The sequence below is a fragment of the Hibiscus syriacus genome, unplaced genomic scaffold, assembly GCF_006381635.1.
Source record: "Hibiscus syriacus cultivar Baekdansim isolate YM2019G1 unplaced genomic scaffold, ASM638163v2 tig00109980_pilon, whole genome shotgun sequence".
Lineage (NCBI taxonomy): Eukaryota > Viridiplantae > Streptophyta > Magnoliopsida > Malvales > Malvaceae > Hibiscus > Hibiscus syriacus.
The window spans coordinates 1-72,089 of record NW_024062547.1 but is presented as its reverse complement, the minus strand read 5'-3'; the positions used below and the strand labels follow the sequence as shown (position 1 = coordinate 72,089).

Genomic DNA, 72,089 nt, shown 5'->3' with positions numbered 1-72,089 from the left:
ACCATGGCAGGGTACTATTCCATCACTAGACCACTGGTGCTTTTTGTTAACTTTGGTTTCGATAAAGTTTTATATCTTTAATTATTATTAATTCGTGTGTAGCTATAGACACCAGTTTTAAGAAGATGAGGATCTCACTCTCTTCGCATGTTTTTTTTTTGTAAAAAAAAATAAAAAATTAACATATGAATATCATATCATGAAATAAACCAAATTACGACGAGCGACCAGAACCCTTAGATGATACACCGATAAAAGAAGGTTAAGATATTTTATACGATCCAATTCCAATTTGGTTGTCAACACTTGAAATAAAGGTCATTGAATAAACAAATCATTCATTTGCTTTGGTTGTTAACATAAACATTTTTCAGAAAGATCATATTGTGGTAAGATCATGACAAATGATACTGAAAATACCGTGACATCAATCATAATGTTGATGTGATAGGGAATTTATGCCTTCAACGCCTTCATAAACAACCACTAGTAGCATCTGATATGATACGGTTTGCTCGTTAGTTCCGCTACCATCCCGATTGACGAAGATCCATGACACTAACAATTTTGTGAACATCAAGCGCAAAGAGAAAACCCAAAAGAATGTCACTATTCTCACCTACGGTAACCATAGCCTCTGAGGTCGGATGGACAAACCATGAGTAGTTGTAAGCCAAGTCGGAAAACTGACTACGTCACCTATCATCTCTTCTGCCCAATTGCTTCGATGAAACCACCAAAACCTACAAAGAAAAAGGAATAAAGTCGGAAAAATCCACATTACCATTAAATGAAAAGGCAACAACAGGGTCTCCACTCATCTGATCATAAATTAGAATCGTTATCGTCATCAACGACGAACAATCCTTAAAAACACGAAAGTGAAGGCACTAATAGCCATGACAGCCTTGAGAAAACCCATACTAAGAAAACCATAACTAAGATTAGGGGTTATTAGACGGGATGGGCAATTAATAAAAACTCAAAAATTAAATAAAAGCATAAATTTAATTAAAATAAAAGCTCAAAAAATAATTAAAAATAAAATTAATTCAGATTTATCGTTATAAATATTTCTTTTAAAAAAAGTAATTAACTTTTTGAGTTTTAATTTATGTATTTCTTGAGTTGTAAGTCAAATTGAAAAATTGACTCTATCACCGTTATTATCTCTTCAGTCCAACCGCTTCGATGAGATCACCAAAACTTAAGGTCTGTTTGTTTCGGGTAAAATCAATTACGGAATTGGTTTTCCGAAATCTCGTGTTTTTTTTTTACGTAATTCGTTTTTGGAAAATGTTTTCTAGTGTTTGGTTGGAAAAAAACGGGTTGATTAACGTAAAACATTTTCCTGGTCAACATAATTTCCTTTGTGTTTTCTGAAAATGACTTACGGACTGATTTTCCGTAAGTCATTTTCCAAACTTTTTACTTCAAAGAATAAATACTCAAAATAATTTTATTTTATGAATTTGATATTAATAAAATATTTTAATATCATTTTAATCAAAATATTAATTATTAAAATATTTTTATTAATATTTCTAATAATATAATATTATATTTTAAATATTATAATAAAATATCAATTATATTATAATAATATAAGATATTATATTTTATTTTAATAATATAATAAATTATTAATAAAATTTATATTATTATTAATTTCATAGAAATAATATTATTAATTATTAATAATGAATAATATTATTTATATATTAATATTAATATAATAATCTAATAATATTTTAATAAAGATATTTAAAATATACTAATTAATATTTTAAAATAATATAACACTATTACTTTAATAAATAATTAATATAATTTACAATATTTTTATTTCAATAAAATATACCAATATTAATATTTTATTAATAAAAATATAAAAATAATATTTAAAATAAATAAATTATTTTAATATTTTAAAAATAATAATATTAAGTTTTATGATAAATAATATTATTTATTGTATTTAATATTTGTAAAAAATAATTTTTAAAAAATCATCAACTAGTGGAAAAAAAGATTTAAACATCTTCCAAACATCGTAAAACGTTTTCCTGATGTTTTTCAGTAAAATGTAATTCATTTTACGGAAAATATTTTCCGGAAAAAGTTTTCCAAAAATGTAATTTATTTTCCAGAATTTAAATTCCAGTAATTCATTTTCTAGAATTCAATTTCAAAAAACAATTACAGCCAAACAAACAGACCCTTAAAAAAATGATATCTTGATTTAAAAGGCTCAAACAACCCTTAAGATGATAGAAAAATAATCTTAAGAGAAAGAATGAAAATGGATGAGTTTGTATGAAATTCTGAGTAGGAAATGAGATGAAAAAGAAGAAGAAATTAAAGAGAAGTTGACATGTTTTTTTTTTTGGGAATTTTAGAAATCAACAGTAATAAAAAAATAGGTAGTTATTGATTAGTTTTAATAAAAGAGTAATGCAAAATTATTTTTTAAATTTAAATAATTTAGTTTAATTATAAAATATAGCATAAAAAGAAAAGGAAATAACTAACTTTCAAACAAATAGTAAAATTACCTTTGGGAGCTTACAAGATTTACTCCTAATTCAATTTAATTCTTTTTGACTTTATAAATCAAATTAGTTAATTTTAATCCAAGTCTTCCTAATATTTTTAATTTCACAAAACTTACTTTAAAATTTTGACTTTGTATCAACTGAACTTATAAAGATATTTAGAGAATCTTTTAAAAATCGTTTTTTTTTTCGAAACTCGATTCGAAACCTGATCAAACTACTCATTTCTACTACTTATTTTGAGATGTTACATTTCCAAGTCGATTCAAGGTGTAATTTGCAAAATAAATTGGCAAAATAATGTCTTACTTGAGCTTTTATATTTTGATGATAAATAGGATTACTAAACCTTCTAAATATGATATTTTCAAACATCTCTCGGTGTAATTTGCAAATCTCACTTGATACGTCTTTAAACTTTTTTTTAAATAAAATTCTTGAATTTACTCATAAGCAGACAATTTCATACTCTCTATTGAGATACATTTTCAAAGTTTCACTTCTCTCTTGTGGACTTTTTTCAAAAAGAATTATCGATATCCTCGTTCGAGGACGTTTTCTATAATCTCATTGGAGATATTGTCAAGTTTCAAACATCCCTTGAAGATATTTTTAAGTTTTCTCTTGACATACACACATAATCTCTTTTGAGACAATTTTCCTTGAAACATAATGTAACACCCCAAACCCGTATCCGACCCACATACGAATCCGATGTGTAACATTGACTTTTCAAAACGTTTATTTTGACAAAATCTCATAAAATTTAAAACTTTTATTAAAACAACAGTACAATAATTTACATAGATGCTATCAAAATGATTACAAAATCGATCAGAGCATTTATGATTTAAACTGTAATTACATGCCAACATGATTATTACAACAAAATGACATATTGTTTTAACTCACTTCTGATCTGATCGCTTCAAAGGAGATACTGCCTTCCTAGACCTTAACTCTGGTCTTCCTGCTTCTTGGTACCTACGTGTAAACCACTTACATGCTAAGTCACAGACTTAGTGAGACATAATAGAACACGTAACAATGTATTCATGACACATGCACTACTATCATTCCATCGTGACATTACAATGTACATGTAACTACTAAACTATAACATATATGATCATGACATGCACAAATGAAACCTGACTTCTTCTGAAAGTTTCAATTCAATTTATCTTTAAATGTCCATGTACATTATTGAGAACAGGAGGTACGTGAGTACATTGAGGTTGTGCACAAATGTTGTCACCACAGCTCGAATAGATTCCCACTAGGAGCATTTAAAATTTGTCCAGAAGGATAACTTTGTCCCGAATGACCACTTTGTCCCGAAGGACCACTTATAACTCTCGACTCTTGGTATGCCAATTATACCTATAGCTCTCATATCATATAACATGGGCTTAAATATGAATACCTATTACATTTTCAAATCACTTCTCATATAATAAATCACATGTACATATATGATCATTTATCTTGTCATACATAACTTGGAATTGTTCTCTTATAGTTGTATTCATCACATATTATATCATATTAAAGCATGTATGAATTATGCACATACTCATTATAATCATAACGTATGCATGTACATGAATATGGAATCATGAACTCAACTATAGGAAATAGGCTTATCACAAGTCTTATTTCCATAAAACAATATCTATACTAACTATGGTATGCACTCACTTAGCCTTACTTGATTCGAATCAATTCTAGAACTTTATCTCTCTCTTGACCGTTCTAATTCTTCGATTGTTCCGGAACTTGCTTGAGCTCAATATCTACAGGAATATAATCTAATGAATATCGGGATTTGAAATATTCGAAAATGATTCATACTAATTTATACTAACCAAAAATACTAATATCTACTTCCCAACTTAAGTAGTATCGGTACTACAAGCACAGTACCGATACTTTTATTATAGGGTACCGATACCCACCCTCGGTATTGATACCGAAATTAGATTCGATATTTTCTGGTATCGATACTCTTAACCTGGTATCAATACTAGTATACTATGGTACCGATACCTCCACATTGGTATCGATACCTCATGAATGCCTTCAACAAACTCAGAATTATGGTATCGATACTATTCAACCAGTATTGATACCTCTATACCAAATGTCCCTATTTTACTTTTGAAGTATCTATACTGGATGAAGCAGTACCAATACTCAAGCCCATATTTTTATATTTTAAACCCGAGAATTTACTCATTTCAGCTCAAACACTTCATGTAATCCTTTTTTCTATTCTTAACTCAAGTACACATACTTAAATCCATTTGTACTCATCTAACACATCTCTTCCTTCAAAATTATATCCTTTATATGGATATCAAGAATCATACCAAATTTCCAACATGTTCTAATTCCAATTATAACACTTCACACTTCTTAATTAGGTTGATGACAAGTCAATTCCAGTCTCAAACTTTATTTACTAACCTTCTTCCAAGATTTCACTTATTCCCCTCTTTTCTTTAATCATTCCTAACTCTCTTATCTTTTTGATTTTAAGGTAACTTAAGTTTTCCTTAAGCTTAAGTATTATCTAAAGAACATAACCCGAACTTAAATTCAATAAATAATCACTTAACAAGAAACTCACATTTTCCACTTAGCTATCACTCCTGAAGAAGGAGAAGAGTTCTCTAGAAAGGTTTCTTTTAAGAGAAATATAACCTCAGTGACCGAAAATTCCTTATAATATACGATTTTAACCAATTTTTTACGATTTGCCAAAATGACCAACAAAATCGCAATTCGATCTCTAAATCGCAACGCGATCTCCATTATCGCAATTCAGTTTCCAGATTCGCAACGCGATTTTGACCATCGCATTGTGATTTTTGAAATCCGCGTTGCGATTTTAGATAATCGCAATGCGAATATGTAATCGCAATGTGAATATGTAAATCACAACGTGATAACACGTGATCGCAACGCGATTCTGACTATCGCAAAGCGATTCGGACTATCGCAATGCAATAATACGTGATCGCAACGCGATTCTGACTATCGCAACGAGATTCTGACTATCGCGTTGCGATAATATAAAATCGCAATGCGATTTTCAAAGCGCCATTAGTATCGCAACGCGCATTTTATTTTCAAATTCCAAACACGAATATTTACCCGTAATCGTAACTCTTAACCTAAAACCCTAAATCACAACTCAGTCTCATCTCTATCTCTCATTCTCTACGACGACAACCGTCCCCATCTCTGACAAAATCCATCCCTATTTCCGGCGAAATCCGTCCCCATCTCCGACGAAATCCGTCTATCTCCATCTCTCATAGCCACTCTCACAATTATTCACGATCAGAAATGGAAAATCAACCAAATCAACCACCGAGGGTTAGTTTTTTTAATTATTTTTATTTTAAAATTTTTGCATTATTATTAGGTTTTTCATATTGAAATTAATGATAAGTTTACTGGTAATTTCAATAATAGATTGCTGCCAATACTGCTACTGTTTAGTCTTTAACCCTGTGAAGTTAGTATTTGTCTTTGTTTTGTCTTTTGGTTGAAGTAATGCAATTCATTTAAGTTTCAATTTTAGACAATGACCATTTGAAACCGAGAATCGCAACGCGAAATGAAAATTGCAACGACAAAATTTGCGTTGCGATAGCCATTTCGCGTTGCGATTATCTCGTTGCGATAGTCAAATTCGCGTTGCGATTTTAAGTTTCAGAAACTATTCTTCTTCTGCAAATTGAAACTTGAATGAATTGCATTACCTCAACCAAAAAACAAAGACAAATACGAAATTCACAGTGTTGCAAAATTAAGTTTGAAGAATAAACTACTACGCTTTATGTTTATTATTGTTTTGGTATATCTTCACAGTGTAGTTTTTGGTATATCTAACTTGGTATGTTTATTGTTTTTGTAGAATTTTTTTTCGGCTCAATTGACCTTAAGAAATAAAATAAGCCTAGTCACTACAATTACGTCGAAGCTTTCACCTGTACAAAGACAATTGTTTGAGGATACTTGCTTCGGGCCATGGCTGAAAGTACAACATCCGGGTGGAGATGATATGTTGACCCATTTGTGGCTTCAGACCATGACACGCGATCTACCCGAGAGTATAGAACGTGGTAATGAAGAAATATGGTTTCATTTTCCACCGGCGTATACGTGTTTTAGGCGAGAGGAGTTTTGCTTAATCACTGGTCTACGCTTCGGACACGATGATGTAGGTCGATACACTAGTCATATTACCCGCCCATCATGGTTATCCCGAGTTTTTCCTGAGCTGTCAATGGAGAAGCCGAATTTACACGTCGACGACTTGACGAGATTATTTAATAAGAAAGATGGTTTTACTCGGATGGATGACGTCGATGTTGTCCGAGTATACCTTTTAGTACTTTTGCATGCTGGATTTTTAGGCAGAGAGGGCAGACAACCTATTCCTAAGGACCTAATATTATTGGTAGAGGACCTAAATGCATGGAACCTATTTTCTTGGGGTTCGTATCTATGGAAAGCTACCTGGAATAAGTTGTCGCCTGCCTTTGATGACCGCAAAAGTTTGCGTGGCGATGGTTCCAAATACACTTTGTCAGGTTTTATTTGGGCCTTTAAGGTAAGAATTTCTATATAATGTTTCCAAAATTATAATTAATTATTTTAACAATTAGTAATGTTTGTGTATTATATTGTTTGTAGATTTGGATATTTGAGGCTTTTCCTGACATGCAGACATATGCATTCAAAACTTCAAATGATATTCCTAGGGCTATTTCCTGGAAGAGGAAACGACGACTGTTGATTTGGGAAGAGTTACTACGGTATACGACAATAAATGATGTAAATTAACACAAATACTATCATAAATAAACAAGTTATTACTAGTACACGTTTAACTTTATTTGAGCTTTTATATTGTTAGGAGGCCAACACTCCATTACAGAGGCTAACACCCACGGAGGCTGAGCTTGCCACTGATTGGTGGCAAGCTAGTAAGCATTTTTTTGATGGCACGGATGATGAGCAGCCTCCACTTCGAGAGCCATCACCTCACCCAGAGCCATCACCTGATCGACCACACTATACACCTCTACAACGAGAGCCATCACCTATTCTGTCATATCATCGAGCCTCTTCTCCACCATCACCTCATGATAGGCGACCGGCAAAGATGCCACGACATTTATCTCCCTGTTCTCCACTTCCACGGGATGAGTTAGGGGAGTTACGTGACGAGGTCAATGCCTTGCGTGAGGAGGTGAGTACTTTACGCGATGACAATGGTGAATGGAGTGAGGAGGTATCTACTTTACGTAGTGAGGTAGCGGCTCTACGTGAGATGGTAGCATCGTTGCAGAATGAGGTTCATACTCTACGCAACGAGGTAAGTTTAAGATTTTTCATTTAACTTGATTTACTCGTAATTTCACTTAGATTAACCATTTCACTTGGATTGCTTAGTAAATTCATTCGGTTGCTGCAAATACTGCTAAATAGTTCTAAAATAACTTAGTATTTGTATTTGTTTTGTCTTTTGGTTGAAGTCAGTAAATTCATATTTGTCTTTTGGATTGCTTAGTAAATTCATTCGGTAGTAGTTTATTCTTCAAACTTAAATTTACAACACTGTGAAGTTAGTATTCGTCTTTGTCTTTTGGTTGAAGTAATGCAATCCATTCAAGTTTCAATTTGCAGAAGAAGAATAGTCGCAACACGAAAATGATTATCGCAACGCGAATTTGACTATCGTAACGCGAATTTGACTATCGCAATGGGATAATCGCAATGCGGAAACGACTATCACAACGCGGAAATGACTATCGCAACGCGAATTTGACTATCGTAACGAGATAATCGCAATGCGAAAATGACTATCGCAATGCGAATTTAGTTTCGCGTTGCGATTTTGGTTTCGCGTTGTGATTTTCTCGTTGTGATAGTCATTTCGCGTTGCGATTATCTCGTTGCGATAGTCAAATTCGCGTTACGATAGTCAAATTCGCGTTGCGATAATCATTTTCGTGTTGCGATTTTAAGTTTCGTGTTGCAATTTTAAGTTTCAGAAACTATTCTTCTTCTGTAAATTGAAACTTGAATGGATTGCATTACTTCAACCAAAAGACAAAGACAAATACTAACTTCACAGTGTTGCAAATTTAAGTTTGAAGAATAAACTACTACCCTTTATGTTGTCCTTGAACATGCACTAAACCTATATGTTGTCCTTTTATATGTTTATATAAGTGCTTACTTCCGGAATATTATCTGATGCATTTTGTGAACTATGATAGAATAATGACTTGGGTGAATACCGTGCAAGTTTGAAACATATTTGTCTTTGTTTTCACTGTTTAATATCATGTCTGTTTATTTACTGATTTTATGTATTAATTTATTTTTAGCGGCCCGATAAGGTGGATGCTTTACGTCAGGTTTTTCTTGCACGACAGGGTCCACGCATCAGACGACGTGCACGTGCCATTAAGTCTCTGTTCACCCCAATAGTGCGAAGACTCCGTAAGAAGAAGCCCGGCTCACCTGTCATCGTTTAAGAGGCCTCTCCTATCGTTCAAGAGGCCCCTATCATCCCTCAAGAGTCCCCTCTCACCGTTCAAGAGGCACCTGTCATCGTTGAAGAGGTCCCTCCCAACATTCTAGAGCTCGATTCACACGACATATTATATCAATTATTGAGAAACCCCCTCCCGTGCCAGACATGATGGATGACTGTTGGCTTTCGTATAAGTTATCGGCCAGTACCATTCCGGAAGATGAAGTGGAGAGAAAAAAACTATCGGAAATAATTCTGGATAATACCCTTTGGGCTAAGACCGCAATTGATTTTTATCTACATGAGCGGAGCCAGGGGTGTTACGCTGACATATACAAACTCAATGATGATATGCATTTGTTGATTGATCGGTCTTGGTGGGGTGTGTTATTAGGGGTTGAAGACAATGGCTATTTCGATGGGGGTAAGTCTTATATTTTTCTTCTTATATTTTATTTTGATTAATTTTTTTTAAATTTATGTAATTCACTAATATATGTCTTTTTTTGTAAACAGCATATTGATGCATGGGTGTCACGTCTTCTAATAATAAGGAAAATCAAGAAAAATAAAAAAAATACGCGATATACAATTATGCCGACATTTTTTCACGTAGTTCAAATGAAGAATCAACGATAGGAATCATATGTGTTGGCTAATAGACAAGCTAAACTTTATCCTGCATGGTGGGAGGTCGATAAGGTTAGTATTTATTTTTTTTAAATATTTTAAAGGTGTTCATAAATAAGTGCGCAATTTGAATTATTACTTATGATTGTAGGTGTTTATCCCTGTTTTAGAATGTACTCATTGGCTTCTCGTCGAGCTTCAGCTCCCATCCCTGAAGATAATAGTATATGACAGCATGATAAATTACATATCATTGTCTGATTTGAGAGATATTATTAAGGGATGGAGCTCTAATTTGGCTAAATTCTTGGATACGATTAATTATTGGACTTATTCTGGAAACAAGAAGCCAAAAAAGTTCAATGTTACAGTTATCAGAGACGAGACCGCGCCATAACAAACGCCGGAAGCCAGAGGGGATTGTGGTCCTCTCGTATGCATGTGCTTGGAGAGTTTGACGACAGGAGGTACACAGTTTCTACCTCCCACCGATAGAGATAGAGGTGCAATAGGCTTGTGGTTTCGGCATTTTATGGCTAGAGCGATATATTCGAGACGCTGCCTACCTGCATCAGCAGTACGAAAGTGTCCATAAACAATTTGTAAGTCAAATGCAAGTGTTGTTAAGTACTTAGAATTCAATAATAATTTGTTGTTTGTTGGTTTTAGATGTGTAGAAAGTGTTATTTGAGCAAATGTTTGGTTTCTACAGGTTAATCCTGAAGTGAGCTGCGTGAAATTGATGTGCATAAACAACTGTCTGGGGTAGACTTTTTTTTATTGTAATTGATTCTTAAAAGTCTGACTTGTTTAATTGATGAGAAAAATAATATAATAAGAGTTGATTTGTTTAATTGATGTGTAAATAATTCTTATTTGTTTAATTGATGTGTAAATAATTCTTATTTGTTTAATTGATGTGTAAATAATTCTTATTTGTGCTTGTTTAATTGATTAAAAGTTGATTATTGATGTGTAAATAATTCTTATTTGTGCTTGTTTAATTGATTGAAATGTAAAAGTTGATTTGTTTATTTCAATCTGCATCATATTCGCGTTGCGATAGTCTAATACACTTTACAATTTTCTCGTTGCAATAGTCAAATTCCCGTTGCGATAATCAAATTCGCGTTGCAATAGTCATTTCGCGTTGTGATTATCTCGTTACGATAGTCAAATTCGCGTTGCGATAGTTAAATTCGCGTTGCGATAGTCATATTCACGTTGCGATAGTCATTTTCGCGTTGCGATAGTCATTTTCGCATTGCGATTATCCCGTTGCGATAGTCATTTTTGCATTGCGATTATCCCGTTGTGATATTCAAATTCACGTTGCGATAGTCATATTCGTGTTGCGATAGTCATATTCGCGCTGTGATAGTCAAATGAATGTGTAATAAGTGATAACAACTGAACAAATCATAGCAATGTTCAAACTCAAGTTACTAATATACATGGGCCTAACTGAAAATGTTAAACGTTTACACATAAAATACACATAATACAACGTTTGCATTTAAAAATCACCTAAGTTAATAGTCCCTAAAGGTGAAGCCGGTTGTGATTGGGATTTTGATTTTGATTGCGATTTTGATTGCCTTTTGCTTGACACCATATGAGCTTTGGATTTTGATGATGATCCATATTTTGGTAGAGGAAAAGATGATTGTGATGGCACTGGTGATCCACATGTCAACCTTGTATGACCACTTTCCTTGCACCGACTACATGTCGATCTCTTCTTCTCTTCACCTTTAGACGGTATACAATCGTGACTTTTTGGTCGGCCAGGTAGCCTTTTGTCCATGGCTGGGGGCAAAACTATTTGTAAGTCATCTGGTATGTCCCACTCAGAAGGATGTGGAATAGGGTAGATAATCTCGGCATAAGTATGTCGATATACTTCTGTAGTGTAGCAATCCATAGCATATACGCTTGAATCATCTTGGTTTAGATGAAGAGCAACTTTTATAACATGGCCACACGGATAACCAGATGTTTGCCATTTCATACAACTACACATCTTTGCATTTAGATTGACAAGCCCATTTAAGTTATTATCCAGTACTTCAAACAAAGTGTTTGAACATGGTTCAACTCTCCATGCCGTTGACTTCACAACACGTTTCGTTATCTTTTTTTCAGTCCATGGTGTAACACAATGTTCCAATGTTCCTATAAATTTTAATAAATAATACTTAGTAAAATATATGATAAGTTACGAATTTAAAGAAATAATACATGCATGGTTTCTTTTCTTGTAGTACCACTGTTGAATAGAGGCTCGAAAAAACTCCATTAACATAGTAATGGGTAATTTCTGGGAATGACGACTTAGAGCGTTGATTGATTCTGCACTATTAGACGTCATGAAACCATATCTTGCTCCAAGTTGATGTACTCTTGACTATCTTTCAAACCCGACATCTTCTAGTGTTTGAGCACACTGAGGCAAAACACGTCTTAAACAATTTATATGCTTATTAAAATCCACTTCCCGATAAGCTTTTACAGCCTTCCAGTATGTCCATTTTTGATTTTTTATACCAGCAGACCTTGATTTTAGATTTCTATATAAATGAACACCACAAAGTCCATGAAAAGCATCTGGGAAACACCTTCTAACAGCGTTGTCAATTGAGTTTGCCCTATCGGATATGATTGTCATATTGCTAATAGGACCTATGCAATCCCTAAGATGCTCCATAAACCATGTCCATGAATCAGAGGTTTCAGATTTACCAACCCCGTAAGCTATTGGTAGTATCCCATTGTTAGCAACCATGGCTACTGCTAATAAGTTTACTCCAAGGTATCGACCTTTTAAATGTGCTTCGTCAACTATAATAACTGGGCGCATGCAAGTAATAAACGAACGAATCTACAAAATCATATACACAAGAAATATAATCATTTAAATGTGAAATGCATGTAACTAACAAAAATGAGTCAACAAAATTATATTGATTTACTAACCGCAACACCAATGGCGATAAACAGCAACTCAAAGCGTCCATCTCTATCTGTTTTGATATGAGTTACCGACCCAGGATTTTTCAGCTTTAAATTGTGACAATAAGCCGGCTGTTGGGCAAACGATGCTTCTGGTGACCCCCTCAACAATTCCAAGGCATAACATTTGGCTCTCCAAGCTTGAGAATATGAGATACTAATCTTGAACCGAGCATTCATGTCAGTCATAATTTCATGTCCCCGATATACTCTGCCATTCAAAAACATTAACTCAGCCAGAAAACCACCCAACACCTTTTTGTTTGCCTGTCGATGGTGAGGAAAAACTTGGGTTCTTGAACATGTATATTTATCAATAAAAGTTCTAACTTGAAACATTTCGCAATCTTTTATCCTCTTTGCAATCATACGCCACGTACAGTTTTTGTCAATCATACACCTTGTTTCGAAACGATCTTTGCTTGATTTGTTAACTTTTAGTTGATAGCCATCTTCCACACATTTCGTATACAAAGCTATCTTCAAGTCTTCCTTTGTATCAAAAAAATCATCTTTCTTGATACGAATAATTTTTGTGTAACAATCAACTGCTATTTTTACCAACTCTTCTTCCGGTATCTGAAGTAATTCTGGCATATTCCAGTTATACTCCCGTGGCATTTTCTTCGGGGACTTTTCTTCGGGGATTTATTCTTCTTCTTTTTCTTCTTGAGGGTTATATGAATTACAGAATGTATGTTCAACATGCTCATTCACAGTCGTAACTTCCTCCTCATTATCATCAACAACATCTTCTTCGACAGCGGCTGTTTCATCATCAAAATTCGGGTATTGACCAATATCAAAATTGTTGAAAACATTTTGATATTTCGATATAAAAAAATTAAGTTAAATTAATTTTAAGATTTTCCAAATGATTTTCTAAGTATATTCGATAGAATTATTCGAATATCAAAACATTACTCCAAATCTTTCAAAGATCATTTTTAATCCTTAATCAAAGTGTAAAATTAAGTTTTAATATTAAAACAAGTTCAAAATAATTTTACAAAGTATTTCGAATCATTTCAAAGCCAAAAATTCCAGATTGCTCAGAGGGAACCGATTCCCCCTAAGGGGGTACCGATTCCCCCCTGAATGGTTTGGCTCCGAGAATTCCAGTATGCTCGGAGGGAACCGATTCCCCCCCAGGGGGTATCGATTCCCCCCTTGTATAACGGTCGAAATATTTGAATTTTACACTTAGGGAACCAATTCCCCATAGGGGGTACCGATTCCCCCCACGCTCCAAACTGTTTTATTAATTGTTTTCACACTAAAACGGCTATATTATTTTCTTTAATCATCCCCAATGTTCAGAAGTGATTCAAGGTGTATTTAAGCAAGCTTAGAAGACATTGATCAAATCAAGAAACATCAAGCAATTAGAATCAAGAGAGAATCAAAGAGAAAGCATCAGACCTCAAGTTTGAGCATTTCAAGCCTATTTTTCATTCAATATTCATTTTGCTTTCAAGAACACTTATTGTGCTCAATTGTATTTATTCTTGAGTATTCTTTCTTTGTTCTATAATTGTGCAAACATATTTTTCCTTGTGAGGTTTTTCTTGTAAGTTTACAAATTTGTATTTTTCTTTGAGAAAATAGTGTTCTCAAGAATTGGGGTATATTCTTGAGGGAGTTGTAAGGTTATCTCTTTGGCTTCAAAAGAAAGAAAAAATTAGTGAATTTGTTGGAAAATCCTTAGTGTGGATAGCTAAGGTAGTGGACGTAGACTTTGGTTGATAAAGTCGAACCACTCTAAATCGCTATGCAATTTCTTTCAATTTTCTGCAAAAGCTTCCACCAAATTTTTAATTCCCAATTCACCCCCCTCTTGGCCATATTCGTCAATCGATTAACTCAACAATTGGCATCAGAGCCTAACTTATTTGAAGGTTTAATCGCCTCTTGAGTTGATTCGGGAAGAGTTATATCGATAATCAAAGTCATCAATGGCCTCCGCTTCAAACTTTGACTTCGGTCTCGACTCGATGCCCGTCAACAAGCCTCCTTTCTTCAATGGAGCTAACTATGTCTATTGAAAGAATAGAATGATGTACTTCATTCAAGCAAGTGACATGGGAGCATGGAATGCTGTAGAAGAAGGATACATCAAACCTCTCACTCATCCAAGGTTGTGGAGTGAAGGAGAGACAAGAATGTTCCAGCTCAACTCTAAAGCCATCCATATCATTTTTTGTGCTCTTGGACCAGATGAATATGGAAGAGTTTCATCGTGTACAACCGCCAAAGAAATATGGGACAAACTTCAAGTCACTCATGAAGGTACCGATGAGGTAAAGAAATCTAAAATTAGTATTCTAACGCATAGCTATGAAAATTTCAGGATGAAACCAAATGAAGATATCAAAGCTACGACGGATAGATTTTCAACGATTGTCAATGGTCTCAAATCATATGGAGAGATCATTTCAAATGAAAAGCTTGTGAGGAAGTTAGTCTACTCCCTCCCAAAATCGTGGCAATCAAAGAAGACGGCAATCATCGAGTCTAAGGACTTAACGTCCTTAACTCTTGAAGAGCTAATTGGGTCACTCCTCACTCATGAAATGATGCTCGAAGATGAGGTGGACCTCGACAAGATTGACGAGACACCAAAGGAGAAGGAGAAGAAGAAAAACATTGGAGTTGCTCTCAAATCCACAAAAGATGAGAGTGATTCAAATAACGATGACGATGACAAGGAAATGGCATTGTTTGCCAAACGGTTTAGAAAAATGATGAGACCTTATCGAGGAAGAAAATTCAAACGAAATGAAGGCCTCAAAAATGAACCGAAAGAGAAGGACCCAATCATTTGCTACGAATGCAAAAAGCCAGGGCATGTTAAATATGATTGCCCATAATTGAAGAAAAAGGGTCAATCAAAGAATAAGCACAAGGCTCATGTGGCTACATGGAGAGATGAAGAAAGTTCCGATGAAAAGGAACAAGAAGTAGCTAACTTGTGCTTGATGGCATTTGGGGAAGATTCTAAGGTAACCTCTAACTCATTCGATTTTGATGATTTATCCTATGATGAGTTATTAGAGGAATATAATGGGTTGACTTCGGATTATGAGAAATTATTTTTAAAATATAAAAATGATGTTTCAAAATTTAAAAATGATGTTTCAAAATTTAAAAATGAAAACAAACTCATATCCAAAACCAACAACGATCTTGAAAGTAAAATCAAAGATTTGCAAATCAAAGTAGAAGAGTTTGAAAAGAAAAATGTAGATTTGCAAAATTTACTTTCAAAGATCAATGATGATCATCAAAAGAAAATTGATGATCTTAAAACTTCTTTTGATAAAGTTGGAATAAAACATTTTGAAAAAGGTGGAAATTCAAAATCCAACTTTGTTAGAAAAAAGTTTTAGAAACTACAATCATAGAGGTCCCCAAAGAACCTCTAATGGAAAAATCGTTAGAAGTATTTGGGTTCCTAAAGAACTCATTACTACTAAAGATAAAAATATCCTACACAAATGGATACCTAAGGGGACTAGGATTTTGGAAACTAATGAATATGGACCCAAAAGAATTTGGGTACCAAAAATCAAAAATTAATCTATGTTTGTAGGGAAATGAGCATTGCTACAAGGCACGGGAAACAAATTCAAATTCATGGTACCTTGATAGTGGATGCTCAAGACACATGACCGGAGACAAAAGCCGGTTCATTGAGCTTAACACCAAAAATGGAGGAGAAGTGACTTTTGGAGACAATTCAAAAGGTCACATTGAAGGTATTGGTACAATAGGTAATACCTCTTCCATACAAATTAAAAATGTTTTATATGTGAATGGATTAAAGCATAATCTATTGAGTATTAGTCAATTATGCGATAAAGGATTCAATGTCTTATTTGAAATTAATGGTTGTAAAGTCATTGACATTGCATCTAATCGGATTATGCTTGTTGGTCATAGAATATGAAACATATACATGGTGCATTTAGATTCTTTTGATATGACTAATTTATGCCTAGTTGCTAAGGATGAACATGATAGTTGGTTATGGCATAGGAGACTAGGACATGCTAGTATGAGTGTTTTGCAACGGTTAATTCAAGGAGACCTAGTAAGAGGGTTGCCTAAGCTTAAATTTGATAATGATAAAATCTGTGATGCTTGTGCTAAAGGAAAACAAAAGCGAGTTTCTTTTAAATCCATTAATGATGTATCAACTAGTAGAGTTTTACAATTGATCCATTTAGATCTTTTTGGGCCAACTAGAACTACTAGCTTGGGTGGAAAACAATATGCATTTGTCTTGGTAGATGACTATTCTAGATATACTTGGGTTCTATTTTTAAATACTAAAGATGAAGCATTAGAACAATTCATCACATTTTCAAAAGTAATCCAAAATGAAAAAGGTTACTCTATAACTAGTGTTAGGAGTGATCATGGAACTGAATTTGAAAATCTTGGATTTACTGAATTTTGTAACTCTAACGGTATTAGCCATAATTTTTCAGCACCTAGAACCCCTCAACAAAATGGGGTTGTTGAGAGGAAAAATCGAACTTTAGAAGAAATGGCTAGAATCACGCTTTGTGAAAATAATTTGCCAAAATATTTTTGGGCGGAAGCCACAAATACCGCTTGTTATGTTATAAATCGAGTAATGATTAGGCCAATTTTAAAGAAAACTCCATATGAAATTTTCAAAAATAAAAAGCCTAACATTAGTTATTTTTATCCTTTTGGATGTAAATGTTTTGTTTTAAACAACGGTAAAGAAAACCTTGGCAAATTTGATGCTAAAAGTGATGAAGGAATTTTTCTGGGTTATTCCTTAAATTCTAAAGCCTATCGTTTATTTAATAAAAGAACTTTAGTTGTATAAGAGTCTATACATGTTGTTTTCGATGATAATCCCCTTCCGAGGAAGGATTCTTGTGTGAATGATGATGTAGGTGTTATAAATACAAATGACGTTAGACATGACGTTAGAGAACCATCATCAAAGGAAGAAACAAAAAATGAGAAAACTCATGATCCTCTTGAGAATCTAACCATTGAAGAAAGGGAAGTATCTTATCCGAGAGAGTACAACTATGTCAAGGATGGTGAAATTATAGGTGATCCATCAAAACGGGTAACAACTCGATCTTCTCTTAGAAATATTTGTAATTATGTTGCATTTATCTCATGCATAAAGCCTAAGAATATTAAAGAAGCATTAAATGATGAACATTGGATTATGGCTATGCAAGAAGAGTTAAATCAATTTGAGAGAAGTAAAGTATGGACATTAGTTGAAAGGCCTAGTAATAAATCTACTGTAGGTACTAGATGGGTATTTAGGAATAAGCTTGATGAGAGTGGTAATATAGTGAGAAACAAGGCTAGACTTGTTGCTCAAGGGTATACTCAAGAAGTGGGCATAGACTGTGATGAAACATAAGCTCCCGTAGCTAGGATGGAATCAATTAGAATGTTATTAGCATTTGCATGTTTCAATGAATTTAAATTATATCAAATGGATGTTAAAAGTGCATTTTTAAATGGTTTTATAAAAGAAGAAGTGTATGTGGAACAACCTCCAGGTTTTGAAGATTCAAATTTTCCGGATCATGTTTTAAAATTGACAAAAGCACTTTATGGTTTAAAACAAGCTCCTAGAGCTTGGTATGAAAGATTGTCAAAATTTTTAATTGAAAAAGGTTTTTCAAAAGGGAAGGTTGACACTACATTGTTTTTGAAGCATAAAGGTAAAGATTTATTAGTAGTTCAAATTTATGTTGATGATAATATTTGGTTCTACTAATGATGTTCTTTGCCAAGAATTTTCTAAGCTAATGCAAAGTGAGTTTGAGATGAGCATGATGGGGGAGCTCTCATTTTTCTTGGGACTCCAAATCAAGCAAAGAAAAGATGGCATCTTCATCAATCAAGCTAAGTATATCAAAGATATGCTCAAGAAGTTTGGACTGGAAAATGGGAAACCTCATGACACTCCAATGAGCTCTTCAACAAAGCTTGACTTAGATGAAGGAGGTAAATGTGTAGATGTTAAATTATATAGGTCAATGATTGGATCTCTACTTTATCTAACTGCAAGTAGACCGGACATTATGTTTAGTGTTTGCTTATGTGCTAGATTTCAATCATGCCCTAAGGAATCACATTTACTAGCTGTTAAGAGAATCTTTAGATACCTTAAGGACACTCCTAGTTTAGGACTTTGGTATCCTAGAGACTCTAGCTTTAGCTTGCATGCTTTTTCTGATGCGGATTATGGAGGATGCAAATTAGATAGGAAAAGCACCTCCGGTACTTGCCAATTCCTTGGAAATATGCTAATTTCTTGGTTTTCAAAGAAACAAAATTGTGTTGCATTATCTACCACTGAAGCCGAATACATTTCAGCTGGTAGTTACTGTGCACAAGTTTTATGGATGAAACAACAACTTTTTGATTATGGAATTGAAGTAGGTACCATTCCTATCAAGTGTGACAATACAAGTGCTATTTGTCTCACTAAAAATCCCATCCAACACTCTAGAACTAAGCACATTGAAATAAGACATCACTTCATTAGAGACCATGTCACTAAGGAAGATGTAGTTCTAGAATTTGTTGATACTTTGCACCAATTAGTGGATATCTTTACAAAACCTTTAGACAAGGAACGATTTTGGACACTTAGGAGAGAATTAGGTTTGACCAATCTATCTTCACTGAGTGTTTAAAATAATTTTAGCAATTTTTAATAATAAATGAAAAATGCTTATAATAGTAATTTTTTTATTGCATTCATTGCTATTAGTTAGGGGGAGTTTATGATTATTGATGAAAAATTAATTTTATGTTCAAATATCGTTTAAAGATTAATTGAATTGTTTGAACATGATTAATTTTCAATATATGAGTTGCCAATAACACTAGAGGAAATTAATTTAGCATTTTGGGTGTTTAAAATCGGATTTTAGCATTTTAGTGCAGAGGGAATCGATCCCCCCTTGAGGGAACCGATTCCAAGGGGGGTCGATTCCCCCTTTGAAGGGGAACCGATTCCCCCCACAGGGGAATCGATACCCCCCTGGGGTTCTGGTTTTAACACGGGCAGAACCCAATTTTTACTCAAAACTCTCTTATTTTTTCTCTCTTCCGCCGTTCCTTCTCAACTCTCTCCCTATCTCCATTCTTGCCTCAAATCATCGATTTTAATCGAAATTCACTTCAAATATCATCTCCTAAACTTGCAATCATCATTAAAATCGTGCAAACAACATTAAAATCCACTCAATCTCATCCTTCAAGGTAAAATTTTCTAAACTCCCTATTTTATTGATTTTGAACATAGGACTTGTTTTAATTAGTTCTAGGATGAACTTTAGATTGGGCATTGGTTGTTTAGTGATTAGAAACTAGATATTACAACTAATTTCATCAAAAACACAAGAATTTTCCAAATTTTTTTAAAATTTCAAAATTAAAAAAAATGTTAATTTTCAAATTATTGTGTTTTGATTAAATTATGTTGTTGTTATGAAAACTATACATATATTGTTTCTCAAAACCATATTTTTCAAAAGTTTTTCAAAAACTTTGCCCATTAGGATTGATTTAGAGAACCTTGAAATATTGAGAACTCAATTGAGTTTTGGGATTGATTGAATTGCATACATGTGTTTTCTAAATTGCAGGTTATCAATTCTATTCCGATTTCCTAAACCATGTCCAATCCTAAACGTGCTAGGTCTTCATCTAGTCGTTCACACCGTCAACCAAATCCACCTCCAAATCCTCCACCTATTCCAATTTCTAATCCTAATCCTATTGATCCTAATTTGACTATCCAAAATTCGTGTTTCAATCATCTTGGTCCTAGAAATCATCGTTTTTGGTATTATCAATATTTCGACTCTTACAAAATCCGGGAAGAACGTATTCCTTCTCGTCAAGCTATATTAGCTATCAATTTTAAATATCTTCCTCTTTTACAAGAGTGGAAATTTGATAAACTCTTTGACCTTGAACCCATCGTTTACCATCAACTTGTTCGTATTTTCTATTCTAATGCCGTTTGTGTTAAAAACCAAACTGAAACCGAAACCATAGGAATTCGTTCCTACCTTCTAGGACAATTCTTATATATTGACTCGGCTTGCATAGCCAATACATTTGGATTAGATAATGATGGGATTTCAAATGAAAAACAGGTTTTAGGATCTCGTTATAAAAGAAGGGATAATGCAAGTGTCCTAGACCTTCATGAACGTTTTCTTCATCTAATGATTTCTTGGTGATTTCGACCATCCGGAGGTCGTTATTCTACTCTTAGAGCCTTAGATCTTTGGTGGTTACATTGTTTCGAAAACAATATTAAAATCAACCTACCTCAGATTATTTTTGCTGAAATTGTTGAAACCGTAAATCTTGTTCCTAACAAAAAACTCTGTTCATCTCTTGTTTACGGTTGCATTTTGAGTAATCTGTTTTCCAAAGCTGGGCTTAGAGTCGGTCTAGATGTCGTTTTTCCCCTTAAGAAACAAATTAACCTTCTTTCCTTAACGAGAGCGGGATGGATTAAAGATAAGGAAACCGGTGAATGGGTTCGATCTTCTGCAAATACTCCGGGAGCTAGTTCTTCACAAGCTCCACCCGAAGCTGACGAAGATCTCGAGCTTGAGCAATTAATGCGAGACATCGATGAAGCCGAAGATGAACCTGAGCAGCCCGAGGAGCAGCCCGAAGAGCAAGCACAACAAACGCATCCAATGCCTCCATATTTCCAATCCTTTATGGAGACATTCGATTTTCGATACGCTACTATGGATTCGCGCTTTACTTCTATAGAGTCCCATTTATCCACAATGGGAGCTCAACAATTAGAAATTCTTCGAGAAATGCGTGCAAATAATGAAGCAACCAACGCACGTATTAATGACCTCACTAACGAAATGGCCGCTATGCGAGCTCGTTTTCCTCCTCCTGATCCGGATATGTGATTCAATATTTTGCTTTGAACTCCAAACTTGTTGTTTTAACATTTTGAATATTTTGGAATGTTTGAATTTTTGGATTGATTGACTTTGAATTTGTTTGGATTCATGAATGGTTAGAAATTATCTATTTGGTGTGATTAAATTTATTCATTATTGCATCATTTACTTCATGATTAGATATATGACCAATTTTGCCATTTCACATTAATTATGAATATTGATTATGAAACTAATGGCTAACGTTTCTCTTGCTTATGATCTTAGCAGCTTATATTATATATAATCAATTGGCTAAATGATTTCAAAACCTTGTTTAAATTCTTTAAAATGTCTTTTTGATTTAACAAAAAGGGGGAGAAGTGTTAAAGTGTTTTTAAATGATAAATGGGAGAAGTGTTAAAGTAAGGGGGAGTAATTTCAAAACTTGGTTTCAAAATCTTAAAATTACTAAAATGTTTTGTTATATAAAAAAGGGGAGATTGTTGAAAACATTTTGATATTTCGATATAACAAATTAAGTTAAATGAATTTTAAGATCTTCCAAATGATTTTCTAAGTATATTCGATAGAATTATTCGAATATCAAAACATTACTCCAAATCTTTCAAAGATCATTTTTAATCCTTACTCAAAGTGTAAAATTAAGTTTTAATATTAAAACAAGTTCAAAATAATTTTACAAAGTATTTCGAACCATTTTAAAGCCAAAAATTTCAGATTGCTCAGAGGGAACCGATTCCCCCCTAAGGGGGTACCGATTCCCCCTTGAATGGTTTGGCTCCGAGAATTCCAGTATGCTCGGAGGGAACCGATTCCCCCCTTGTATAACGGTCGAAATATTTGAATTTTACACTTAGGGAATCGATTCCCCATAGGGGGTACCGATTCTCCCCACGCTCCAAACTATTTTATTAATTGTTTTCACACTAAAATGGCTATATTATTTTCTCTAATCATCCCTAACGTTCAGAAGTGATTCAAGGTGTATTTAAGCAAGCTTAGAAGCCATTTATCAAAACAAGAAACATCAAGCAATTAGAATCAAGAGAGAATCAAAGAGAAAGCATCAAGCCTCAAGTTTGAGCATTTCAAGCCTTTTTTTCATTCAATATTCATTTTGCTTTCAAGAACACTTATTGTGCTCAATTGTATTTATTCTTGAGTGTTCTTTCTTTGTTCTAGAATTGTGCAAACATATTTTCCTTGTGAGGTTTTTCTTGTAAGTTTGCAAATTTGTATTTCTCTTTGAGAAAAGAGTGTTCTCAAGAATTGGGGTATATTCTTGAGGGAGTTGTAAGGTTATCTCTTTGGCCTCAAAAGAAAGAACAAATTAGTGAATTTGTTGGAAAATCCTTAGTGTGGATAGCTAAGGTAGTGGACGTAGACTTTGGTTGATAAAGTCGAACCACTCTAAATCGCTATGCAATTTCTTTCAATTTTCTACAAAAGCGTCCACCAAATTTTTAATTCCCAATTCACCCCCTCTTGGCCATATTCGTCAATCGATTAACTCAACAAAAATCATTACACGTAGGTTCTGTTTCTTCTTCTGAAACATCATCAAAATCCGAGTATTGACCAAGATCAAAGCCCGGGTATTGACCAAGATCAAATTTCGAATACCGACTAGTACTCACAATTTTTTCTGTTGGCTCGTCATCGTCTAACTGGTTAATACGAAAATCGAAATTTGGTGCTGAAAGTTGATTGGGATTTGGATTAGGGAAAGGTTGTGGGTTTTGAGATTGTGATTGGTATTGGAAATGTGGTGAAACAAAATTTGCTTGGTGATGAAATTGTGGTGGAACCATTAAATTTTGAGCACCATAAACTGGGGTTGAAAAACTTAGTTGATTACTACCCGCTACTGACCCAACTTCACTACTTCTAGGTTCAACAACATACAATGTAACGTCATCTTGCGAAACACTAATGTAAGCAATGAATCGTTCAACATCTTCATTGTCGGTTAACAAATAAACTTTACATTTTCTCTGATAAGATAGCCTAAATCCACTTAAGGGCTCTAAATTCAATTTATTTGCAACACATAACATTAGAGTTTCATAAGTTAACTTTTTTAATGACAGTTTTAGTTGAAGATTCATGGGTAAAGGCATATATTGTAAAACACCATGAACATTCTCCCATGACCCTCCAAAACACAAATATATCCAAACATGTTCAACATTAGATGATTTCATTATTGTAAATTAATTTACTAAACAAACGAGCTGCGAAACTAAAACCTGTTGCCGGATGGGGAAGGATGTCGTTGGATATAGGAACGGATGTCGTCGGAGAGAGTGATAGATGGAGATGGAATGAGTTACGATTTAGGGATTTAGGTTATGAGTTGATGCTGCTGCGTAGTAGTTATATACCCATTTGTGTTGTGAAACTAAAACCTGTTGCGAATTTGAAATTCAGTGATGCGTTAGTCAGAATCGCGTTGCGATCACGTATTATCGCGTTGCGATAGTCAGAATCTCGTTGCGATAGTCAGAATCGCGTTGCGATCATGTATTATCGCGTTGCGATAGTCAGAATCGCGTTGCGATCACGTGCTATCGCGTTGCGATTTACATATTCGCATTGCGATGGTCAAAATCGCGTTGCGAATCTGGAAACTGAATTGCGATAATGGAGATCGCGTTGCGATTTAGAGATCGCATTGCGATTTTGTTGGTCATTTTGGCAAATCGTAAAAAAGTTGGTTAAAATCGTATATTATAAGGAATTTTCGGTCACTGAGGTTATTTTCTCTTCTTTTAATCCTTCACTTCCCACGTGTTGCTAATATATAACCCCTCTCAAATTAATTATCTTGCTATCAAATGACCATTTTGCCCTTCCATTCTCCTTTCTTTAATATTTAATCCTATACAAAATTTACAATATAAGTCCCTAAACTATTCAATTTATCTACTTTCGCCAACAAATTCTGAAGTTTTTCAATTTAGTCACTAACCCGATATTGAGGATGTTACACATAAACTTCGTCTTTTGAAATTTTTAAAAAGTTGAACAAAGATAAAATGGTTTAGATTAAAAAAATAAAGGGAATGTGAGACCTCTCCTCCACTATTGCATCTTTGCGTTACAACGATAACAAAATGTATCGACCCATTTAGGTTTTTTAGTGGGTCCAATTTTCATAAGCATGTCCATAACCTTCGAGATTTGGTAATCATATATCGTACATAAGCATTATAGATCTTATGTCATGTCAAGATTAAAGTCTTAAATTAATTCGTACATAAGTGTTATAGATCTTATGTCATGTCAAGATTAAAATCTTCAATTAATTCGTACATAAGTGTTATAGATCTTATGTCATGTCAACTGTACCCGAAACTAATTAATATCCAGGATCGTTTTAGCATATTATCGAATACCAAAAATTGACATTTACATTGTCAATTAGCATATATACCACTACAGTTTCTCGGATAAAGCTTTTAGCTCAATTTTCATGCTAAATCAAGGCAATTTAATAAGTTGTCATAAGGATATCAATTCCCCACAATATGTTAACATACTCAAGTATATCAAAACATGGAATTTTCATAACAAAACATATCAAAGCATACCTTAACAAGTGACATGTAATCCAATTACTCTATTTGATCCAAATTCACAACTTAGACAATTATAAAGATGCATTCCTACACAAACAGAAAACAAATACAATAAACATATTTATGGACTCGATTTTAACTATAGTTGCCTATTCTGAGCTTACTGTTTATGTCTCATATTGTCGATTATTTGATAACCTTTAATTTCACTTGACTTTAGAGGATTCCACCAAATCCACTTGAGCTTCAATGAGCTTCAAGGAGAGCATCTGAAGACATGCCTCATACCGGGTGGAAGAGGCAGAAAATGGACTATCCTCACTGACCATATTACTGAAATACTAATATCAAACCCTATTATCATCGAATTGTATCCGAACTGGCGCACCCTTTCTAAATAATTGATAATTACATATGCTTATACTTGATAATTTTTTAGATGGAATCGATTGAGAGGGACCTAACCAATACAGTTTTCATGTTACTGCAAGAGTGGTTGCAGTTAACGGTTTTACTGGTGTAGTTGGAGACCTTTGGCAAATCTAGGGATAAACCACATATAATGACGTAGGATCTCCCGCTTTGGGGAGACCTTAGGCAAGCAGCCCTGCAAAAGTGCAATGGAGATCGTATGCCTAGGCCATGAACCTTGTTGATCACTCATTAACCCCGTCCAGGTAAGTAAGTTGGAAAGGAGCTAGGCGCCTCCATTCATGTATTTCTTCCATGTGGGGATAATTGCCTCAACATGAAATATCTCCGAAACACAAAAAATAAGGTAGATTTGCTGTATTAGATTAAGAGGAAGTTTTAATGTTCTGAAAGCCTCTATCTGTTTGTTGCTCGACTAAACAAAATAACATTTCAATGAACACAAAACACCTTTCTGCACACACATGAATGAAGTAAGAGTTATCTATCAGACCCCAACTTTCAAAACTGCAAAGGATGAAGGAAAAGTTCATTTTAAAAATATATATAATCAGCTTGCACCAGCCGGGAATCGAACCCGGGTCTGTACCGTGGCAGGGTACTATTCTACCACTAGACCACTGGTGCTTCTTGGTTCTTTTGATTTTGATAAATTATTTTAGTGTTTTTTTTAATTACTGTGTAGCTTTAATGGCATAGACCATTTTTAAGAATATGAGGTCTCACTCTCTTCGTATGGTGGATTTTTTTAAAAAAAAAATAATAACAGATGAATATCATTTTATGAAGTAAACATAATTATGATGAGGGATCAAAGCTCTTAGATGATACAACGATGAAGAAAAGAGGTTAAAAAATCTCATATAATCCTAATTTATTTAAATTTTTATTCAAAATAAAGATAATTAGACAAATAAATCATTTAGGGGTTTGTTTACTTCAGAATGATTAAGCGTTGAATGATTCAAATATTGAATGATTAAGAGGCTCTGTATGAATTAGCTCTGAATGTGACACGCTGTTTGATAATGACTCTGAATCATTCAGAATGTACTTTGATGATGAATTATTCAACACTGTTTTGCTGAATCAATCAACATTGAATCATTCAGTGATGTGAAACAAACACACTGAATGTTGAACGGTTTAGCATTCAGCGCTAAACGATTCCATTCAGAGCTAAACGATTCCATTCAGAGCCAAACAAACAGCCCCTTAATCGTTTTAGTTGTCAACATGAACATCACTAAAAAATATCACATTGTGGTCAATTTACGACAAACAATATTGATAATACCATGACATCGATCGTAATGTTAGTGCGAGAAGGATATATATTACTTGTTGTCTACGTTATATCAAATGATGGCATTGGTTTAATGGGTTGGCGCTTACTACATCATCAGAGGGATCTTCAATACCACTTGCCCCTTGTGTGTTTATATATTTTCTTATAAATTAAAATAAATTTAGTCTTCCAATCGAATGATGATACTTGTCATCAATGACACATGATATTACTTGATTCGAGGCTTAAATTTATTTTAATTTATTAAAATTATGATCAATTTGAAAGAATATTTAAGTAATAGGGACCAATTGTATAATTATACTAAAATGTTTTAATTGTCACATCACCTACTCTGTTAAATGTTAACTGCAGGTGGCTTGACTAAAACATTTAAATAGTTGGATGATTTAATTGATTAAATTAAAACATTGATGGTCAAAATGAAATCTGACGATATTTAGATGGTCATCCGACTATTAAAGTGTACACAAATGATCATTTGACTAAAGGTGGTGTTTTGTTGAGTCCCTCAATTATTAAAAGTTACAAAATAATCCCTCAACTATAGGATATTATTTTCTTGAGTTCGAAGATTAAAAGTTACAAAATAGTCACCCAATTATTTATATATTTCAAACACTAACTCGACGTCATAATGTTTCAATTACAAGTTCAAAAGTATAATATAAACAAAGAGTCGATATACAAAATACAACTCAAACAGTTATATGATCAGATTTTATCATATATAGGTCAACAGGTTAATGTCCAACTCAAATGATTACCAACTTTTAATAGAAAATGACGAGTTTGAAACATATGAATAATTTGATAACTATTTTATAACTTTAATTAGTTGAAGGATCTAATAAAATAATATCCTATAATTAAATATTATTTTATAACTTTTAATAGTCTAGATATTCAATAAAAATAATGTAATTATAATATAAGTAAGTTCTTAAAAAAAGAAAAAAGTGAATCCATTTTACTACGTGCCTTCCTGGCACGTCATGTGCCCTATCTTTGCTACACTTGTTAATTGCTTAACTTGTCCATTTTATAGAATATATTTATTATTATTTCAATCGCGTGTACATGCGTTTTCGTGTTTAAAATATTTAATAAAAATACATAGAAAAATAAGAAAAATATAGAGAAATATTCCAGTATTTCTTTTTCACGTCAACATAATAATAATATTAGAAAATATTTATGTATATTTGCCGACGCTTATCAAATTATTTCTTTCTATAAAAAGTAAATATTAACTTTATTTTCTTTGTTATTTTTCTTTCAAATTACCAAATAAACTTCTTTTTCTTCAAAGAAAAAAAAGAATTTTAAAACAAAAACTTTAAAAAAAATTAAAGAAAATCCGCTTCCACCGTAGACGTCTGCCGGAAGATTCTTCCGGTGTCAATAGCTTTTCTTCTTTGTTCAAAATCTGAGCTCTGCTGGGGAACCTTTTTTTTCCTCTTCCATTCCTCCATATATCTTTTTACTATTTCAGGTATCTTCAAATTAACTTTACTTTCTTCTTCATTTTCTTATTTTTTTTGGGTGTGTTATTAAGCTTTTGCCGATCAATTTTTAATGTAGTTTGAAACCCTAGCTCTTGTTTTGCTGTTTAAGTTATTGTATGTTCTTATGTTTTTCTTTCTCCTATTTAGTTTATTTTGATGTGGAAAACTGGAATTAAATTTGGTCAACTAGTTGTACGGTTGACTTTAGCTTTCTCTGCTTGATTGGATCTAATGCGCTTGAAACAGATTAGGCTAGCAATCTTCGTTTTTTTTAAGGTTTCTCGCATTTCTTAGCAACTGGACAGTTTATTTTTTTCCCTCCTTTTTTGAAGTCTGCATATTTTAAAGCTGTATAGTTTTTTCCTTTTTGTTGAATTCTGTTGTCAGCAGATGTATGCCGACGTAGAATTTATTGGTTTTAGGGTTTATTGGTATAAGGAAATTCAAATGTTATCAAGACAAATAATGAATGCTTAAGAGCAGGGATTCAAATAGCAGTCCGCTATCGGAACACTGGCCGTTATATAGCGGTAAAGGTGTTGTCCGAAACCGTTATTTCACAACTGCAATACCCACAATGACAGCAATAGAACCCGCTATTGTCGACCGCAACGGCGATTTAAATCCTTGCTTAAGAGAGAATGTTTTGCTTGGGATGATATTCTTAGTTTCTTCTAATATGAAGAGCGGTTGCGTGATGCATTGAAATGAGTTACTTAGTTTCACTGTTGTTGAATGTAAATAAATATTGTTCTGCACTTTGTTTATTGAATTGAACAAATAAATTTGAAAGAAGAATTTATTTACCCAGAAAAATCAAATAATCATTTGCTTGTGTATTAAGATATAAACATGTTGACTATGATAGTCGCATTGGATGATACAAGGCGTTCTTGGTGTTCACTTAGTTGCATGTTTGGTTTTGAATTTCTTGTTTCTAACTATGACAACAGGTTTCTGATCCAGAAAAAAAAAATAGGTATTCAAATGGTATTATCGGATTATGCCTTTGCTTCACTGGTGTATAAAATTGTTTTTACCATTTACCCAAAAAAATATGTTTTTAAATGTTTTGATTGATTTGAAAATTTACAGTATAATACGAGATGATAGGAAACTGATCAATATTGTTGTTGATTGGTTCTGTGCAGCCATTCATGATCCTATCTTTCAATAAGAATCTCTTGTATTTGTTGAGAGTCGGAAAGGGGAAACTTTTTATTTTCACTACTTTCTTGAGGAAATGGATATTTATGCTTAACTGTATTATCTTGAGGTCTTCCAGCCTGCTTATTTATGACTATTATGATTTGTGTTCCTTTATTCTTTGTCTTTTCCAGTTTTCTATATATGATCTTAAACTAATTCATTGTGACAGAGCTTCTTTATTTTATACGCATCTGAAGGAGGAGGAGGTATTAGTTTTCATGTGATGCCGTCAACATGCAAACTGTCACTGGTCTCCTCACCGTCGGAAGCACAACATAATCAAGAAAATGTTCCCATTCAGATTGGAGATCATGATGTATCTTCATCCACTTCAAATAGTACTGTGCCAGAGCAACGTGGTATGTGAATGCACTTTGATGCTCCTTATAATGATTTTCATTGTTTCTGTCTATGCACAATCACCATCTATGGAAAGTAGTGATTGTGCCTTTAATTTTTGTATGAATGATCTAATGCAGCTAAAAAGCCTACTCGGCAGTGGGCTGCTTGGACACGTCAAGAGCAAGAGAGTTTCTTCACTGCATTACGACAAGTTGGGAAGGTATGTCAAGGTTACTTTTGTTTTGGCTTTTAACTTTTTTCTGTATAATATTTCCTGACATACAGTACTTGCAGAATTTTGAGAAGATCACATGTCGTGTTCAAACTAAAAACAAAGATCAGGTGATCTGCTACTGTATTTATTCTGATTGTTTATTGATACAAGTCAGACGTTCCTTTGTCAATATTTTGATGTGCCTTTTTTCTTATTGAATTTGTAGGTCAGGCATTATTACTATCGTCTTGTGCGGCGCATGAATAAACTTTTGGGTCCGCGATTATGTTTAGATGCCAAAAACTCTAAAGATACTAATGCAGCAATGCTTCGCTGGTAATGTTGGGAACTTTGCCTTCATTCTAAAACTCTTTTAGACTTGGCCTTTATTTCTATTGAGAGTAGAGTTGTTGAACTGGGATGACCCACTTCAACGCAATAAGCCGCCTACCCGCAAGTGGTAGATGCCCTTTGAATATTAGGTGTATAACTATGTTGAATCTTCGATTAATATCCATTTTGAGGGCATATTTAATATGGACCTTTGGAGAACCACACCCCAAAAGATAGCTATTGAGGTGGGAGAGCCTAGGTTCATATAAACCCCACAAGGAAGCTCACATTTTTCGTATGTGGGATCCAAGTCCCATACCTTGCAATTGGCACATATCAATATGATACAAACATTCTTTATGGCCCATTGTTAAGCACGAGGATTAGAAACCTGATTAAAGGAGTTTTTATGATATCATTTTATGACAAAGATTCATTAACTGAGGCTCTTTTTCTTTATTTAAAATGCCTTCTTCTTTTACAGGTGGTCTCTGCTGGAAAAGTATAGCTGCAGAGCTTCTAAGCTTCATCTAAAACCGCGAAGATTTAAAATTTTTGTTGAAGCTTTGGTTAGTCAGAAAAATCTTTGTAACGCATTTTTGCTTTCCTTTCCATTGAATGCCACATTTTATGCTTGTTCTGGACTGATTTTTCTGTTGTCCCTATGAAGGAGCATCAACTCTTGAAAGACCGGAAGAAGAATGTAAGAAAACGATCCTGTCAAGGGGAGAATAGTTCACCTACATCTCCAAACAATTTCACAAATCAGAGTAGGGCTTTGGGACATGATGCTCATATGGTCAAACTGTTTCTTGTAGAAAGTCAAAACATTCATAAATTAGGACCTGGGAAAGGGTCATTTAAGCGTAATAACAATGTAGGTGTCAGTCGTAGCAACAGTAAAGGAGAGTCAAATACCATGAAACCGGCAAGACAACGGCGGAAACCAGGTAATTTTACCCCCCAGCCCAAGTAGATAAATAAACAAAATGAAACTATATCTCCAGATTCTTGTAGCACAATAGCACAATTGGGTTTCCAACATTTACATTCACTTTTATGTATTTCTGTCATGATGTTATAGATGTTCAGTATTATAATAAACATTTCTGTTGATGTCAATAGTCATTACCGGTTTTTTCGTAATAATAACCTACATTTTACTCTTTTTCGATTCTGTTCTTGCTTTGTATGGCCATTTCTGTCAATGTTCATTTTCCATTCACATTTAGGTAAACTTGTTTTTCTATACAATGCTTGTAGGTGCCTCATCATCTGCATATAAAAAATGGGAAAAGGCTGCAATTGCTGGAGTGTCTTTGGTTGCTGATGCTGCTGAGCATTTGGAGAGAACGATTAATGACAAAGAAGATGAGCATGAACAGAACGATACTGCAGGTGATGTTGAACTTAATCAATTTATCAAGTATTTCCTTGAAATGAATTAAAAATTACCATGAATGTGGGAAAATTCATAACGCCAAATTTTTTCTACACCAGGTCCAGGGCATAAGATTCTTGATCCAGTTGAAAATATTGAGCCTCCTTTGCCTACTTTCCCTCAAAACCCTTTCACAGAGAACAATATACATGCTGCTGGGAAACTTAAGCTCCAACTCTTTCCAATTGATGACAGTACTAGAAGAGCCTTGGAAATGGTGAGCACCTAAAGGAAATTATTAATGATTTTGATAAATCATCAAGCATTATAACTCAGGCATTTTAAGGAAATAATTGGTCTTTCTCTCCTGTCAGAATAAACACAATCCACATTTGGAACTCACCCTTAGTACACGAAAGAAGATATCATCAATATTAGAGCATTTGAATAGAAAATGGGGAAACTCAAGTATAGCATCAGGAAAGCTTATGCTTTTCCCTTATGGTGTTCAAAGAGAAAACCTTAGGGGTCATCAGAGATGGACTCAAGCAACCATCCTCAGTGCAGCAGATGTATTTGCAATGGTGGGAAGCCCCCAAGTATTTCGCCTAAGGTTATTTCCCGTCTATTTTTTGTCAGATCTCATTGCCATGTGTGATATATAAGAAGTACCGATAAATATGTTCTTTTTAAAGGTATGGTTGGCTTTCTGATGCTGAAATTGCATCTTTGTCGGGGCAAGCACCTGTTTCCTCATCCTACATTCCAAGTTTGCATAATATGAACCTAGAAAGTAGTAATGGCCAAATTGGGGAAGAAGTACAAGCTGTCTCATCTGATGGTGATCAGTGTTGGAAACTTGCTGATTGTTGCAAGAATCAGTTAATGTTACAGAAAGAAAATCAAGTCCTTGAACCTTCTTCAGGTGATTTTCACGAGATTAATACATGCATTAACACTAGTTCTAAAGATAATCTCAGGGATTTCCATGTTCCCGCAAGAAATGCATCATTAGATAGAAGTGAGGCTTGCAATGTTGCTATCTTGAGACGATCGGAGGATATGGTAAGTGTCAATCATGTCTTAAAGAATTTGAATCTATTTGAGATTTTCAGCTATTGCTTATGATTTAAAACTTTCCAACTTATTCTAGCCCAAAGCTCCGTGTCTTGTGTTTATTATTATAATTCTGGTTATCTGTTAGCCTTTGTTTAGACTTATCAATGAATTTTATTCATTACCCTGAGCTTCACAAAATAGTCTGCTCAAAATAACTGAACTTATCTGCTAGTGCATTAGATCATCTCTTCTGAATTTTACTATTAGCACCAAAGGATTCATAGGAATCTATTTACATAAAAATTCTTCGACACTTGCACATTATCCTTTCAGTTCTAGTTCTTGATGGGCTTCCCTTTCAACCAACATACCAGATGTCAAGCAAATTCTCTCTTTTTTCCTCTGCCCACCTGGTTGTTTCTGGATTTCTTTCAAAGAAAAGCTGTGCCTACTTTAAACATCCACCATCTAGTATACATGAAGAGTCTACATATTGCATTACCGTATGTTTCTGACATTTTAACTTTCTTTTGTTTGCTTAGGATGATCAGAGATTGAAAAATAGCACTGCTGCATTATCTGCTGGAGAATGGGCTGACAGCCTGACAAACATAAGTGTTGGAGATCTTCTTGCAGAAGTGCCTCACAGCTTCGATGATAACTGTGCTGACCACCCTGTTCCAGAAAGCTCATTATGTCATCAGCAGATTCCATTCAGCTGCGACTCTTTCGATGCAGCTATTGCTGCTCATATTTCTAAGCATCAAAACAAGAAGGAGGTTCCATCATTGGCATCCCGTGCATCTTCCATCTGGGATGCTGAAGAAACATGTGACGCCTTCTTATTTTCAAAGAATCGTAATCCTAGTACAGACATTGCTAGATTATCTGATGCTGCTTACCCATCAGCCTGCGAACAGATCGCAAGATCTGACACACTAACAGAGGTTTATTTACTTCCAATCACACAATTTGATTGTCTAGGTTGAGGAATAATTAACTAAGCCTAAAAAATGTTTATTATGCTTTTCATGCAGTCACCTGATCGAGAGGAGACAGCGGAAGATATTGCTTGTGAAGACCTCGTGGACAAGCGTCGATCTGATCCCCACATTATGGATACTACAGAAAAGGTTTTCAATGGGCTGACTGACATTTATTGGGTATGTTATCTTTTCTAAGCCATTGATAGCATTAGGAAAGCTCCTTTGTTTTGTTCCGAGGCTTCGTACTCGGAGCTTCTTTAATAAGTCATATATTCTTTAGACAACCGACTATCTTTCTTGTTCTCCACATCGCAGCCTTACTCTTTAGGACCACTAGAACTCGATGCACAATCTCGTAAGTATCACAGTGAAGATTTGATATTAGGTGATAGCCTTGGAAGTTTGAACCGTCTAATAGCCAGCAGTCTGGATGCATTTCAAAATTGCTCATTTTTCGGGTTGGACAAGAAAGAATCAACCTCAACAGTCGAAGCTCGGGACACTGCACCCACGGCTTTCAGAATTGGCAGCGAGGGTTGAAAATCTCCATCGAGTTCTATATCGGGATGACACTAATCGAGAGCAACGGATTTTGTTGTCGGAAAACCTTTGAATACCGAGACTAATTACGGGTCTGGCTGGTGGACAGGACAGGTCTGAGTTTATTAGAGGATTTCCTCCTGACCCTAACGAACGAGCCTCGTCGACTTGTACAAATAAACTGAAGCACTTCACTTTGTTTGTGATGTGAGGATCAACCAATGAACTCGAAAATAACCGAGGGTGAGCCGTTCTAATATAAACAATTTGCACAATCTTTAATAGGTATGATGAAAAATTTTAGTAAGTTATAATATACAAATATTTAATTGTTTATTATTTAAGTAATTACGTTTGTAAAATATGTGTGTTGTCAATTAGTTAAAAAAATTATAAACATACACTACTTTATAGTCATCTCAGACAATTAAAAAAATACAAAAATATATAATTGTTTACAATTTATTTTTTGTGTGGATAATTTTAGATTTTATTACCCAAGATGCAGAGTTCTTATGTAGAAAAAATCCCAACAATGGGATAAATGATACAAGATTATCCCAACAATGGCATAAAGGACTGCTTACTTACAACATAATTGGATGGTCAACACCCTAACGATTACATAGGTAAATATTAATATTATCTAATTTCCTTAATTGGATACGTACAATCTCCTTAATAGAGTTCATCATTTCTTTCACACTTCTTGTGGTTCATCGGTACAGTCTTTTGTTTCTTTCCTCCCACAGTGAGTAGATGAAAGTGCACCAAGCAAGTTTCAAGGTAGTAGTGAGGAGAGACTTTCCTTTCCAAGCACTACAGGCCCAGTCTAACATGCTCACCCATCGTAAACGAGGAGTGCATAAGCCAGAGAGATTCAGGATATCATTCCACAAGGAAACTGCATGAGGGCATTCATTGAACAGGTGGTCCCTAGTCTCCATAGCCTCATTGCATAGTATACATGAGCTGTCAGTAGTGATTCCTATTCTAAGAAGCCTCTCTTTAGTTGGGAGTCTATCAAGAAGCGTCATCCATGTAATCGTGCTATGTTTTGGAATGTGTAGAGGAAACCATATCAATTTGTGCCATGAGACTTTATCTCCTTTTACCCGAAGTTTTTTCCAGAAATCATTTGTCTTTGTAGCTCCTGTAGATAAAATAGGGATGGCAACTGTCCTGAGTTTCAATAAGCGCCTGATACACCATCTACAATTGGCCATATCTTCCATAAACATAAAGTCTTTATCCTTGATAACGTAGCTTTTAATCAAAGCAGCCCATAATGATCCCTCTCCAGCAAGGATGCTCCTGATAAGTTGTATCATATATGCTTTGTTTTATGTTTTGATATCCTTAATTCGAGTCCTCCTTTAGATTTGGCTTGGCATATTTTTTGCCAGCTGACTCTTGCTCCAGTGGCGGCCTTTTCAGATGCTTTCCAGAAAAATCTAGAGCAAAATTGCTCAATCCTGTAAATAATAGTCTGAGGCAGAATTAATTGTCTGCATCAGTAGTTGGTTATACTGAATAGGACAGCTCTGATGAGTTCTAATATGCCTGCATAACTCAGGTGTTTTTTGGACCAGTAATGAAGCTTTAATTTGATCTTTTCAATAAGAACTACGCAATCTTTTTCAGTGAGTTTTCTTGTGACTAAAGGAACCCTTAGGTATCTCACCGACAAGCAACCATGTTTGAATCTTGTTGATTGTAGAATATGTTCGAGATTTCCGATTGAGATACCAGAAGTATATAGTTCACATTTGGCAGCATTAAGTTTTAGACCAGACATTTCATAGAATTTGTCCAAGACGCTGATGACTCCAGCAACAGATTCGATGTTTCCTTTACAGAAGATAAGTAGGTCATCTGCAAAAGAAAGGTGAGTGAGGACAATCTTCTTACATTTAGGATGGCACCCAAACAAACCTTTAGCAGCAGCCATGTTGAGGATTCTACAGAGCACATTCATTGCAAGAACAAATAAGATAGGAGAAAGAGGTCACCTTGTCTTATTCCCCTTGCACCTTTGAAGAAGCCAATCAAACTTCCATTGAAAGAAATGAAGTATCTTGCTTCAGTAAAGCAGGTTTCAATCCAACCAATGAAAGAATTAGGGAGTTGTAGAGCCTTAAGGATGGAAGAAATGAAACCCCAGTGAAGAGAGTCAAAAGCTTTTTGTAGATCAAATTTCAGGGCACATCTAGGAGAGATAGTTTTCCTTCCGTAGCCTCTCGCCAGTTCTTGAGTAAGGAGGGTGTTGTCAACAATATTTCTTCCTTTGTCAACATCTAGGAGTGATATTTGCTTCCGAGGTTACTAATTTTTACTCGGGTCTTTTAGGAACGGCAGATTCCGGGGTAAAAACTGTGACCCTAATCTTCATAAAGATCTAATGCAATTTAATTTGCCATTAGATTGTTCTTCCAATCTTGTAAAGGAAGTTACTGGTGAAGAGATCAAAGAAGCAATTTTCAACCAGGGAAATGACAAAGCTCCAAGTTCTGATGGATTCACTCCATACTTTTTCAAAAAATCTTGGTCGGTGATCGGAGAAGACGTCGTAAAAGCTATTAAATACTTCTTTCAAGAGACATTCATCCTTCCGGCATTCAATGCTACTACCATAGCGGGGTTCCAAAAGTCCCAAATACCAACAATGTTAGAGATTTTCGGCTTATTTCTTGTTGTTCTGTAATATACAAGACAATCACAAAGATCTTAGTCAAAATTGTTTACAATTTAAGTAACTGTTTATATTTGTTTTTAAGTAATCTAATTTTTATTCAAATAAATAATTTTATGTTAAGAGTTTACAATTTAAAATTGTTTGAAAGTGATTACGTAAGAATATAAAGTATATAAAAGTCATGATACTTGTCTCATATTTAACACAATATTAAAATGTATACCTTTTTTAACTTAAAGAAAAAGTAAATTACATTTCATCTTTAAACTATAACTATCATTTTAAATTAATTACTATACTTTTTTAATGTTTTAATTTCATCTTTAAATTGTTCTCATCTTTTTAAATTAATCCTCAAAATTTTAAATACTTTAATTTCATTCCGAATTATAACATTCTTAAATTGATTCCAAACATTTCAATTTATATTATTATATATTTGAAAAGAAATTAATTACATCACCTGATAATCAGATAGTTAAACCAAATTATATTATCATACATTTGAAAAGAAATTACGTTAAATAATAACTAAAATCAATTATATATTTGGATGAATTTGAAATCAATTTTATCTCAAACTATAGGTATATATTAATCACATCACCTGACCATAAGAACCGAAACTCTAACTACATGCATCTGCCAAAGATATAACAAGGCGATAAACCACGTGTTTTGCAGTGATTTAAGCTCAACACAACTTAAAAGACAAATCGTGAACAACCATCCTCTTTCACCATCACAAGATATATAGCATAATCCCAAGCTAAAAGCACTCATTACAACATATGTAACTCAAGACTGAATAACAATCCAGAGCCTTTCCAATCTAAAATTGAAAGATAACAAGCCAATGAGTTCCATGCAAAGGCGACTAAGCCTACAACATGCAGCTCCCAAAAGATATACAACACTGCACTCATCAGTAGCCTCCTCATCATCTTTACCTATACTTTCTTCTTTCACAAGGAAAGTGCATACAGTTTACCATGATCAGTGATCACATAAGTCAATTTCAACCGATTCACACAATGGAGTCAATGGCATCAAGGTCAAACCAAATGCTTGTTGGTATATCAGAATTCACTTGACCGTGTATCGACGATGCCATGCAAAATGTAGATCTGTAAAGTCCCCCATACCATAGCGTTTCCTCTAAAACAAACAGAGGAGCAATTAAAGATACCAAATCACAGAACCCCTAGTATGCCATATGTGAAATTAATAGTGAAATACACATCGACGAGGACAAAAACAATATTTTATATCAGGGATGCAAATAAATTTAAGCTGCAAAATTATATCATCAATAGAAAATACAAATAAAATAACTAAATCATGTGAGAATTTAAAATTTCTAGGGTGCTCCTTCCATACTGCAGATCGAAGTATCCCAAACAAAACAATCAAGAATACTAGTAAAAAAGAACTGAATTTCTCCAGTAAAAGAGTCATCTGCCGCATCTCTACAACTATCATATAAGGATTTGTAAACCCTAAGGAAATCAAAAGAGTATTGGCTCAGCACAAACACCTTATCGCAACAAACATCATACTACTACCATCCCAAAGAGCGGTAGCAGCCGTAAGTCCGGCCTTTGTGTCATCACAGCCAGTAACAGTCACAGTTAAAACGAAAACGAACAAAAGAATGAAGGAATTAGGTTAATTTTCTGGTTGATGCAAGCAATGGCCTCTTTATATATCTCCTTGTATATATCTCTGCTACTGATTTGAATGTTTTGAATAGAGTTTTTACTTGTATTTGGGTACTGAACCCTACCAAAGCAAGCCCGCGGGCTTTTCATTAATATATTGTGTTTCTTTTATAAATTTCAAACTTTAAGAGTTCGTTTAGACACTTATATAATTATAAAAGCATTTTATAAAAATTGTGCAATAATAAAACTGCAATTATAATAACCTTAAATTAGTTATTACACTATTTTTTATCCTTCCCCCTATAAATTTAAAGGTATAATTGTAAATGATCTTTAGAGAATGTGGTTAAAAATTTATAGTCTCCCCTAAATTAGGAGTTCAATATTTACTAAGTAAAATTTTTCTTCCCCTCCACTTAGGTAGAAATTGTTCAAAAGATAAAAAGGGTTAAACTATGCAAACAGTCCCCTTTGTTTTCGGTCTGACCATGTATCCTAACGTTATCGATTCGTTCGATTTTAGTCCTTCAGTCGTTAACTCTTGTTCGATTTAATCCCTCAGCTATGTCACATATTCGTTAAGGGTTAATGATAGAGGGACTTAAACCAGACGGATTGATAATGTTTGGAACCATTTACCCCTAAATTGGTTACCAAAGTTGACAAACACTACAACAGAGTTGGTCTATTGCGGTGTTTTTTAGTCCTATAACGACGTTTTAAAGCGCCGCTAAAAATATTTCTGGCGCGAAAAAATGCTACAAAAAGGGACTATTAGTATAGTTTACCCAAAGAAAAGGGGTGTTTTTTTAGTCCTAAACAAAAGGGACTATTCGCATAGTTTACCAAAGAAAATATAATTGAGAGCCCTCAATTACATCTATTTTTATATAGTTTAGGGTTAATTACAATGTATTATATGTTTAGAATTTTCTTAATTTATTGACAACACACACCTTACAAATGCAGCTGCTTGAACCTATAATCTTTAAGGATAATAATTTTTTCTTCTACCATTGAGGCCACTTGATAGAATTTTAGTTATATGTAATTTAAATAAATTATATAAATTAATATAACATTCAAATAACGTTAGACCTTAATAATTCTATACCTAGAGATAATTATAGGATATGTGACATGTATATTATTTTAATATGGTTTTCTATTTTTAATAGAGATTTTTTTATGTAAATAGAATTCCTTATTTTAACTACACATTTAATACTTAACGTTACTTTTTAAAACAATATCTAACATTCAATTTAGGTTTCAATTTGATACCTCATAGTTAGAAACTTAATGTTAATTAATGGCGATGTTGATGTAATTTTAACCAATAAAGTGATGACACATGTAATCACCTTAAAGAAGTAAAACCAAAGGGGAAAAAACAAATATGCACTACAACAAAATATAGTTTTAGTGGTGTTTTTTTAGTCTTATAGCGGCGTTTTTAAGCGCCGCTAAAAGCGCTTGCGGCGATTAGAAAAACGCCGCAACCGCAAGAAGCACCGCTGAAAACAGCGTCGCTAAAATTAGCGGCGTTTGAGAACCAAAAACGCCGCTATAGGTCAAGATCTATGGCGGTGTTTTTGGAACAAACGCCGCAAAATGTCGAGATCTATAGCGGCGTTTATGGAACAAGCGACGCAAAAGGTTAGACATTTAGCGGTGTTTTTGGAACAAACACCGTAAAAGGTCATATCTATAGCGGCGTTTTTGGAACAAACACCGCAAAAGGTTAGATTAATAGCGGTGTTTTTGATACAAACACCGCAAAAGGTCAGATCTATAGCGGCGTTTTTTGATACAAACGCCGCTAATTACCATTCTTTAGCTAAGATTAATTGATATTTTGCATATTTCATTTTTGCTATAAATCACCTAAATTTAATATCATGTTACTTTATATAAAAAACAACCATAAATTTTAACAACAAAATAAATTAAAATTTATAAACATTAAAATTAAATGTAATGTAGCTTTGATGTTCATTACTTCGAAAATATTGAGTTCAATTCCACATATGGAAAGAAAAATAAATTAGTATGCATATAATATAAGCTACAAATGCCATTTGGCTGGATTCCTGACTTAAAAGTCATTCCAAATTTTCTTGGAGATTCAACTTCTGCAACTCCTCCCATTTTTCTTTGTCTGCAACCATTTTCAAAGTTATTGGACATTTCTTAATGGAAAGCATAAGCGAATGATGGTCTCTTGCAACCTTCAGGACTACGCCCACCGCTGCCCACAATGAAACCGAGAAGAGCCTTATAATCAGATATAATTTCTAAAAATGGTTGTTACAGAATGAATGGTTGATTAGTTTCAAGCTTGAAGGCATGCAAGGTCTACTTTCTCAAAGAGAACTTGCCTGTAATAAAGTTCCCTTTTATTATTTATTTGTTATACATCTTTACCCCCGTCACAGTCGTTGAAAATGAAGGATACTTACGCTCTAAGTGAGACTTTGACCAAAAATTCAATAATGGCATCCTAACTAAAGCTCTGTCCAAGTACCATTCTATAGAATAACTGATAGACCACAATTGTTATCCTGAACACATAAGTTAACAATATCTTTATCATAAAATGTGTAAAAGAAATCATGAAATGACATAACATGTTGATTTCAAATAATCCGAGATGTCGAGTAATATATGGAGTGTTTTATACAGCATAATTAAAAGAGCAAAGGATAAATCTATAAATTGAATACCCATCATTCATCAAGGTTTCTCCTTCAATTATGGTGCTCAGCTTTTTGCTAGCACCAAGATCCTTCAATAATGCCACAACAGCAACAGGATCAATGGCACTAAGAAGTCACCCAAGCAACAATGATGTTTTCCAGTTCCACTCATATGGAAAAGTAAGCTGCAAGGAGAATATAATATTGTAATTACACAATTATAATATCAAATTTCTAAGCACGAAAGGTAGGATACCTTCAAAGAAGATCCAAGAAAGAAGGTCAAAATAAGAACTCCAGGACCAACAAGCAGAAGTATTTGTGCCATACACCTCTGTTGACACATTAGCCACAATTTTTCAAACGATAAGGTTCAAAGCCATAACTTAATGGATAGAATGATGTTTTAAACATACGTCAATATAAGTGTTCAATTTATCTTACAGAGTTCTTAAACTCCAGCAGATGGATTTCGTTTGAAATAACTAAACCATATTAAGAATGAATTCATTTTCTATATACTCGCAGTGTAGGGTTTTTTTTAACTTTCACAAGAACCTGATAGCAAAAAAAATATATAATTAAAACAATTAAAAGAAAAAAAAGACAATAGCTACTAGACCTTGACAAAAGCGAAAAACTCCTCCTGGACATGAACAACAACTGCCATTCGTTTCAAGTGCGATGCAAAATGGTGCCTCTGCACAGGATTACCGCTTCCTCTGAAATGCATAAGATATAAGAGGAGTGTTTTAGACCAAAACTTCATAAAGAAAAAAGCTTCTAAAATAATTAATGATTAAAATCACAAAATGCAGGGAAACAAGATACATTCATATAGTACATGAAAGTCAAACATGTTTATTATAAACAATATTGATCATAACCAGCGCATAGAACTACAGCCAGTGCGCAGAACTACAACCAAACAACCACCATCTGGAGTTCTCAGAGGGAATCTCTAACTCTAATTAGAAATATAGAAATATAAATGAAGTGAATAAACATGAGATATGTTAAAAACTAAATTTTGGTATAACCTGCCTTATTAGCTGTGTGCTGCAATATTTTAGTCCCACCAAACAAAATATGATTCTTGTCACGCTTGGAAGATAACTTCTCCTCAATACCCATGCCTGCTATAGAAACCTAGGAAAAAGTTTTGCCTCATATAAACTGTTACTGTTCAAATGATATTGAACAATGTATTTATCTAGTTAGCTTCTATGAGAGAATTAATGTGAAAACAACCCCATATGAAGTGCAACATATATACAAACCAATTGATCTAAAATAAAAACAAAAGCTATAGGTGAAACATTTAATGGAAAAAACAGAAGTATGCTTAGACAATACAAAATTTTCAAGTCAAACTTATAAGATTGTAATACTAACCATTAAAGAGAAATATAGTTAGTTCTACAACAGAAAGTTTACTTTCAACAATTGAACTCCCACAACAAATATTTAACACAACCAAACATCAAATAACTTATACTAAGTGATCAATGTTGAATATTAAAATGGGAAACATGAGAAGAATTAAGAAGAAGAGATCCACCTTCCATTGGGGGGTAGACTCGCCTGTGAGAATGACTTCATTCACAATAGCACTTGCAGATAGTATAAGCATGTCTGCTGGAATAGACTTATCTTCTTCATTTTAACCAGATGAGCGACCAATGGAGACCACATCCCCAGGCAATAGATCAGTTCCAGATAATTTCACCCACCTACAACTCCCAAAGTTTGAATGATAAATCTAAAACTCTGAAAAAAGGTTTAAAATAGGAGTAGTAGTAGTAACAATATTAGCGATAAAAAATCATATTAATATATATAAAAAATAGAACATAACCCAGATTGTCATAGTCTACAAATGTAGTTTAGAAATCATAAGTTCACAACTAATATGTCTGAAGAATCATAGAAAATTGAAGTGGGGAAAGACTTGTGCTCTGTAAATTAATTTAGGTAAGAATAAAAACAAAATTAAAACATTAGAGTAAAAGAATATTGACACTCCAAAGAATTCAACAGCAAAACCATTAACCCATTGCTAAGCACAATAAGCTACTATAACAAGGTTACTTTCAATAGTCGTATATATCCAGGATAAGTCAAATTAAAAAGAAAATTTGAAAGGCTAGCGTGAAAATTATTATGATAGCAACATACACATTGCGTCCCCATTTTTCAGTTGCAGCAAGAATTTTGGCATCAGATCCATGGCCGGTACACTTTAGGTAATAGTTAAATGTTTCCTTGGTAGGATATTGAAGCTTGCAAAAGGTATCCTCCTCCTTAGAATAAATGAAGCACTGCTTCCTGAAATCAAAGTAAATCTCCTCTGCATCTTTCACAGATGAAGAACTTGCTACCTATACAATTAGTCAAAGTAAAATTTAAGAACCCAAAGTGGACGGGAAGGATGGGAAAAATAGGAGCACTGGAAGCAAAATCTGGATCGCACATTTTATGTGAAATAAGAGAGTTTAAAAGGGAAGAAAGACGATGATCAAGTTACTTGAGGAGGTACGCTCGCCGATGGAGCCTCGTCGGTTCCATCTCGTAACCATCAGTGTTGGGGAGTTTCGAACCAAAAATCGTATCAATCATCAAAAAACAAACGAAAAGAGAGTTTTTTTTAAATCAATCGAAAACCAAAATCAAGGAAAAACTAACCAAAAGTCTTATATTGCTCAAGAACCTTACCTTTTTCTTCACCAAGAACCTTTGATTCTTCGTCGGAGTCGTGATACCCTCAAGTTATTGAAGGTATTCCCTTTTTCTCCTTAGATGTAGGTTCAGCTTTAGGCATTGGGGCTGCGAGAGAGACGGTTTTGGAAGGTCTAGAAATGGTCTTAGGTTATCGGAGTTGCGAGGGGATGGTGGCCATGGAGGATTTTGGCCTCTGGTTCATTTTCTATTAAGGATAAAAAGAATAAGAGTGAGAGAGATGTAAGCGGCAGAAAGCTAGAATGATAAAAATAATAAGGTTTTAGGGCTTCTTTAATTTTTTTTAATGAGATTCAAGTGCGTGTTTTGGGGGGTTTAGCAGTAGAAACGCCATTAAAGTACAGATCTTTGGGCAGCGTTAGTATAAAAACGCCACTAAAGTACGAGTCTTTGGCGGCGTTTGTATAAAAATGCCACTAAAGTACGAGTCTTTGGCGGAGTTTGTATAGAAACGCCACTAAAGCACGGGTATTTAGCGGCGTTTTTATAGAAACGCAACTAAAGTATAGTATTTAGCTGTATTTATACAAAAATGCCACTAAAGTACGAGAATTTAGTGGCGCTTGTGCTTAAAACGCCACTAAAGAATAGTATTTAGCGGCGTTTATATAGAAATGCCACTAAAGTATGAGCATTTAGCGGCGTTTGTGCTTAGAACGCCACTAAAGTACATTATTTAGCGGCGTTTATATAAAAACACCACTAAAGTACAGTATTTAGCGGCGTTTATATAAAAACGCCATTAAAGCACAGTATTTAGCGGCGTTTATATAAAAACGCCACTAAAGAACAAGTATTTACCGGTGTTTGTTTAAAAAACGCCGTTAAAAGTGCTGCTAAAAACCCATTTTGATGTAGTGATGCTACTAAGAGAAATTGAACCTTAGAAACCTTAGATGAGAGTCAAGCATCCAATTGTTGAGATAGAGTAATTGTTCAGTACAATTTCATCAACAACTACATTTAATTTATACTAGATGATAACCATAAAATAAATAAACTTGAACAACTTAAGGTTGAACGTGGGACCTTAAGCAAAGTAAACATTTGTTTTACCACTAAATTTAAGTTAAAAATTTATTAATTTTCTACTACATATATATTAATTTTTATAATGGTTCCAACAAATTTTTTATAATATTTATTGACTCATCAAAAGTAATGATGAGTTCTTCAAACCTTCGCGCTTTTTCTTATTGTCTGTTATAGATCTCATAAAACAATGTTTCTAGGTCTTCATCATCTATCTATGTTTCTCCATCATCTATCTTTGTTATTTTAATATTCGAATTCGAAGCATCAACATCAACCTCAATGAACTCTGCGTATAATTCCACATTAGATATAAAACGTGAACTGTATATGTCAGTCATCTCAACAATGTCAACATCAATATTAAGAGAAAACTTTGTGCATGATATAAAGAAATTAAAATGCAATGAAGGTAATCTTTTATTTCTTCATAGTTGAACATTTTTAAGATATTGGTGATCAACTCATCTAATTGAATTATTTTTTAATGACATCCTAAAAGATTTGGCATCAAAAAATAATTACTGAAAAGTAGCCATAAGTAACGAAACAAGTGAAGGTTTAGAGGTGAAAAACACAAATTTTGAAAGATGTTTTGTCATTCAAGTGAGAGTAAATAGTTGCCTTTCACACCTATTTATAGTCTCATATGTGAAATGTATAAGTTTATATATTTAACCGGTAAAAATAATACATGAATAGTTTGACTAATTAATTTTTCATTTTAGAAATAAAAGCATTCTGAACAATACATTAATGGGTAGTGGTTTAGGGACTAAATTCAAAAATAAAATATTTCACGAACTAATTTCAAAACTCAGTGTTAATAGTTTTAGTAATTAATTTTTCATTTTGGAATACCTAAAAAAACTAAGTTAGTTTTAAAACCAGAGTTGTATTTTGTATAAAAGACGTATTTACAGAATTTGTTTTATACATATATTGTCTAATCAACATAAGACACTTTCTGCAGAAAACGTCTTTATCACATATGCATAAAGCACTTTATTGTCTGTTTTATGTATATATATGATATATACGTTTTCTGCAGAAGGCACCTTCCGTATAAAATAATTTTGTCAAATGAGTTTTCATTTCCATCAAACTGTTCCAACGTTCTATCCTCATTCTCACAACCCATTTGAGCCATCGTCCCAATAGTGTGTGAATGCAATGACTTCCTACATTTGAACTTCCCATTATACAAAACAGCAGTCAAGGGATTACGATGAGAATATCTTGTACTTATCCCACCATCAGAATCCTTGTGTCAGCCAAATGTTCACCGGTGGAGCCGCCCTACATGGAAGAGCACGGAGCCAAATATTCCAATCCAACACATTCCATGGAGAGTGATCCCAATAAACCCTCCTCTCTTAGATTATTAGTCAGCTTTCCTTCCCCCGTTGTGTTTTGCAGCCATTGAATTCATCTTGCAGTATTGTTGCTGTTGCAGTAGCAGTAAAACCAGATCCCAAATCCCTCCCAATGGTAAACGTACGCAAAAACAAAGACATGAAGACAACCAAACCAACCTCCCTATACAGGAATGGACCGAGGGTTGGTTGGGACAGTAGTTTCTCTGAAATTTTAAAAGAGTAAATTAAATCAATGACCACTTAATTATTGTCTCATTTTATTTTAACCACTGTTCTTTTAATTTTATCGATCAGACCACCTAATATTTTAATTATAGTCAATTAAACCACTAGCTGTTAATATTTGACGGAGATGCTAACTTGACAGTTAAAATATTAGCATAATTATATATTTAGTCTTCATTACTTATATATTCTATCAATTTAGTCCTAATTTGAATTTAATTCAAAAAATTATTCTTCCAATCAAAAGGTGACACGAATCAACATAATATTGTGATACATTTCACTAGTGACATGTTTCACCAGCTGGTTGGAGAGTTTTTTAAATTAATTTTAATATTTTAATTGGATAAATTAACTCTCTAATCAGTGGGTGACACATGCCACTAGTGAAATGTATTACAATATTATGTTGATATGTATCGCCTCTTGATTGGAGTATTATTTTTTTGAATTAAATTGGTAAAATATGTAAGTAATGATGACTAAATATATATAATTATGCCAATGTTTTAACTGTCATGTCAACATCTCCATCAAATATTACTTAACTGACCATAATTAAATAGTTAGATGATTTGATTGATAAAATTGAAATATCAATAACTAAAGTAAAATGAGACAATACTTAAGTGGTCATTTGTATAGTTTAATTAATTTAAAATTATCATATATTTTAGATATTTTCTTTAAATTTTCTATTTACATTTAATTTTTTATTTCTTATAATTTTATAAGTTCGTCATCTTTTAAAATTTTATAAATTCATTCTTTTAAAATAAAATCATGCATTTATCTATATTGTTATAATATATTTCAACCTCGTCAGGTATGCACCTGTTACATCTGCCTAAGTTATGGGTCTCCTCCCTACTGCTGTCATACTGGTATTTTTTCTCTCTCTTAATTTCTTTCTACATTTTGGTGCCCCTTCCATCCCAATCTTTCAACTTTGGTGTTTTCATGGAGTTTCATTGCTTGCTTTTGCAGGATACGTAGGTATAGTACTACTCCCATCATGTTTCACTTTCGAACTCACAATATTGAAACATATGCAGAAAATATAATATTGAAAATTAAGATTATTGAATGTGTGTAATAATTTGATAAGACATCATAAATATCAAAACATGTGTGGATCTGAAAACTTTTTATAGGGGGAGTCAAAAAGGTGATTGTGCTGATCAATTTGGGTCCATCATTGATAAGATGGTTGGGGTTGGGGTTGAGGATCATCAAAAGAAAGAAAATATATGCACGAACCGAACAATCTTAATAATAAAATAAATAATAATTATTATTTTTTAAAATTTTTGAACATCATAAATATTAGAGGTATGAGTGTTTATTATCAAATGATTAAAAGTTATCTTTGAACATATATTATCTTATATTTATCTCAGATTAATAAAAAAAATTCAATTTTAGTATTAAAATTTGAGATTATGAAATATATTTCATGTTTATTACGATTACAATAATCATGAGTGTTATTATTATTATGGATATTACAATCATATAATAATAGTTTTAAATAAAAATTTTACCGTTATCTAACTACCACTGTTTTAATATCATACCTCTATTTAATTACATAATTGTACCATATATGCCTCTCTCTAATAGTCTAAATTAACTTCGTCGCCTTCTCTTCTTTTCTTTTTTTCCTATAAGGATGCTCAATGTCTCCTGAAATTGGTAGTTTCGATTTTTGCTCGATTCGATTCGATTCGATTCGATCTGATCAATTTTATTTTGAAATTTTATATTTGGGTTGGGCTTGAACTTAGTGTATTTTTTTATCCAACTAGATTAGAGAAAATATTATAATCATCTCTTATATATTTAGCTATAACTGTAATAATACTTATATAAGTAAGGTTAGGATCTACTTACACAATGTAAAACTCTTTAGTTTTACACAGATTTAAGATCGTTAGATGAGTTAAAATAGATGGTTGAGATTGACTCTTGTTTTTTTTTCTAGTGAATATTTTCTCATTTCTTACTGTTAATCTCATACATATATTTTTACTCATCCAATATTTCTAAATCTATGTAAAACGCTTTTAGTTTTACATTGTGTAACATTATTCTATACCCTATATATATATATATATATATATATATATGCGCGTGCGCGCGTGTGTGAATCGGTTCGGATTAAATCAAATGTCGGGTTTGATCTAAAATAATCATATCAAGTTTAAAGTTAAATCAAATACGGATAAAAAATTTTAAATTTCAAATTGAATTTTAATAGACCAAAAACCCAACTCGACCTGATAATATTTGTATCCACATCACTCCCCTTCAATTTGCCCTCTTTTCTGCTTATATCTTAGCATTTCTCATGCTCTAAACTCTAACAATCTCTTGTAAACCTTTAATCACGCGGTTCGAGGTCCGATTATCATCCATAAACACGAAATGCATTTCAAGATCAATTGTTTGGTTATTAAAAGATATTAATAATAAAAATAATTAATTATATTTACTGATAGTATATACTTAATTTTAATCCAAATCTAAAAGAATACTTCTAAATATGATCATACATATATATTTTTCACTTAAGATAAAAATGAAATTTAAATATGGATTTGCTGAATACAAATCAATTAACTTGAACCTGGGGTTTGCCTATATTAACATTTTTACTCCATATATAGCTTGAATTGTGTAAACTAGTACTAGTTATTATACTAGAATTTCAAGACATCATTTTACCCAACACAATCCTTAGTACGTTATTAGAACAAACGTAAGATTTTATACTAAAGAAGTGAACTTCTAAAATTTTAAGAAGGGACGAAATCATAAAATATCAAAATGATAAAAATCACAGACCAATTCTCCTTTGTGTTGGCAGCTCTACACCTAACCTTCGCCCGACTCAATTCAGATATTTCTCTGGCTGGTTACAACATGATGATTTCAACCGAATGGTGAAGGATAACTGGATAAACTCTGAGTCTCTTTCAGACACTATCACCCTTTTTACTTATGCAGCTGATACATGGAATAAAAAGGTGTTTGGTTATATTGGCACAAAAAAGAAGATAGTTATGGCAAGACTTCGAGGAATACACAAAAGCCTCAATAGACATCATTCGACTTTCCTTATCAATCTTGAAATCGAACTTCTCACCGAGTTAGAGCAACTCCTAGACCAAGAGGAAATTCTATGGAAACAACACTCAAGAATAAATTGGACTACCCAAGGTGACTGAATTACAAAATACTTCCATAGAAGTGCCTTGCAGCGAAAGCAAAAGAACCGAATCTTGGCCCTTAAACTTTCTCTAAATGATTGGTGCTTTGACACGAATAAACTTAAAGAAGAAGCGGTTAATTTTTTCAGAAATGTTTATGCATGCGATGAGGACGTGGTAGGGAATTTTTCCCATTTCAGGTTACTTCCCGGCTATTTCGACTCATTTAAAGGATTCCATGTCCATTGAACCCGATGAAAAGGAAATCTATGAAGCTCTTAAGGATATTGCTCCCCTAAAAGCACCGGGACATGATGGCCTCCATGCAGAATTTTTCCAACAACAGTGGCACGTGGTGGGTCATTCTGTCTGCAGCATGGTGAAAAACGTTTTTACAGGAGGTGACATTGAAGCCGACCTAAACAAAACTGTGCTTGTTCTAATCCCAAAAAAAGAAGGACCTGAAACTTTCACGAACTTCCGTCCCATCAGCTTATGCACAGTTATGTACAAACTCATCATAAAAATTATTGCCCGTCGCATAAAACAAGTGATGCCTATTCTGATCATGCCGAATCAAACAAGCTTTATCGCTTGCCGCTCTATCACCGAAAACATCATTATAAATCAGGAGGTAATCCATTCCATGCGCCAACTCAAGACAAAGCAAGTTTGGATGGCAATTAAGGTGGATCTTGAAAAAGCTTTCGATCACCTCCGATGGGAGTTCATTCAAGACTCGCTCACTGAAGATGGCTTTCCACCATGCACTATCCGACTCATAATGCACTGTATCACTTCGACCTCTATGCAAATCCAATGGAATGGTGAGAATTCTTCTGCGTTCCAACCAGAACGAGGTATCCGATAAGGTGACCCACTTTCTACATACCTCTTTGTTCTAGCAATGGAACGCCTTGGCCATAGCATCCGTAAATGTGTTGAAGAAGGTGATTGGAAGGGTTATTCTTTTTCCCGGCAGGGTCTCTCCATCAATCATTTATTTTTTGTTGATGATCTTATGTTATATGCAAAGGCTGACCTACACCATGCGGAAATCATTGAGAAAACCCTCAAGGAATTTGGGTATTTCTCGGGGCACAAAGTTAGTAAACGGAAGGCGCATATATACTTCTCGCCTAATACCACCATATCCACGAAATCTTTTATTCTATCATGTCTTGGTTTCCAAGAAGTTGAATCTATGGGGAAGTATCTTGGACTTCCGGTCCTCCATAGACGTATGAAAATTGCTGATTTTGATTTTATCTTTGATAAGTTCAGGAGTAAACTAAATGGATGGGCTGCTCGATCCCTTTCGCTTGCAGGGCGTATTACTCTGACAAAATCAGTCCTTTCAGCTATTCTGAATTATTTTATGCAAGTCATGTCATTCCCTAAACGAGTCTATAATGAGATAGAAATTACGGTAAGATGTTTTATTTAGGGGTAGGAACTATCTGGCAGGAAAATCTCTCTAGTTAACTGGACTACCATTTGTAATCTAATTGATCGAAGAGGTTTGGGGTTTATTCGACCTCTTGAGCAAAACAAAGCTTTCATGATGAAGCTTGGCTATTCCCTTATGGTGAAGACAAACTCTTACTGGGTCCAACTACTCAGACAAAAATATAAAATCCAGGAGGCTCACCCTATATTGGTTGAAAAGTACAATTGTTCTCTATTATGGAGAGGAATATCAAAAATATGGAGACAATTGCTCTCATGTTTGGTTTGGTCAGTGGGTAATGGGAACTCTATAACTTTCTGGAATGATAATTGGGTGCCGAGCTTGGGGCCTTTACGAGACTATGCCCGAGATGATATACATGCTGATTTAACCCAGAAAATTCACAACTTCGTTGATGTTCATGGCCATTGGGACATTGAAGCTCTATCTCAAGTTCTTATTCCAGCTGCCATACCTCATGTCATTAGTGTTCTACCCCCAGATAGAAACGATAAACCCGATACACTGATATGGAGATGGACTCCTGAACTTAGCTTTACAATTAAGTCAGCTTATACTTTTCTCATGGAAGGTAACTGGAATGAAAAAAGCTCTATTTCGAAGGTAATTTGGTCAATCACTGCTCCTCAACGAGTTCGGATGTTTACATGGCTCGCTTATAAAGAAAAAATCATGACGGATTATGAGCGAGGAAGACGACTGCTCACAAATAACTATTCATGTCCGACTTGTGGTGCAGCAACTGAAACTGTAATTCATGTGCTACGTGACTGCCCACCAAGCCGACACATGTGGTTGCACATTGTGCCCCAATCCGCCTGCTCAAGCTTTTTCGGGACTGACCTTCATTCATGGATTACGCAAAACATACACGTGCATCGTCCCTTATGCGATAGTGATCCCTCTTGGTCCTCTCTTTTTACTGCTCTCATTTGGCTAATTTGGAAACAAATGAACGATTATGTTTTTAAGGGTATCACTTATAAAACAGACTCGATCATTCATAGTAGTTATAGTTGGGCCAAATGCTATGAAACCAATATCAGAAATCCTTCTGCACGCCCGAGACAACATGGGGCTGCTTCAACATGGTCTTTGCCACCCTGAGGATGGACGTGTTTAAACACGGATGGTGCAGTTGCGACACTTGATGGGCGAGGTTCGATTGGTGGTGTGTTTCGTAACTCTACTGGTGACTGGATTACAGGTTTTACAAAGAATATAGGGACAATATCGGCCCTCCATGCAGAACTCTGGAGCATCTATGAAGGTTTACTCATTGCAAGGAGCTTTGGGGTTTTCAAATTATTGATACAATCCGACTGTAGCAAAGTAGTCAAGCTGATCGAAGATAGTGCTACCATTGACAATCATATTCCTCTAGTGCGCGCAATCCTAAAGCAACGAAGGTATGGATGCTGGATAACAAAGGTCCAATGGATATGCAGGAATGGGAACAAGATTGCAGATAAGATGGCAAAACTTGCCTCCTGGAATCACATCTGTTTAAGATTTTCTTAACTTATTGACAATACACACTGCAGACGCGACTGCTTGAACTCAAGACATCTAAAAATAATAAGCTTCTCTTTTACCACTTATAATGATACTTTATAGCAATTACTACATTTATTAAAAAACATAGTAACTATTACATCTACATACTTAGCTTAAAAATATGACACTTCATGGTAATTAATATATCTACATACTACATACTACATTCTATTGTAGTATTATTATAAAGTTCCAACACAACACAATACACCATAATTAATCATACTTCAAAGCTCACCGCATAGCAATAGCCAAATAAACCATCAAAGTTTCAAAGACAAATCTTTAATAAACATTAAATATTAAACGCTCACACTTCTGACATTCATACTGCTCGAATCTAAGACTTCAAGATATAACAATAATTTCTTTATTACCAAGATCGTTTGGTTCGTGCAATAATATAAATATAAATGTATGGGATTGAGAACCATTTCCATCACTACTTTCTCCCTATTTCTCTTAACCTACCTTACTTGAAAGAAGCACTCTCAACAATTATATTTTTCTTCTCTAATACTTGATTTACATTTTTTCCAAAACAAAAGGGATTTGGTATATGTTTTTTCTTTAAAAAAGTTAATATATTTGAAAAAAAATATAATTTAATATTATTTTTTATTGAATATTCAAGTAGGGTTTTTTAAAACAAAAGTACGATTAGCTGTTAACAGTTCAATGATTCATAAGTTTGACAGTGAAAAGGAAATAATACAGAAATCTGGGGAAAGTAGATGCTACTCTTTAACCAATGATGATTCCATGTGAAGATCTGGAAAAGAAGAAGAACAAGAAGAATTTGCAGTTTCAATTGTTAACCAGCAGGTAGCTAAAAAACTAAAAAAAATGAAGAAAAAACAATTAAAAAAAGAGAGGAATTTTCATGGTTTCCCCCCCCCCCTCTCCAGCAATGAGAAATGAACAGTTGAGAGAAAAAGATGACAACCCAGATTTCCCTTCCGTCCCATCAATCCATTTGACAGAAAAAAAAGAAGAAAATCTAAACAGAGATCCATAATTTTATTTGCAGCACTAAATAAATTTTCTTATACTTAATACTCTAATAGTATTATATATGAAATCAAAAGTACTTCCTTTAAACTACTATACAAAGCCATGAAACCAAATAAGCTGGCCTTTTCCCCTAAGGCTCGCCTCGGTCACGCCCGCAAACGAGCATCGCAATGCAACGTCGGAGGATGTAGAATTTGGCTCGCTGCTTCTTAACCAAATGATTCTTGTGTCCTTTTCTTTGCCTGCCATGTGATCGACTAAGCTTCAGATGTGCCTACTGTTGGTGTTTATGACACTGGCAGCACCACTGCAACTATACTACTAGAAATAGAAGCAGTAAAAAATATAAAAGGGATGAACTTGGTGGTGGTATTTATATAGGAAAAGGGAAGGATTTTGATTCTGGGGTTACTGGCTCCTCTTAATAAGGTATATCTACTGTTACCCTCTGCAATCTCTGCAACCCACTAGCTGTCAGGGACTGGAAGGATAGAGATATTATTTTTTAAAACGAGTATAGTTATAATTTGAGTAGATATCTAACAATCTCCATATTCATATTCGATACGTACTTCACGGACAAGAGACATGATGTTGTCAAATTTACCTGAAGTGTTAGTAGGTGGAGTGGAGAGGTGCAGGGCAGGAGTAGTACTGTTGGTTGTTGTACAGAGAAAGGGTAAATCTGAAGAGGAAGGCACACGAACGAGAATAATGGCTAAACAGTGTAAAACTGTTGGGAGATGCCTTTATTATTCGTGCTGATTGTTGACTTGTGAGGTGGAAGAATTATATTCTGCAGCTCCGTTAGAACCGGGGGCATGCAGGCCTAGCTATGTGTTAGGCCCAAAGAGATCACTCCCAACTAGGTGTCAATATTAAACAACCAATGTGTTAGGACACCTGTTTGTATATATATAAAAGTAAAATTACTCTTACATAAATAGTTATTTTATTTTTTATTTTTAAGAAACGTTTTAGTTTTTAATATTTTATTTTTATCAAAACAAATCATATTAAATGAAAATGAACTATAAATACATGTTATTGATGTGATATTTTTACGTGTATTTAATTAATGATGTAGTATGTGACACGTCACTAAAATAATAATGTGACATGTGACACATGACTAAAGTAATGATGTAGCATATGACGTGTCTCCAAAGTGATAATATGACATATGTCATATCAATTGAATACATGTGAAAATATCATATCAATAACATATGTTATTCGTTAGTCAATTAATGGTTTTCGTTTAATAAAGTATATTTTGACAAAAATATTAAAACATTAAAAATTAAAATGTTTAAAAAAAAGAGAGAGAACAAAAATGACCGATTTTACTAACGTTGAAAGTAATTTTATCATTATATCTAAAAAACATATAGAATTCATAACATTCTTTAAAAAATAGTAACAATAAATAATTTTATTAAATAAAGAATAAATACTCTAAAATTATAAATAAAAACTTATAAAAAAGATTTGAGTAAACATATAACATAAAATATACATTTTTTTAATCCATCGAAATATACAAATTAGTCAAAACATAGAAAAAGATTATAAAAAAATAAAAATATAATCGAATAACTCAAAATAATGATAAATACAAACAAACATTATTTTTAATTGTGAATGATAAACACTAGTAATGCTAACACAAAAATGTATAACAATAATGAATCGTTGATAAAATAATATTATTGTAATTCAATTGCGACCTATCTTTGATGATTATAAATGTCTATCAATATTTGATTGGATGGTCAAAAACGAGAATAAATGAACAAGATAATCAAATAAACGTCATTTGGATATACATGTCAAATTTAAACCTGAAAAAAAAAATACAAGAAAGTACTTATAAGAATATGCAAGGAAAATAATATTGACTATTTTCACATGAAGAAAGGAATGTTGACTAAAAAAATAACATCATCAATAATGAAAAAACAAAAAAATATATGAAAAAAATAATAAATATATGAAGAAAGGAATATTGACAAAAAAAGAGTGTTATCATAACATTTTAAATATATGAAAAACAATAATTGATAATACACTCCTTGGTCAAGAATTAGTGAAAGGATATGGAAGGAAGCATATCTCTCCAAGGTGTGCTCTCAAAATTGACCTCCAAAAAGCTTTTGATTCTCTCAACTGGGTCTTCATTTATGCTATCCTCAAAGCCATTGGGCTGCCAAGTACCTTCATAAGGTGGATAGAGGCTTGCTTTAAAGAAGCTAGATATTTTATTTCATTCATTGGAAGCTTGGTAGGATATTTCAAAGGCCAGAGGGGGATTAGACAAGGTGACCCTTTATCCCCTATTTTATTTGTGCTTGCTATGAACATCCTTTCTAAAATTCTTAATATTGTTGCTGCCAAAGGGATCTTTGGGTATCACCCAAAATGCAAAAAGATTGGCCTCACTCATCTATCATTTGCAGATGATCTTTTAATTTTTTGCAAAGGAAATCTTGAATCTATAGCTGGAATCATTTCTGTCCTTTATCATTTCTATGATTTGTCTGGTCTTAAGTTTAATGTTAGCAAGACAAAACTGTATGTTGCTGGAATTTCCTCTAGAAATCTGGAAACTATCAAATGCACTATTGGTTTTAAGTAAGGATTCCTATCTGTAAGGTACTTGGGGGTTCCTTTAGTCACTAAAAAGCTTACTAAACATGATTGTCAGCCTCTTATTGACAAAATTAAGCTAAAGCTCCACCATTGGTCTGGTAAGCTCTTAAGCTATGCTGGGAGACTTGAGCTTGTCAAAACAGTTCTCTTTAGTGTGGCTAACTACTGGTGCAGACAATTCATTCTTCCTCAAACTATTATCAACCTAATTGACCAACTATGCTCTCGCTTCCTATGGAAAGGAACTTATCAGGCAACAACTGGAGCTAGGGTCAGCTGGGAAAAAATCTCCTGCCCCAAATCTGAAGGAGGCCTAGGTTTGAAGAACATTAAATCTTGGAACACTGCATTTATGATTCAGTTTATTCGAAACATTCTTGCAGGAGAATGATCACTATGATTGCTTGGTTAAAATGCTATGTGATTAAGAACAATGACTTCAGGGACATGGCAGAAAGTACTGCTCATAGCTAGAACATCAAGAAACTATTGAAACTTAGAACTACAGCTCTTTCCATTCTTAATGCAGGAACTAAGACTACTAAAGATATTTGGGAAGCAGTCAGAGAACAAAGAAACAAGGTTTCTTGGCATAAAGTGATATGGTTCCCTTCCCATATTCCTAAGTTCAATATGATAGCTTGGATGTCTATCTTGGACAGACTCCCAACTCGGGAGAGACTGTCTCGGATGGGAATTGTCATGGATGGTCTTTGCGTCTTATGCAACGAGGCTCTCGAAACAAGGAATCATTTGTTTGGTGACTGCAATTTTGCTAAATCTCTATGGAAATCTATCTTAAATCTTTCCCACTTGCGTAAACCCTACATGTCTTGGGAAGCAATGATAGATTGGGCTTGTGATGATTGGAAGGTCAAATCTCTTCTTTATACCTTATTGAAGATAGCTTGGACTTCGTTCATCTACTCGATTTAGGAGGAGAGAAATAGAAGAATCTTTCAACGAGGACCTAGAAAAGTTGAACAAATTCTGTCAACCATCAAGGAGCTTGTCCGAATTCAACTTAGAGGCAAAAACATTAAGAGAATAGATAATGTTAACTTTAATCTATGCTTCTATTGGGGTATAGACTAACCATTTTTTGTTGTAAGTAACTGTTTATACTCCCTTTTGGGATGTTTGTTGTAGCAAACTTTGCTCATTTGGATAATAAAATTCAACTTATCCAAAAAAAATTGTATAAAATGTAATACTGTTTTAAACCAAATATAATACAAACACATAAATCTTTCTCTCGTTAGCTCAAGTACATCATATAGTAATGAGAATATTTTGGATTTTATTGTTACTTTTATATAAAGTTATTTGCATTAAAAATGTGTTTAAGGAGTACTAGTAATGCTAACGAGATAAAATTAAAGACTTTTCTAATAAAAGTGCTTAAAATTTATAATACTTTATAAATATTTTATAAAATTTATCTTTTATATTATAATTTTTTATATATTTTAAATTTTCACTTACTTTTTAAAAAATTTAAATGTTTTTTTATTTTTTAAATAATTTTTATGAATATTTTTTAAAAAATTAATATTTGAAAATTTTAACGATTTCTTATTTTTGCTTAAAGATTAAATAAGTACTCGAACTTTTAATTAAAATTAATTATGCCTTTGAACTCGAACAAAAAAAATCTTCTAAGTCAGATTAAAAAAATCAATTTAATCCCTTTATTATGTCATCGTTCATACCTCGATTATCATATTAGCATGATGGACTGCAACCTTAATACATAACTATCAACATTGATCAAAAAATTGGATTGATAATTAAATGACTTCGAAGATATAATTACATCAGTTAAAACCTAACGAAATTATTTCCAAGAAGATGCATCACCTAAACTAATTGATTTGATTATGTTGTGTGTATGTTCAGTGACCACTCGAGTCCTTTGGAATGGGGTAAAGATCGAAGAATTCAAGTCAACAAGAGGAATTCGGCAAGGCGACCCCCTATCGCCATATCTATCTTTTTGTGTTGTGTATGCAGAGGCTCTCTCAAGTGATAGTGAGAGGTATTGATGCTAAGTGTTGGAAACCAATTCAGTTATCTTGCGGAGCCCCCATCTCACATTTATTTTTTGTGGATGGTTTAATCTTATGTGGTGAAGTTTTATCTGATCACATGAATGTTATGAAAGAGACCTTAGAAATATTTTGTATAAGCTTGGGTCATCGGGTAAGTGCTATGAAAACACATTTTTTTCTCAAGTAACATCACAAGAGAGCTCCGGGCTGACATAGCGGGCGACCTTGACTATATGAAAGTTATCGATTTGGGTAAATACATTGGAGTGCCGCTGCTGCACCAACGAGTCCCTAAAACGACATACTCTTGATTGATAAAATTAAAGAAAGATTGTCGAGTTGAGCAGCGAGAACATTATCACTTGCTGGTCGAGAACATTATCCCTTCTTATGCTGTGAAAACGTCATGGATTCCCAAGAGTGTATGTGATGAAATTGAGAAATTGATTCGGGGATTTGTGTGGGGTTATTCTTACGGAAACAGGAGAATCAACATTGTTAATTGGAACACCGTGCATAAACCTCTTCATCAGGGGGGGCTTGGGTTTGCAGATTATGGAGCACTATAATAAGGCATTCATCATGAAAATCGGATTCCAACTTGTAGTTCACACGGAAAAGCTGTGGGTAAAGGTTATGAGGGCCAAATATAGATGTTTAGAGCCGATACCTACTTCGTCGCGTGGCAAAAATTGTTCTCGATTATGGAAGGGTTTGCGCAGAGTTTGCTGGATCATGAGGGTTCTCTTGCCAACAAAATTGTCAACCACACTACTCCGACACCTACCGTTGTAGCCGCGATGGTAACTTCTTCTGGCCATTGGGATTGGGATAAAATCAATTGAGTTCTCTTCGTGAAAACCTTAAAGAAGATCGCTGCAACCAACCCTCCACAATCTATCTTAGGTGCTGACACTTTCGGGTGGAAGTGGGAGGAAAGGAAGTCATTCTCGACTAAATTGGCCTATCATGCTATCTCTTTATATGAAGAAGGGCAAAGTGATGGTATTTGGAAATTTATTTGGAGATTAGATATTCCCCAGCGAATAAGAACTATTCTCCAAATAAATTTTCAAATACCAAGACCTATTCAACGTCGTTGAGCTTGATTCGTTGGGATACATTTTCTGAATTCATGCAAGTACCATTTAGGTGATGGATATGAGATAATCTCCTAAACATTGGAAGCTATGTCAATGATTGTGGGAATTGGGATACTCTCTTTCCAGTGGTGTGCTGGAACCTTTGGAAAGCTCGTAATACCAAGCTCTTCAATAGCTATTTCATAGAATATGAGAATATTGTGATAGGTAGTAAAAGGTCTGTAGATGACATATTAAGGGGGAGAGCATCCCATTGAATGCTGGGTAATCATGTAGAAGATGTATGTATTTAGGATAGGCCAATGGAGGGCTAGATTAAAGCAACTGTTGATGGAACTGTCCGCAATAGTGATCGCGCGACTCCTATTTGGGTGTGTGCAGGGTATGGACGAGTAATTTTATGTTAGGAGGGGAAAATTTATAAAATTTTAAGGAGTATAAAATATATTTTCAATAGAAAATGCAAAGGAAATATCTAAAATATATAGAAATTTAAAATTTTTAGGGGGCGACCGTCCTCACTCGCCCCCTCTAGGTCCATCCCTGGGTGTGTATCGGAATGCACAAGGTAGGTGGCTCTTTGGATATACTAGAAGCCTTAGAACTTGCACGGTTTTAATCACATAACTATGGGTGATACACGCTGCATTAGATCACGCATGAAGGCTTGGATATCATAAAGTTATGATTGAAACTGATAGCTTGGAAGCAGTGCGATTGCTAAACAATGATCCAAACTCTTCATGCAATGTCCCTTTGGTTGATACTATTAGAATGATGCTGGAAAGACTTTGGGAGATCATCCTTAGACTAATCCGGAGAGGTGCAAACGGTGTAGCCGATATGTTAGCGTCAATGTCCCGTCGGAAGAGTATTGGGGAAATCCAATTTGCCGAACCCCCTCTCGAAGCTGTCAACCTTATTATTCAAGAAGCTATGCCAAGGCTTATGTTTATTCTGCATCCTGTATTAGCCCAAAAAAAAAATATTAATTGAGCAAAATAAACATTTATGCCTATAATTCTTCTATATATCATAGAATTAAATATCATAAAAAATAATTAACTGAGAGTTACCCTAGTTTCTTTGCGCGAGGATTTTTAAAATTTTTTGCACCTCTTATCGTTTTTCTCATCTTTATTGGACGACGACATCAATCTTAGTTTTGGTCATCGGCCGCCAATATTATTTATTTTTTATATTATATCTTTGTTTGCTCTTTGTTTTTCTATCTTTATGACTTGTTTTTTTATGTTTTTTTCGACACGTTTTCGGTCTTTTTTATTGGTCGTTTGACCGTTTTATTTGCATTCAAATGTAGTTTTCTCATGACACTTGACTTTGATTTGCAATTGTCGATAGTCTTTCATTAATTTGATCTCCTGTTGTGGTTTGTTTGTTCGATGCAATCAGATCTGTCGTATCTATATTTTATTTGAATTTTTTAGATAGATTTTTAACATTTTTCTTATATGATCTAATTGGAATAATTTTTTTTTGTATCAATAATTGTAGAAAACATTCTAATTGTACGTGATGATGATAAACATTCATTATAATTTTCAACTTTTCATTTTTTAAATAAAATTAACTATTTCTATTTGAATAAAAAAAATTAAATATATATGTACTAAAGAAAAAGGAAAAAAAACTATACACGTACCAAGGAAAACCATTCATCTTCTTGAAACAAATAAGCGTCCCTGACGACTGATCTTCATCGTCAATACTGGAATGTCCTGTGGAGCGGGGCGAAGTTCTGGAGCTTCCAGAGGTTCTTCTGTAATCTGCACAACGGATGGTGAAGGCGGCCTCGATAAAAATTCCTCCTTTTCAGGTCCGGCTAAAATAATTTGTCCATGAAAAGTATGCCACTTAGCTCATCATAAACTGCAATTACCAGCCAAGTTTGAAATGAAATTCGGAAGAAATGGAATAGAAAATGAGAACATGGGGCTTACCTAAAATGTCAAGGGTCGTAGAAGTGGTCCAATTCAACCCTAATCACTGATGCGAACTAACATAATTATAGTTTTGGATAATGCAAATTACAGACGGCTAAATCGAAACAACATTTGGGACAAACAGAGAACCGTGGAAGTTGGAACACATGAGGCCCTATGAAGTAGGGTAATGAGGGGAGCTCGGATTCGAACTGAAACGAACAAAGTCGATGGATATTTTTAACCCTGTGAGCCTGCTGTGTACATTGGTCTGCTTTAATACGTGTGAGAGATCATGGTTCTACTGGTGAATGCATTAGCTCCAGTATAGAGAAATTGCAGGGTAGGAGAAAAATGTAGGTTAACTTTCTTTACCCATATAATGGACGTATCAGATGAAACTATATTTGAGCCATTTTCCTGCTTCTTTAAGAGGAAAATATCCAGAAAAGCCCGAAGGTCTATCTAGCATTAAATAAAAAAAGTAATAAGAAAAACAATTATTCCGTTGCCGGGACTTGAACCCGGGTCTCTCGGGTGAGAGCCGAGTATCCTAACCAACTAGACTACAACGGATCTTAACATAAGTTATCAAATATAAATATATATAATAATTTAAACTAATTAGTAATGTTAGGTCATGTTAATTTTTTTCCCTAAATTCAAACCATATAATTATAAACTTATCAAAACATTACAAATTTATTGACCATAATTTAATTTAGTAGGATAAAATACTAAAATTTTTAAACAAAGTCAAAAGTTGAAATCTTGACATTTATTGAGTTAAAGAAATCGTCCCATAATAATTCTTCGTAAAGTTTGATCCGAAATAACCGATTAATTGATCAAATATATACATTTAAATTTAAAAAATACATCTCAAATTTAAAATTAACTAAATAAATCAAACATATTTTCATCCAAAAATTTAAAACGAATGAAGTATAAAAAATCAAAATCAAATAAAAGATTCTAAATTTCAGGTTGAAATCAAATTGGAGCAACAAAAAAAAAAAATCCGACCTATCCAATTTCGTTACCAATTAGATGCAGAGCACCCCCACGTATAAAAGAATGAATAAAATGACAGAAATTAGGCAATTTCAATTATGAAATCAGCTTTTGGAAACGCTTACTGCATTGCTCTCTATCGTCATTCCTTAAACCCTAACCCGTCAATTCTTCACTTTGTACCCTTCATTTCCTCTATTTGCTCCCTTCCCTCCGGCGTTTCCAGAAGCCTTCCTTCTTGTTTTCCTCCCCGCGTTTCTCTCTGTTCCACTTCCATGGCCGGCGGTGATTCCTACTCGCCCCTAACATCTCCTCCCTTGGAGATGCAGTTCGAGAAGTTCCGAGTCCAGCTAGAAGATTCCGGCACCTTACGTGAACGCATACGTACCGTAGTTATGGAAATCGAGTCGTCTACTCGTCTCATGCAAGCTAGCCTCCTCCTCGTTCACCAATCTATACCAATACCCCGTAACATTCTTCTTTTTCTTCTTCTTTTTTAATTTATATGAATTTAGGAATATTACCTAATTTTAATTTTACCTATATATATTAATAGAGGTTTTAGAGAAGGCAAATACTCAGATTAATGTTCTAAAGGATCTTTACAGTAAACTTGCTGAAGTTGTTAGGGAATGCCCTGGACAATATTACAGGTGAGATTGACTTTAAGGTTTTTGTTACTTTCAGATTTCATTTTATGTTGAATATTTGTGATATATTTGGTGTGCTTAGATATCATGGAGATTGGAGGAGTGAAACTCAAATGGTAGCTTCTTTGCTTGCCTTTATGCATTGGTTGGAATCTGGAAATCTGCTTGTGCATACTGAAGCAGAGGAAAGCTTGGATGTATGTTTCAATAATGAATTTTTTTCTGTGTTGCGAGTAATTTTGTCTTTGCTAATGAATTAATTGAGAATATTGGTTGTTTTGGCAGTGAATGATTCGGATTTTGCTTTAGATCTGGAGGATTATCTTGTTGGTAAGTGTTGAGAATTTCTTTCTTCAAAGAATAAGTTGCTGGGTTCTATTATCTAATGGATTGTGTCTATAATTTTTTTAAAAATCTTACAATGCTTCGATTTTCGTCAACAATCCTGCACTATTCTAGTTACTGAATAAAAATTAAATGTAGTTGACAACAAAAAGTAGCCAGTTAACCGAACTTCAGTTTTCCATTTTTTTGTTGATTCTTATTGAAATGGAGGCTGTCTCATCATACCAATTGATACTTTAGTAAACTATTCTGGTTCCATTTATTGATGAACTGAATGAAGCATTATTGATTCTTCATTATTTCTGTTTACTGTTATTATTCTGTTCTTGTGTGTGCAAGACACATGACATGCCATTTAATTAGCATCTAAATTTGGGGGTTATTATTTTTCTGCCCATTGAGTATGCTGATCAGGGAATGTGTTTCTCATCATGCAGGTATTTGTTTCATGTCAAATGAAATGGTAAGAACTATGTCAGGAACTTGCAGTCTCAGACTTTTTGAACTGGCTAACGTTTTCTTGCTGCTCTATTCTTCACATGTTTTTTTAGTCAGGCGTTTGATGAAAGTAAAAATTACAGAGAACTTGTTAGAATGTATGTGATAATTCCAAACGGATCATTTGTATAAATTGACTCTCTGATGATGATGTCGATGATTTGTTAGTTACCTACCACTAAAGTAATTGGGAAAATGTGGGAAAATCCCTTAACATAACATGCGTTGTATTTCATTCCAGCCGAGGTATGTGGTGAACCAAGTGACTGCTGGTGACTATGATTGCCCAAGAAAGGTGTTGAAGTTCTTGACAGATCTTCATGCAGCCTTTCGGATGCTTAATCTCCGGAATGATTTCCTGCGCAAGAAGTTCGATAGTAAGTTTAATCTTCTTAACATAGACCCGAGTATTATAAAATGCTTTCTCATTATTGTAGGTATGAAGTATGACCTAAGAAAAGTTGAAGAGGTCTATTATGATGTTAAGATTCGAGGCTTGGCAACCACCGGTGATTCTGTCGGTGATCAAGGAACCCAAAAGATATGATAGGGTGCAAAAGTGCTATATAGAACTTAGAGACTAAACTCTTCCTTTTCTTGACTGCAATTTCTTAAGGGGGTTCGTGATCCTTTACCGCATGGTGTAGAGCCAAATTTTGCCACCAAAACAAGGTAAAAAGGTTCAATAAATAGTTGTAATAAAAGCATACTTGGCAGTCCTAATCCTTTTCAGTTTGTTTATTCGATCTTTTGCTTTAGTTATTACTTTCTGTTATTTCATCATAAATTGTTGCTTCTTCCATTCCTTGTTATTATTATTATTTTTTCGGGGGGGGGGGGGCAGTCTTTGTTAGGGCTGAGCAACGAAAACCGAAAAACCGACACGAACCGAGTAAAACGGTTCGGTTCGGTTTGGCTTTAAACGGTTCGGTTTTCGGTTCGATTTAAAGGCTTCATTTTTTTGATTCGGTTCGGGTTTTCCATATGGAACCCATTTGTTCCATATTGAACCAAATAGGCAATTTTTGTAAAAAAAATTATAGTTTCAAGTGATTTTTTTATTGAAAAACCGATAAATCGAACCGAAAAACCCGAACCGTTGAAAAAACCGGTTTCGGTTTTTTCGGTTTTTTAACTATTCGGTTTCGGTTTAAATATTGAAAACCCGTTTATTTTGGTTCGGTTCAATTTTTGGTAAAAAACCGAATCGAACCGAACCGAATACACCACTAGTCTTTGTGGCTTCGCTTGCATGTTACAATTTGTGATACCCATGCCTTTCATGGTTATATACGGGTCAGTCATCCTAAAATATGCTTCATTTCTTGTCGCAAATATTCACTTATAGCATACTATATCTCAATAGATTGGCATAATTTTCACTGCTGTACATTTCCATAACATCAGTGTTTTTCTAGAATCTAACTTTGTTGTTCAGCTTCTTGGACTAGTCATCCCTTAGAATGTACGTTAAAAGATCATCAATTTCTAATGAAATGGATGCAGCGGTGGCTTGCTGGAAACCCATAGTCCTATTAGTATGCTAATGGTAATTCCATTTATCACTTTATTGTGAAACATCAGATTGCTAGGTTTAGCCATAATTATCCACAAATTTAGCTAATGGGGTTCCAGTCAATTAAAGTGTCATAGAATGGTCTGAGTCAATTAAAGTGTCATATTAGTCATCTAAGTAACTTGAATTTAACTTATGACACCTCCCCTTTCTTTATGTTGTGAGTTCAATACTCATTAAAAATAAAATTCTCCTCCTCTTCCCTAGATAGAAATAGTTAAAAAAAAAAATTATGCACACCATTAATATTGCAGCGAAACCATTGAAAAGCATTAAAATATGATAAATAAATAAATTATACATATCCTAGAACATACGACCCTAAATAGTTTACGAGTGAATATGTAAAAAAAATATCAATTTTAGGGGTTAGATATTGATACTATAATCTTTAGTATCAATACTAAATTCAAAATATTAAAATCAAATTCGGAATTTTAGTAGTACATTGTAATATTAATATTTCCTATTTGGTATTGATAGTGACTAATTGATATCAATATCGAATTTTGACCTAGATTTATTTTGCTTTTTTATAGAAATAAAAACAGCTAATTTTATTAAAAAATTATAAAATATAATGAGGATTTATAATTAAATTCATAAACTAAATATAAATTAGGATATTTTCTTATAACCATTAACATAAAAAACTAACCACTTAAGATCAGGACCATACAAGAAAAATATGAAAACTCCATCCAAAAAAACTCGAACACTAGGTCGATAATAACAAAGGATTTAACTATTGAAAGATCACCAACAAACGCAAATCAGAGCCAAACATCGTGCAACACATGTTGCACATCAAAATCTAATTCAAGAGTAAAAAAAGAGAAGATCAAAGAGATAACAAATGAATGTCATTTTAATCATTCGTGATGACATTAAATCCAATCATAAAAAATGACAAAAACGAGCAAAAACATATTATTAACATCATGTAAACTCATCGTACATTTAAAAGAACATTCAAAATCATTAATCAAACGAATTATGTCTCACCACTTACGAAATCTAGCACATGTAGTAAATTAAACTAAAATACGAAGTGACATGGGATGCTCCCATGCAGGATCGATGGTGAAATATATATATATATATATGTGTGTGTTAGCAAAACAAGTATTTACTGGTCTTCTACATGTCAATAAATATCATAATCAACAAAGGTTATATAATATGTACATTGATAATGGTTTATATTGCATCATAAGGTATAATGATTATTTAAAATGTTAATATGAATCAAGCGACTTTAGTTGTTCACGATAAAAAACACAGCTTAATTCACAAATAAAAATTCAAAATAATACATCCATGCAAGGCTTATACTAGGAGAAAACATTACTTCTATGAAAACAAGTTCTTACATACATACATACATAGGAGTAAATATATACGATATTCACACACCATGCATGACACTTGGTGGTATCCACTTCAATCATCATCATCAATATCACCACTAACTGCCCCAATCATCGTACTTTTGTCTAGGAATTTGTGGTGGTTGTCTATGTTTTTCTCGACTGTGCTACTCGTCCTTGCTTCAACAGCTTTTCCTTTCCCCACATAATGCCGGTGTTCCTGGTCGTATATTCAGCCGAGCATGGCTCTCCTGGGACTTGCCATGCAGCTATAACTCACCATCATCAAAACCCCAAATACCACCATAAGCTTCAGCTTCATGCTGCTCATGTGTTCAGTTCATGCTCCATGCTGCTCGTATATTCATTTTTAAATGAATTGGAGAATGGGGAGTCCACCCAATAAAGAAAGGAAATTGAGTGGAAGATATTTAAATAATTTTAATTAAGAAATTGTTTTTAATACTGCTATGAATCCATACTGATAGATGGGTGAAATTTTGAATATATTAAGAAGCCTTGATGGGGAAGTTCCACTTTTGAAGTGGAAACATAATGGATACAATAAAAGTCGATGAATCAATCATAATTGTCATTCATGTTTTAGTTGCTCTCTGATGTCAAATACTCAAATCATAGATGACAAGGTCTCTTGCAGTTATGAAAAATGCTATAAAAATGTAATATTTTTCGGTTACAATCTAGATCGAAAATGTTACAAAGAAGATAGCATTTTTGGCATAACATTTTTGGTTGCAAACTATTCAACCTAAAAAGTTGTGCTCTTGATAAGATTATCCGTTGCAACCGATTTTTAGTCTTATAATTAACAAGTTGTATTTTAGAATTTCCTTTAAAAATTGGTGTGGTTGGTTTCACCGGTTATTCAATAAATTACTAACTTAAAATGTTGTTTACGCCAATTTAAAATTTATACATTTTGATAATATTTTCGGTTGCAACATAAAATATTACCTACGTTTCAAAATTGATTCAAACTTAATATTGAGGATAATGTTCTAGGTTGAAACCATAAATGTTATCCCTTTTACATTATTTGTTATGATTCTGGTAACATTTTAGGTTGCAACCTTAAATGTTACGTACATAGACCAACCTAAAATATTAAATGTTTATAATAACATTTTTTGTTGCAATCTAAAATATTACGTTAGTTTTTAAATTACAGGAAACTTAATTTGAGGGTAACGTTCTATGTTACAATCGGAAATGTTACTTCTTTTACATAGTTTGTTATGATTTAGCATAACATTTTAGGTTGCAACCTAAAATGTTAATCCAAACAACCTAAAATATTATACGTTTTTTTAACATTTCCGGTTACAAATGAAAATGTTAAGTGAATTTCTAAACCGGTTCAAACTCAATTTTATAAATAAAAAGGTGCTAAAATGATAGTTGGACGACTAAATATATAGTTTACCCTAAAAAGAATAATTTCAGCCAACTTATAACATTTTATGTTTTGAGTGCATGTACCCATGCTAGATTAGTTGATGAAGGTTGATCCCCATGGTTAATGGATATGACATTGAGTCACTCAAAACAAGCAGCATACAGTTTGATAGATTCCTCTAATTGGCCACTCCAAATTTAATTCATAGCTGTTCATACACAGAATGCCTTTTACTTATTATTATTATTATTATTATTTTGCATTATGGCACTTTGCTAGGTTATGTTTATGATGTCCTTATATATGATAATAACAATACTTTCTCTTTTCTATTATTTTCTTCTTCTTGTCTCTTCTCCCAAACTAGAGAACTTGGAGGAAAGACTTTATTTTCTTCTTCATCGTAATCCCATCCAAAAATCTAAGATAAGATTGATGATCCTTGAATTATGAGCTCTAAGATGAGTTCACCATCTTCTTCAATAGTGGACATAAACTTATTTGAGGTTTTGAGAGGGTTTAAGCTCCAAGAGTTTTCTCCCATGAGTATCTAGATTTCTTAAAGACTGATTTTTCGTTGGACGAGTTGTAATCATTCTTTTGATGCAAGGAACGTCTTGGAAGCTTTAGTTTTTTGGGAGAGGTGCAAGACTCCCAATGAACAATGTCAAGGAAAAGTTGGTTCTTAAATCTATACATGTATTTGGGTTGCTTAGAAGTTAAGGTAACACACTCTAACTCTTTTTTTTACTTGTATGTCATTTATATGACATTTGCTTGCTTGTATTAGGTGGTGAAGCATGCTGGGGCTTAAGTGCTTATGGATTTGTTGTTGATGTTTTTGACATTAGAGTGGTGTAAAAATGATGTATTATGACTCCTAATGACTTCCATAAGCTTTATTAATAAATTTAAACCTTAAAACAAGTGTTTAGGGTGAGTTTGGGGTGTTTCTCGAATGAAACAATGAATTTATTGGTTGTGGTTTAGATACCAAATGAATTGGGCAAAATCTAAACATTTTGCAAGGTAGTATCGATACATTGTTTTTGGAGTATCGATACTACTCCTTTGATATCGATACCAACCGAGGGCTTGATATCGATACTAGGGTATTTTTGACACTTTGAAACTTTATTTGGTATCAATACCCCAAGGATGATATCGATATCGGAGGATTGGTATTGATATTGAGAGCATTATTAGAGGATTTCGAGACTATTTTTGGTACCAATACTCAAGGAGAGTGTCGATACTAAAGGCTTGGTATCGATGTTGAGCATTATAAGAGGATTTCGAGGCGATTTTATTATGTCAATTTGAGAACTCTTTATGATACTCGTCGAGAAGAGCAGGATGGACTAAGAGGGGAGTGGGTGGACGTGATCGCACCCCTCTAAAATTTTTAAATTATCTTATATTTTAATTTTTCGTATTTTCTATTAATAATTTATTTTTGTCCTTTTAAAATCTTATAAATTCGTCATCTTTTAAAATTTTATAAATTCATCTATCCAATTTAAAATATTGCGTTTGAACTTGAAAAACAACACAATACGAAGAGAAAGTGAAATAAAAATAAAGATGGAAAAACAATATTTTTAACTTGTAGCATGGGAGAAGCTATGGAAGGTAGTTGAAAGGAAATCAAAAAATGGTTTAAAGTAAATAATAATATATTAAAAGGGGACACAAAGGGAGAAATGTAGGGTGAACATTTGATCCATATCCGATAGATTCTGACTCAATTCAATTTGATAGGATTAATTTTTTTTTATAAAAAAATAGGTTTAAATCAGATTGGATCAAGGTTTTTAAGAATCATGTCGAGTCAAGTTGAGATATATGGTAAAAAATATAATATAATCCAATATAATATTATAATTATCTATTATACATTTAAAGATAATTACAATAATATCTTTTGTATATTTTTTCATTATATCCTATTTTATCAGGTTGGATCAAATTTTAATTTAAAATATTAAATCAAGGTCTAAATCTTGCAGAATCTTCCTAAATTAAAATTGAATTAAATATAGATAAAATAATTATTTTTTGAGCCAACTTCAAATAAACCAAAATCTGACCCGACCTAATCAAGCAGGCCAAGACAGCTAAGAAAACCACAAGGAGCCTGAAAAGGAAAACTACGAGGATCGAGAGAGAAGGGAAGTCCAATCAAATCATTGGACTATTCATTCATAGGAGCGTGGCAACAAGTGTGACCGACATACCGGTATAATTCGTTTGCTTTGGTTCTGATTAGGCATTTAAAAACAGATTGGTCTGCTTGAAATTTCATCTTAAATGAATGGCTTATTCATTCACATACCATAATTTTACCTAGGGATATGATATTTATAATATATACAGAGTTTTACTTTAATAATTTTTCAAATATCCACTCCAAATTCCAACGAAAACACTAAAGCTGAGGGGAAATGGAGTCCACAATGTGATTAACTCGAGCTTGTCTGCAAAACCATTGGCAGCTCTACTAGAACGATGTGTACAGTTCAGGGAATTTTTTTTTATCTCTTATTGCCTTCAGACAAACGAGTACAGCACATAACGTCTTCAGGGGATGAACCCTTTGCTGGCCTTTTCAATCATCTCTGTGACAGAAACGTAAGAGAGAGTTATCTTCACTCGTCTCTGTCAACGTAACCAATCCATATTTCTCTTTCTTTTGTTTATTAATTTTCTTGCCAAAGTTCATATAAGTTCATCAAATCCATTAAAAAAATAAATGCGGGGATGTTTTCAAGCAAAAAGTGTCGATTAAACTATTGGTTTGGTAGGTAAAATATGGAACCAAAGAAATCTTATGGAATGTTTCAGTCTATAGAACCAATTTCCATTCTCTTTGCTTTACCTGTATTTTTTCCCCTCCATGATCTCTGGCAAAGACCAAGTTGTTTCTCTCAGCCATTGCTTACATGCATGCACAGACAGAGAAGCAGAGGCAAAAGCTTATCCCGAATCCATCTGCAGAACATAATAGCCCAGAAGAGAGTATAATAGTTTATGTATTATATTTCATACATTACAACAGAGGGTGTTATTAGATGATAAAGGGCTTTCTTGATTATATGAATCAATGAAAAACTCTTTTCACTCTGGGTTTGAGGCAGGCATATGTATATTTAATATTT

At 33.7% G+C, this 72,089-nt stretch overlaps 3 protein-coding genes, 3 non-coding genes and 1 pseudogene across 6 annotated transcripts; 3 read left to right on the top strand and 4 right to left on the bottom strand.

The window, feature by feature from the left end:
* Positions 1-25,852: 25,852 nt before the first annotated feature.
* LOC120211721 lies at positions 25,853-25,997 on the bottom strand (annotated as a pseudogene).
* A 303-nt stretch (positions 25,998-26,300) lies between these two features.
* TRNAG-GCC lies at positions 26,301-26,371 on the bottom strand. Its single transcript has one exon. It is a non-coding gene; the product is annotated as a tRNA-Gly (tRNA).
* A 1,983-nt stretch (positions 26,372-28,354) lies between these two features.
* LOC120211661 (TSL-kinase interacting protein 1-like) lies at positions 28,355-34,933 on the top strand. Its single transcript, XM_039210160.1, has 14 exons — positions 28,355-28,548; positions 29,940-30,129; positions 30,250-30,332; positions 30,407-30,454; positions 30,553-30,662; positions 31,144-31,228; positions 31,330-31,609; positions 31,923-32,057; positions 32,160-32,317; positions 32,415-32,653; positions 32,736-33,105; positions 33,642-34,046; positions 34,137-34,262; positions 34,401-34,933. Exons 2-14 carry the CDS (start codon positions 29,994-29,996, stop codon positions 34,623-34,625), a joined length of 2,400 nt encoding a protein of 799 aa, XP_039066091.1. The 5' UTR covers positions 28,355-28,548; positions 29,940-29,993; the 3' UTR covers positions 34,626-34,933.
* Positions 34,934-38,839: 3,906 nt separating this feature from the next.
* LOC120211722 lies at positions 38,840-38,938 on the bottom strand. The gene has a single exon (XR_005524629.1). It is a non-coding gene; the product is annotated as a small nucleolar RNA snoR113 (small nucleolar RNA).
* Positions 38,939-50,000: 11,062 nt separating this feature from the next.
* LOC120211665 lies at positions 50,001-54,737 on the top strand. The gene is made up of 8 exons (XM_039210163.1): positions 50,001-50,280; positions 50,471-51,130; positions 51,176-51,699; positions 51,865-52,614; positions 52,733-52,856; positions 52,949-53,150; positions 54,069-54,123; positions 54,615-54,737. Exons 1-8 carry the CDS (start codon positions 50,001-50,003, stop codon positions 54,735-54,737), a joined length of 2,718 nt encoding a protein of 905 aa, XP_039066094.1.
* A 7,827-nt stretch (positions 54,738-62,564) lies between these two features.
* TRNAE-CUC lies at positions 62,565-62,637 on the bottom strand. Its single transcript has one exon. It is a non-coding gene; the product is annotated as a tRNA-Glu (tRNA).
* A 536-nt stretch (positions 62,638-63,173) lies between these two features.
* On the top strand, positions 63,174-65,277 carry LOC120211685 (translin-like). The gene is made up of 7 exons (XM_039210173.1): positions 63,174-63,543; positions 63,632-63,728; positions 63,808-63,926; positions 64,011-64,055; positions 64,508-64,533; positions 64,810-64,945; positions 65,006-65,277. Exons 1-7 carry the CDS (start codon positions 63,174-63,176, stop codon positions 65,113-65,115), a joined length of 903 nt encoding a protein of 300 aa, XP_039066104.1. The 3' UTR covers positions 65,116-65,277.
* The last annotated feature ends 6,812 nt before the right edge of the window (positions 65,278-72,089 follow it).

What these genes read in the sequence shown, in the direction of transcription:
- LOC120211685 (XM_039210173.1), top strand. Translation starts at nt 63,174, where the DNA reads ATGAAATCAGCTTTTGGAAACGCTTACTGCATTGCTCTCTATCGTCAT. An exon ending in TGCCCTGGACAATATTACAG is followed by an intron (nt 63,729 to 63,807) that starts GTGAGATTGACT and finishes TGGTGTGCTTAG; the next exon opens with ATATCATGGAGATTGGAGGA. An exon ending in TCTGGAGGATTATCTTGTTG is followed by an intron (nt 64,056 to 64,507) that starts GTAAGTGTTGAG and finishes CTCATCATGCAG; the next exon opens with GTATTTGTTTCATGTCAAAT.
- LOC120211661 (XM_039210160.1), top strand. Translation starts at nt 29,994, where the DNA reads ATGCCGTCAACATGCAAACTGTCACTGGTCTCCTCACCGTCGGAAGCA. An exon ending in TGAACAGAACGATACTGCAG is followed by an intron (nt 32,058 to 32,159) that starts GTGATGTTGAAC and finishes TTTCTACACCAG; the next exon opens with GTCCAGGGCATAAGATTCTT. An exon ending in CCCCAAGTATTTCGCCTAAG is followed by an intron (nt 32,654 to 32,735) that starts GTTATTTCCCGT and finishes TTCTTTTTAAAG; the next exon opens with GTATGGTTGGCTTTCTGATG.
- LOC120211665 (XM_039210163.1), top strand. Translation starts at nt 50,001, where the DNA reads ATGGTGAAGGATAACTGGATAAACTCTGAGTCTCTTTCAGACACTATC. An exon ending in GGATTACGCAAAACATACAC is followed by an intron (nt 52,615 to 52,732) that starts GTGCATCGTCCC and finishes CTTATAAAACAG; the next exon opens with ACTCGATCATTCATAGTAGT. An exon ending in TTTCAATTGTTAACCAGCAG is followed by an intron (nt 54,124 to 54,614) that starts GTAGCTAAAAAA and finishes TGACACTGGCAG; the next exon opens with CACCACTGCAACTATACTAC.